Source organism: Taudactylus pleione, unplaced genomic scaffold, assembly GCF_031769625.1.
Source record: "Taudactylus pleione unplaced genomic scaffold, aTauple2 ptg000711l, whole genome shotgun sequence".
NCBI classification, from domain to species: Eukaryota; Metazoa; Chordata; class Amphibia; order Anura; family Myobatrachidae; genus Taudactylus; species Taudactylus pleione.
In genome coordinates, this window is record NW_028285113.1 from 11,596,446 (window position 1) to 11,668,534 (window position 72,089).

The following is a 72,089-nucleotide window of genomic DNA, read 5'->3' on the forward strand; positions in this document are numbered from 1 at the left end:
GTTCAGTTTTCTTGGAATACGAACACACCTGAATTTAGGGGTTCTGAGTCAAACAGAGTCCCAGTTCAGAATCACTTTGGGGATCCCACTAGAGCCCGAGTCCCTGTTCAGTTCTATAGTAAGTTTGGAACTCGGACTGAACTCAGGTTTTGCATTGCCAAATTACACAATTTTAGCTGTTTTAGCAATTTTTTTTTTCAATTTATATTGAATTTTTAATCAATTTTTTTAAGGTATACAAAACACGATGATGAATTAGAAACAAAACAAAAACATTGGAGTACATGCACATCTACTAATACACAAGCAGAATCAATATTAAGAAAGACCAAGTACAGTAGTGAGACTTAACCAGGAGTTTGGGTTTATTGCAGTGCTAAGATATTGTACATTTGTACTCACAGTTGCATCAGCAGACAGCTGATATGTAGCGGAGCATACAACGGTCTATTGGTGTTTCTAGCAGTATGCAGGATAATACAGGGTCTTCCCCGAAGCTCAGTACTACATGTATGTGTAGTACTGTGGTACAGAGACAAGATGGTGCAGTGCATGAGCAGTAACACTGTCAGCGGCCATCTTGGTAAAGGACAGATTCTTCCAGTAAAAACCTTCATGGAGATGTTGAAAGTTCTGCTTTAATCACAAAAGAGCACTAAGCCCCAGTAGTCCTAAGTACAAGTGTTTCATATGTTACAAAGTGGCACATAAAGCATCTGAATGCAGACTGAAAAACTCAAGTGGTGCGCAGAAGATCCATGCTAAAAGGAATGAGTCAGCTTTAAATTTCACAGACAGTCACAGCAAGGATTGCTGGTACATGGACTGGAGAGCCACAAAGCATTTCAGGTGCAATCAAGAATGGTTTACATCATTGAGCACTTGTGACACTATAGCAGTCAGAGGGAATCAAGACAAATTCCTTGCAGCCACAAAAGTCAGGACAATCATGGTGTGCCTGAGAAAAAAGTGTTCGGTGGAGACTCAAATGGGTCAGAAGCTAAAAATCTTGAGATCTGACAATGGTGGGAAGTATGAATATAATTGTGTAGCCATCTTCCTGAAGGAATATGACATTGAGCACCAGCTAACCATTTCATATGCCTCAGAGCAGAATGGTGTCAGTGAACATGCCAACTGCACAAATGTCTATACATTGTTTAAAATAACACTCCAGCACACATCACTCTCAGACAATCAGCATTACCCCATTAATTTTTATGGAGTGACCATGTCACATTAATCGTGGTACTCCCGCACACTGGGCCTGATTCAGACCCGGTCGCAAGTGCTGATCGCTCGCAACCGGGTCGATGTTCCCCCACTGGGCATGCGCACGACGGAGCCGGCTCTGTCGTGCGCATGACCGAGACCCAGCTAGCGACTGGTGCTCCGTCGCTCTGGGTCTCGCACCAAAGGGGGCGAGCTGTCGATGGTGAGTGAAAGCTCGCTCCATTTGGTGGGCGGGCCAGGGGGTGGCCGGCCAAAAGGAGGCGTTCCCAACTAAACGCTTGCTGTTTGAGGGCAGCCCCACTGACATCACCAGTGATGTCAGTATGAGAGCTTCCGGCTCTGTTAGAGCCGAAAGCTCTCTGGGGCTTGCGGCCACGAGACCCTACCACAAGGGTCTCGTCGCAAGCCTAATGGTCGCGATAGTCTTGACCATTGCGACCATCAACCTGGCCGCTCGCTATAGCTGTGGGTGGTAACCCACAGCTATGCGAGCGGCCAGGAGGCCGCACCAAAAAATACAAAAAAACGCCCTAATTCAGAGCGAACGCTCTTTCAGAGCGTCCAGCTCTGAATCAGGCCCACTGTGCACAGAGCCAGTCCATTGGGATTTGTATTTGTTTTGCCAAGTTTTCGGGATGCTACATGTAACAAAGAGGATATGACCCCTGCATTTTGTAAGTAATAAATTGGTAAGAGAGGGATGTGTGAGGGAATGATTTATTTAATAAAAGTATATATAATATAATATTTGGTGTGTGTCAAGTCTTTTGTTTAATGCCTGGGGCCCTTAATGTCCGGGCATGCTGGAACTTGTTGATCTACAACCGCCAGAATGCTGAGGCAGGCTTGCTGGGACCTGTAGTTCATCTGAAACAACAATATTAATTACTGTTTACTCACTGTTTACTCACTATTACCCCTACAATCAAAGCCCAGGGGCTCTGGTTGTCCCTTCGGTGGATGATCCCATTTTTGGGGGTCGTCACGACTTTGCAAGGGATTCCCTATGGTGGTTTGCAATTTGGCAGCTAAGCCCCACTATGTGTGTCTCCCTGCTATAGCATTACCCTCCCTCAAGGCTGGTTCAGTCCAATGCTGGTTATTGGGATATAGGGGAATCCCCATGCTGTTTTTACTCCCTATTTTCCAAGGCTAGCCTATGCTCTGAGGTCCAGGGTTGGTTAATGGTTTTGGGGGGACCCACACTTTTTTAAAAATTAACAATTTCTTCTATTTTAAAGTTATTAATTTATTATCTTTTCAGCTAGGCAGTTAATCTGGTTTGAATCACCTGAATTGGCCTGAGGTCTATGATTTACTGGTTGGATAAATTTGTTGTTGACATTAATTATCAATTTCAACTTTTTTTAAAGAATCATTTTCTTTTGGCCTGAGGCTTGTCTGGAGAAGTGTGTTGGCAATATATTCTAGTTTTTCTACATGGTTTTTACTCTTAGGCTATTAGTTCTTGATTAAATATAGGATTGTATAGTTTTTTTAAACTGCCATTTTATTTGCCACTTCTGTGCCACTATGTTTCATAGATGTGCTGTATTCTTTTAAACTACAATTTGATTGTACTGCTGCTTTGTCACTTAGTTTAGTCAGGGAGCTCACTGCTGACTTTGGCCAATATTTTGAGCTGTGAGGATGTCAAAATTGACTGGGAATTACTGGAAATCAATTCTATCAATATTAAGAATAACTAGGAACAAAAACAGGTCTAAATTATATGATTTTAGCTGTTTTTATACATTTTTAAAGAAATCCAGATCCAAAACACCTGAGGGTGATTTTGCCAAAACACAATGATGATTTAGAACCAAATGATTTGCGCACATCTCTACTTGAAATTAGTTTTCAAAGTCTGGAAATTCTAAATTGAAATCTTTCTGTAATGCTGACAGGGGATCAGATGAGGATGATTGTCATTCATACATGGGATACCTGTTTGTACTAGCAAGTGCAGAAGTCAGCTGGGCAAGCAGAAATCAACTCAATGTTGCCCTATCCACCACTGAGGTGGAGTATAGGGCACTTACAAAAACTACCAATAAAGCCTTATGCTTGAAAGAGACTTCATGCCAGTAAAGTCTTCTGAGTTAAGATGAGACCATCAACTTTGAATATGACAACAGTGGTGCAATTGACTTGTCCTATAGCACCAAACACATTGCTCTTAGACACCACTTTATCTGTGAGTTAGTGGAGAGAGAGGCTTTTAGCATAACCTTTGTAGCAAGTGAAGATTAAGCTGCTGGTATGTTAACAAAAGTACTGATGTCACAATTCCGAAATGTATTCCTGAAAAAAAATGTGGACTGTAATGTGTTTGAAGTGTTAATATGTTTCATTGATTTATTGCATAACCCCATGATTCTGGATACAAGTGGACTTTGCTGAGATATGTTCAAGTAAAGTATAATGTTTGAAGAGGGGTGTTAGAGAGTAGTACACTCCTGCACTGTCTCCCTCTCCCAGAGTCAACCAGAGTTGCGACCTCTGACCTGAGGTGCCACTGAGCATGTGCGACCCAACGTGTCACTGTGTAAGAGTCACAGTACTGCACACAGTACTTGCTGTATCATCTAAGGTGAGATCACTATAACCTGCATTACAGCTGTTGCGGCTATACACTGCTGTGTACCGCTGTTATCAATGTGTCTATTACTGCTGTTATCAATGTGTATGTTACTGCTGTTACCAATAAACTTGCAAACCTGGTTAAGGACTCTGAGTGGACTAGCCTCCATTTGACGTTCCACTGGTGCCTACTGAAACTTTCCAGGTCCTACAACAATAGTTCATATCAAATACTGGATATCTTAGCTTTGGCTGATTCTTCATTTGAAAGAATAATTCAAGCAGCTGAAAAATATGTACAGTATATATTTTTATATGAGGTCTCAAGTTATATTAAATATAGTTGGCTGTAAAGCAAGAGGCTGTTTTCTGGTGACCAAATAACCAATAAGAGACCTCATCATCCCCGTCTCTTCATCAGACCTCATCATTCCCGTCTCCTCTGTTACCTGTCTCCCTCTGCCTGTTCCCATCTTGCCCACCTCCTCAATCTCTCCCTATCATCTGGCACTGTCCCTTCTGCATTCAAACATATCCTTGTCTCCCCCATTCTTAAAAACCTACCCTGGATCCTAACATACTCTCCAACTACCGACCCATCTCTCTCCTCCCTTTTGCTTCCAAACTCTTTGAGCATATTGCTTACAACCACCTTACCACCTTTCTTTCTTCCCACTCCCTCCTTGACTCATTTCATTCTGGCTTCCGTTCTCTCCACTCCACTGAAACTGCCCTCACGAAAGTCAGCAATGACCTCCTTGCTGAGAAATCCAAGGGCCACTACTCTCTGCTCATTCTCCTTGACCTCTCTGCTGCATGTGACACTGTAGACCACCCTATCCTCCTGCAAATCCTTCACTCTCTTAGTTTCCATGGCATTGCCCTCTCCAGGCTGTCCTCCTACCTCTCTGATCGTTCCTTCTCTGTCTCCTCTCAGGACTCCTCTTCCCATCCTTTTCCACTAACAGTAGGAGTTCCCCAAGGTTCTGTTCTTGGACCTCTCCTTTTCTCCCTATATACGTCCTCTCTAGGTGAACTCATTAACTCTTTTGACCTCCAATAGCATCTCTATGCTGATGATACTCAAATTTACCTTTCCACCCCTGACCTCTCCCCCTTGCTTCTTACCTGTATCTCGAACTGTCTCTCTGCTATCTCTTCATGGATGTCCCAGTGCTTTCTTAAACTTAACATGTCTAAGACTGAGCTGATCATCTTCCCACCCTCTTCCATTACCTCACTTCCCACAATTTCTTTATCTATTGATGGCACAGCTATCTCCTCTATCCCCAAAGTGCGCTGTCTTGGAGTTATTCTAGACTCCTCCCTCTCCTTTAAACCACACATTCAGCACCTCTCGCAGTCCTGCCGCTTCCACCTAAAAAATATTTCCAGAATTAGACCCTTCCTCACCCAGGATGCCACTAAAACCCTCATCCACTCACTGGTCATCTCCAGATTGGACTACTGTAACCTTCTCCTAGCTGGCCTCCCAGTCTCCCACTTCTCTTCACTACAATCGGTCCTCAATGCTGCTGCTAGGCTCATCTTCCTCTCCAGATGTTCTACATCTGCTTCCCCTCTCCTTCAAGCCCTACACTGGCTCCCCTTCCCCTTCAGATGCCAATTCAAGGTTCTTACACTCGCCTACAAAGCCCTCACTAAATCCTCCCCCACATACATTTCTGACCTTCTCTCCCTTCACACTCCCGCCCGTCCACTTCGCTCAACAAATGCATGCCGCCTCTCTTGCCAACTGATTACTTCCTCCCACTCCCGCCTCCAAGATTTTGCTTGTGCTGCTCCCTACCTTTGGAACTCTCTCCCTCTCGTTATCAGACTCTCCACCTCACTGCATATCTTCAAACGGGCTCTCAAGACCCACTACTTCATCAAGGCCTTCCAGCTCTCATGCTAACCAACATAATACTCTCTCCTCCCTATCTTCCCCTTCTGTGTCACGCCTGTCTGTCTTCTGTCCCTCCCCTTTAGAATGTAAGCTCTCACGAGCAGGGACCTCTTCCCTCATGTGCTTCTCCTTACACTTTCTTCTACTCCTTACTCCTCATAAGGGCACCTAACTAATCTCTGCCAACTCCCTTCTGCTTATTGTGAGTGTTTTAATCACTATTGCAGCAATGTACTGTATATAATGTCCTTCACTGTACTGTAAGTTACTTGTTTTTTTTTTGTTCACTTATTAGTTTTATGTACTATGTAAGCAAGCGGAACACTTAAAGGATAATAATAATAATAATAATAATAATAATCCGAAAGGGACAGCGGGCCTCATTCAGAGGTGGTTCGGAGGATGCAAGCGGTCGCTCATAAACTGGGCGGCCACTTGCATCCTGACCGCCCACCTCTGTTGCGGTCGTTAGGCTGTGGGTTAACACCCACAGCTCTAACGACCGCTCGGGTGATGGTCGCGATGGTCTCTGACCATCGCGACCATCGGGGCTTACGACGAGACCCTAGGGTAGGGTCTCACTTGTCGTAAGCCCCGGAGAGCTTCTAGCTCTGTCAGAGCCGGAAGCTCTCCACTAACATCACTAGTGATGTCAGTGGGGCCTCCCCAAAACGGCAGGCGTTCCCAAGGGAATGCCTCCATTTGGGCTGCCACCCCCCCGGCCCGCCTTCCAAACGGGGCGAGCTGTCAATCAACATCGACAGCTCGCCCCCTTTGGATCGAGACCCGCTACGACCGGCGCTGTCGGGGCTGCCACGCCCCCGGCCCGCCCACCAAAGGGGGCGTGCTGTCACTGTACATCGACAGCACGCCCCCTTTGGTACGAGACCTGGAGCGACGGTTTGCCCGTCGCTATCCGGGTCTTGCGCATGCGCACGATGCAGCCGGCTCCATCTTGCGCATGTGCACTGGGCCACCATCGACCCGCTTGCGAGCGGGTATGAATCAGGCCCTAAGAGCGGACTCTCACCATCAGAGTTAGCTGGTAAGAAAGAACTTCAATGCACAATTTCTACTTATATGTTTAATGGTATCACAAATATGCTCTGATAATGAACTTTAAAATGCTACATTTACAAGGTCTAGTCCTCTACTAGCACAGATGGACAGTGCAAATCAGGACATGATAAACAAAACTGATAGCAAGCTCAGGCATAGGGGCTAAGGCCCTGATTCAGAGCCGGACGCTCTGACCAGAGCGCTCGGTCTGAATCAGGGCCCACCTCCATAAATATGGAGCGTCCTCCTGGACGCTCATATAGCTGTGGGTCACCACCCACAGCATATACAAGCGTGCAGGATGATGGTCGCGATGGTCTTGACCATCGCGACCATCGCCACTGTGAGCAGAAGCCTGCGGTTGAGTTTCTCAACCGCAAGGCCAGGAGTGATTTTGGCTCTATCAGAACGCCTTCGTCTGACAGGCACGTCCCTGGCACGCCCCATTTTCCGGGAGTGGCAAGCCCAGGATCTGCGTTGATTAATGCAGTATCCTGGGCTCGCAAGCTGGCCAGGCTGAGTAAGCTGAGGCTTACTGAGCTGTCCAGCCGCCCGGTGCCATCCACCATCGTGACCATCGACCACCAGTGGTTGCAATGGTCCAGATGGTGATCCCAGCAATGCGACCTCCTTTGCAGTGCTGGGATCGCAATTGCAGCAGTGGGTGTCATACACTTCCTGCTGCATTTGCATTATTGCAAGGACGTAATTGCAAAGGTGCCTGTGTGCAGCTTTGCAATAAACTACCTATCGGCAGATAATGTGTGCAACCATAAACATCTTATAACAACTTAATTAAAATAAAGAGACAGACCAAGTATATGCGATAAAAACAAATGGTCAGCTTTATTTATTTTACAACATAGTATGGTGGAATAAAAAAGAACGGCAAGTCATCTGACGCCCCACTTGACTTAAGCAAGGATGTAATGCACTCACTGAAAAGGGCCACTATCCCAATTCAAGTGTCAGAGTGATGTAAAACTTGCAAGGGCCAATATCCCTCTCTGGCAAGTTAGACGGTATCCAGCCCCCATCCCAATGCACTATTATTAGCCCACTCCGGCGAAAGGTGCCGCTGACCCCAGTAGGGTAAAATCAGCCTAACCAATGCATTGAAGGGGGCGCACCACCAATTACTGCAGCAAGGTGGACGCATTATATAGACTGCTGTTCTTTCTCGCAACTGAAATAAAGCCGACAACAAGACACAAAAGGAAAATTTGGGGGACGGAGGGTGGGAGATCAAGTTCAAAAGAGGCAGTGTAACTCTACAGACCTACCCACACTCCTACTAACCACACCCCTTAAATCAACACTCACCAATCCTTACTCAGTGTCCACCTGTCAATCATTAAACTAACTTTCCAACATAAACTTATTAACTCCACGTATTCCTGCCTAGGTGTTTATATGACCTCAGATCTATCCGAACTTCGGTTATTTTTGTGTTTCTTTTCTGAATCAGGGCAATAGTCAGTAGATCCACCGCCACTATTCCTGTTATACAGAGACACTGTTTTCAATCACGCTCGGGTCCAAGTAGGGATATGGCAAACTCATGCTGCTGTTTCGCACTTTAATGGATTGGGAGATCTCAGCCAGCTGCTTCTGGAAATCCTTTATAAATGTCTGCGGAACCTCCTCTGTAAAACGCACATCAGGGTAATCCCCCAGACGTCTCTAGAGGGGAATGGGAAATCTTGTTAAATGGAAGTATTAAAGATTAAATAATTTCAACAACTAGTTCCATTCACCACCACATTACTTAGTTATAGGCACATGAATAGATTGTGGGGTTATATAGTAGCCTATGGATTTGGTAAATATCCCCAGAAGAGGAACATCAAAGAATTGGATCAGCTTATTTCAATATTCCTACTGGCCCCCAGTACTCACCTGGTCCTTTGGCTCATTACTGAGCAGCCACACGGTGGACAGGCCAGCACTGGTTATGTTTACATCAGGCAATGCTGCCAGTATACTCTGGGGTGTGCTGACCCCTTTTACTGTGGGAGGGGGGCTTTTCATTGATGTGGGACCGTTGGGCATCCAGGCATAGAAGTCAAACTGCAATGAAAACACAGATCTGAAACCAAAACTATGACACTTTGCACCATAAAGGGATAAAGAGACACAACACATACTCATAAAACATGACAAGGCAAGCTTATTTAGATTAATCAATATGGTTTCCAAAACTCCATATCAAGGAAGACATCACACAGGATACCAAGAACAGCAAATTGTAAAACCGTGATAATTTGTTCCTCACCTGACCACTGTTGACAGCTGCATGCTGAGCAGAACAAGTGAAGATCACCATGGTCAGGTACTTGATCAGAGAGGCCTTGGTCTCCAAGGATGATGGTATTCCTATCAAAGGGAATGAGTTGGACAAGTGCATCTCATAGTATTTTACATTATGTAATATAAAGCACCCTACACCCTCACTGTACACAGAATATCAAGGTTTAAGTTTAGGAAATTTTATTACACTGGTATTGAATTTTGTTTTACAGTATCCTTTGTGGCTGTTTTAGATATAGAAAGTTTTTTAGTCAAAGGTCTTAGGGATATACTTATCAAAGTTCGATTTTGCATTCGATTTTATGTTTGATTTAGCTCACCTGAAATGGAATGTAGAAATCCCTGTCAAAATCCCACATTTACTAAAACTCTATTTTGGAAGCCTTTTCTAAATCGAATTCGATTTAGTTCAATTTTGAATAGTGATTTCTTGTCCGATTTTGCAAGTCAGTGTCCAAACTGAACACAGAATTGAACACAAAATCGAACTTCAAATCCCCAAAATAATAGACCTGCTTCATCCTGGAAATTTTTAGCATGAGGCGGTGTGATTTACACAGATGCATGTTAACGGTTGGGTATGAAATACCGGCAGCTGACCCTCTCCCTACCCTAACGCTAACCCTTCCTTAGTGGTGCCTAACCTCCCTGTGGGGTGCCCAACCCTAACCTCCCTCGGTGATTCCTAACCCTAACCTCCCCTCCCCACAGCCTAACTTTAACCCTCCCCGGAGGTGCCTAACCCTCATTTATGCCCGGGGGTCCCTAAACCTAACCCCCCTTTCCCCGGGCTAACTGTGCATACTTTCCCAGATCCATCGTACGGGATTCCGATGGTCGAGATGCAGATGCCGGTATCCTGATTCCCTTCAGGATAGCGGCGTCGGCATTTTGCCAGGTGGCGGGATTCCAGCGTCGGTATATTGGAGCCGACATCCCATCCGCTGGCATACCCACTACATCCCGTACAGATCAGTGAGATCCGTGCATGCTTCTCAGCCAATGAACAGTTCTCAACATTGACTTCAATGGTGAGAATCACTAGGGGTTGTAGGTGAGTATGTGTGAGTGTGAGTGTGAATGAGAGTGTAATAAAAGTTCTACTTTCACGGTGTGTGTGTCTTGTATTTATTTTAATATTTATTTTGCAGGTGAACTAGAGGTGCCAGCGGGCCCTTAATGCCCTGCATTCTGGTACTTGTGGTTCTCCAAGTACCAGAATGTGGGGGAGGCTTGTTGGGACCTCTAGCTCTCCTGTAAAAGACAATGTTATTTAATTTATTTTTACACACAATCAACCCCACACCCACCGGCAAGGGATATGTAAAAGTACAGATGTTTTGCCGATGTTCAATTTTGAGTGGGATTCAGTTTTATGTTAGATTTGACATTCGGTTTTGTCTTTAGTAAATCTCCAAAGGCAAATTCGAATGAAAACCACATGCAAATGTGAAATCACACAAAACTCAAAATCAAACATTAGTAAATATACCCCTTAGGGGTCGATCGAATTAACCACGATGATCTCGCCGGCTTGAGTTATCTGGCAATGGGCGCACTTTATGGCAGCCCAAAAGCATAGAATTTTGTTCGCAGCCCCATAGGGGTGTGAGCAAAATTCCGTGAGTTTGGGCTCAGAGCAGGCCGCAAAGGGTGCGAGATGCCGGTCCGTTGCCGGCGTTTTAATGCCGTTGTAACGGCAACTCGCACCCATCCCGGCTAATTGGATTGAGCCCTTAGAGTCTACCAGAAGCCAAACACTGATGCACATCCCAAGGATCAATGGTGAAAGTTTAGGGATTATTTCTGATGTAACTGTTGCCTATTTGGTGGTGTATGACCTTTTGGTAATACCAGCTTTACCAACATTTGAAAGTTCAAGTAGGTTCATTGTAGACGCCATGTTTGTTTGTGATATGTAATCACAGAAAAAGATGTCACTTACCCGTAGATTTATTCTCCAAGAAACCTTCTTTGAAGATCTCTGCCACCCAGGCCTGAAGTTCAGGGTCTTCTCTGACAACCGCATCACTCTCATAGTAGAAATTAACAATGTTGGAAACAAAGCTAAGTGGATAAAGCAAGAGATACAATCAGTGTAATCATGTAATCAATTATGGATGATGTACATAAGTGATAAAGGGGTTTAATATTTTAGTTGTCCATAATTTCCTTGATTAGACATCTTGGCAACTTTAATGTTTTCTATATTTTACAGCATATTTACACTATGACCAATGGGAGGCAATTTTATTCAAAAGGTGGAAAATTGAGTCATGTCCCTCTGGATGGGCAGCAGGAACAGGACAGTGTCTTGTAGAACTACCTCTCAACAGCCGACCAGACCTTCATCCCATCATCCCTGTACAGGTAATTGGGAATATACTCCACTCCTCTTTCCTGGATGTCATCAGGGAGACAGAGGCTGCTGTAAGTGACCTTTTCCATTGCTTTTTTCAGAAGTATTGGAATCCCTCCTTTTCCAGTTACCACAGCCTGGATAAAAGACAAGATGTTGGATGCGTTTTCTGGTGCAATGCTGCAGGTTGGATTCAAGCTAGTTACTGAGTGATTGTTTAGGGTTTGACTTGCATATAAAAGTTTAGAGACTCAAAACCCTGTGAGCTGGCACTGTTGTCACCATTATATAATAGAGGATCTCACCTGATCAAAGAGGCCCCCAGGACCTATGAGTTGAAATCTGGCAATGACATTGATCTCAAGGGTATAACGAAGATGTGGAATAATTAGCTGGGAAAGAGTAGAAAAATATTGGCATTAGAATCCCATCTGATATAGACCTTCATGAGTTACGGATACATTTTAAATATAGGAAACATAATATCTACAATATGTTTAATGAATTCTTGCTCTAGCATTAGCAGCCATGTCATCCTTATGTAAATCTATTACATTCTCCTAATTAAAAATGTAAAACTACAAAATTATTGACTTTTACAAGTCAATAAAATGCTACAATGCGACATTTAAATGTCACTGATCTCCCCACGCTTTATTTGTTGGGCAGTCTGCCCGGTAAAAATCCCCCACCGCCCAGCACTGTAACATCGGCGGTGGAGCCGGTGCATTGCACCGAAACCCGCACCCCCCACTAGTGTCCCACAAGTGTAAGGCAGACCGCAGTGAGTAGCGGTCTGTCCTACACAGAAACACACAGCCACCAGCGGCAGCTGTGTGTTTGTCATAGCAGCGCAGCCAGCCAATGAGAGTCATACAGACTCTGATTGGCTGCAGCGGCCACGGAGGGAGCTGGCTGGAGCTCACTCATGAGCTCCCATTCCAGCTCTCCTCTCAGCGGTTGATGGGAGAGACGTCATGACGTCTCTCCCATAGTGCAGAGCGGGCCGGGAGCAGCGGTCAGCGGCTGGAGCGGGGATCAGGTAAGTTGTCTATTTTTTTTCCTTTTGTGAGTATGTGTTACTGTATAATGGGGCTGCTACTGGGGGCACTTTATAGGGTGCTGCTAATTGGGGCACTGTATAAGGGGGCTGTTACTGGGGGCACTGTATAATGGGGCTGCTACAGGGGGCACTGTATAATGGGGCTGCTACTGAGGGCACTGTATAGGGGGCTGCTACTGGGGGAACTGTATAATGGGGCTGCTACAGGGGGCACTGTATAATGGGGCTGCTACTGAGGGCACTGTATAGGGGGCTGCTACTGGGGGAACTGTATAAAGGGGGCTGCTATTGGGGGTACTGTATAGGGGGACTGCTACTGGGGACACTGTATAGGGGGCTGCTACTGGGGGCACTGCATAAGGGGCCAGCCTGGGGGCACTGCATAAGGGACACTATTTAAGCCAGGGGGAACTACATAAGGGACCAGTCTGGGGGCACTACAGAGGGGCACTACTTCAGCCTGGAGCACTGCATAAGGGCAAAGCTAAACTACGGGGGGCAATACATAAAGGGGAAAACTACAGGGGGCACTGTGTAAAGGGCACAAATACAGGGGGCACTGCATAATGGGCACTTTTGACTGAGAGCCAGTGGGGGAGCAGCCTGAGACCTATCTGGCTGGATTGGTAAGGGAGATACCTGTTTTCCTGGCGCGGTCCTAATTGCGAAGGCCCCCACCCGGCTACTTTTTGATGCCACCCAGCTGGAAAAAATTTCTTGGGAGAACACTGAATGTATATTAGTGTCTTCTGCTTTTAGGCAGGGAGATATGGTGTTCAGGTGACATCTGAAGCCTCCATATAAAAGGACAGCAGTAGCCCATTTATAGAGGCCCTGCCCTGAGAGCCACTCCATGAGTGTGAGTGTGAGTGTGAATGAGAGTGTAATAAAAGTTCTACTTTCACGGTGTGTGTGTCTTGTATTTATTTTAATATTTATTTTGCAGGTGAACTAGAGGTGCCAGCGGGCCCTTAATGCCCTGCATTCTGGTACTTGTGGTTCTCCAAGTACCAGAATGTGGGGGAGGCTTGTTGGGACCTCTAGCTCTCCTGTAAAAGACAATGTTATTTAATTTATTTTTACACACAATCAACCCCACACCCACCGGCAAGGGATATGTAAAAGTACAGATGTTTTGCCGATGTTCAATTTTGAGTGGGATTCAGTTTTATGTTAGATTTGACATTCGGTTTTGTCTTTAGTAAATCTCCAAAGGCAAATTCGAATGAAAACCACATGCAAATGTGAAATCACACAAAACTCAAAATCAAACATTAGTAAATATACCCCTTAGGGGTCGATCGAATTAGCCACGATCATCTCGCCGGCTTGAGTTATCTGGCAATGGGCGCACTGGTTTAAAGCCAGATCTCACCTTGTAGATTGGATGGACCATTGGGAGTTGTCTGGTGGTTGCAATGTTGAAAACTTCAGCAAAGAGATGAGTGCGGAGAAGGTGAGTGTCCACTTCGTGCACCTGGAAGTCAGAATTGCGCACCCAGAGCTTGGCCAGTAACCAGTCACATTCAGAGTCACTGGGCAGGAAAATTGGAGCGTTCTCTCCTGGTGTTTGAGCCAACTGTAATAGAGACAGATCTGTCACTACGGAATCAGTATAATATACCGATGGATAAGATGACGGCGGTCAAAAGACTGCCGCTGGAATCCCGATTGTGAAGAATCCCGACAGGGGCCGGTGAGTACCCTAACCCTCCCCTCTATCCCCCCCTAAAACTAACCTAACTAATGGTGCCTAACCCTAACCTCCCCCCCGGTAGTGCCTAGCCCTAAACCCCCATCCCGCACCCTAAACCTAACCCTCCCCGGGGAGTGCCTAACCCTAACCTCCCCCCGGTGATCCTTAAGCCTAAACCCGCCTTCCCGCACCCTAAACCGAACCCTACCCAGGGGATACCTAACCCTAGACTCCCCCCCCCCACCGGGGTGCCATCCCTAACCCCCCCTCCCTGTAGCCTAACCCTAACTCTCCCCGGGGGGGTGCCTAACCCTAACCTCCTCCCTGGGGTGCCTAACCCTACCCCCCCTCCCTGTAGCCTAACCTTAGCCCTCCCCGGAGGGTGCCTAACCTTAATTTCCCCCCCGGGTGCCTAAACCTAACCCTCTTCCCCTGAAGCTAACAACTAACAGCAACCGCTTACCTTCGTTCGGGATGGCGGCTGTCGGGATTTCGGCATCGAGATAAAGATTGGCATTGGCATTTCAATGCCTGTCTTTTGTCCCGTGTTGGGACTCCGACATCGGGATTCCAATAGCCAGCATCCTGGCCACCGGTAATGTGACTGCATCCTGTCACTACAGTGCAATCTAGAACCACACAATTATACAGCGCACTTCTAAAGAACGTGGTAGAGAACATCACAAATGCATGTCTACATATGCTGATGAAATTTAATAATTATGAACTAGGTGCTTAAATCCTTTACAATGCAAAGATGTTTTCAAGCTTTTCAGCCATAAAGCAGAACATTAAAACCTTGTGTATAGATAAAGATAGATTTTATATTTCTTCGATGGGATGGGATGTCTTGCCAAGTAATGTTACACCTGTCTCAAACCTTGCTTAGAACTCATTTTGAAATGTATCCACTACTTTTTGGGTCCATGAGGAAAGCAATTCATTAGTTCATGTTTAGACAGTTCACATGTGAACATGACCTTTTTATTAAACAAGAGATGTGCACCGACCATCTTGTTTTGGTTCAGGATTCATCTTCGTGTTTTGGTTTTGGTTTTGCGAAACCATCCACATGTGTTTTGGGTTTGGTTTTATATCTGTATTTTTTAAAAAATAAATAAAAAACCTTAACTAAAATGACATCATTGTGACCTGTTAACATGCAATCCAAAACCTGAGTTTGGTTAAGAACTGCGGGAAGATCTGAACCGGGACTCGGTTCGACTCGGAACCCCTAAAGTCGGGTGTTTTCGGTTCTCTGAGAACCGGACCCGCACATCTCTAGATTGAACAAGCCCTCTAATGGTCAGTGTTATGCTGCAGAATTCCATATAGTCTAATATGCTATTTTAGGAAATGGTTGTAACCTCAGAAGGATCATAGAAACTTCCAAGGGAAGTGAGCACCACAATGTTGGAGCTCAGACAAAACAGGTCTCCACTTACAGTAAGTAGCTCACTGTTAACCCTGTCAGACCTGCAACTGCAGACTGATGTTTAGTTTGTGGGACCTCAGGCTCTGTAGAGCTCATTATCACCTTTTGCAAGCAAGCCAATTCATGTATTGTAAAGGGAGTAAGACTACAATGGGTGCAGTTGCCAAAATTTCTACTGGTGCGAACATGTGTAATGCACATGGTGATGTCCTATGTTCCCATTTAGTACTTTGTGCCCAGAATTTTGTTGCAACACTGTTAACGCCAGTCCTCAAATATCACCAACAAGTCATGTTTTGTGGATTTCTTTAATCATGCACAGGTGAGTTAATATATTTTGCTGGGTCAGTAATTATCCCACCTGCTTCCACAGATAGAAATTCCCAAAACAACCTTTTGGGAACACTTGAGGGTTGAGATTGAGAACCCCTATCTACAGAACAGATATGGTGCCAAGAATATATATGTTCTACAGAGGGGAAATGACATGTACCCAAAATAGATTTAATATCCCCCATAGCCCTAAAGATCCCTGCTATGATTATTTGGGGTCAATCCAATTTAAATTTCCCTCTTGAATTATTATTGGCTACCCAAAACACGTGAGAGCCGGATACCCAATATGATGCTGTTTTTGAGATCCGAACCTATCCGAGTAAAACCGTGTAAAACCGAACCGCTCATCTCTCATTATTATAATGGCAAAGGCCTAGTAACAGCTAGATACAGAAGTCACAGGGTGGACTCTTTGAAACTCTTTGAAACTGGAGGAAGCTATACTACAGTAGATCTCCTATTGAATAATACTAAATGCATAGTTGGTTACATGCCTGGTCACAGTCTACTCAGACTAGATACAGTACATACGTGGATGTCTGGGTGTAGCCAAAGCTGCTTGTTTTTAAGAAAGAATACTGGTCATTAATGGGCAGATCCACCACCTTTTCTACATCGATGCAGTGAGGGGCACCTTCTGCATAACATCTCCACCTGCAGGAAACAAAGGTTAATGCTATAGAAAATGTTCATTTGTGCTATTCCTAGTCCTACACGGACTATGGGGGGTCATTCAGACCCACTCGCGAGCGGCAGTACGCTCGCAAGTGGGTCGATGTTCCCCACTGCGCATGCGCACGAAGGAGGGAGCTCCGTCGTGCGCATGCGCGAGACCCGGCGAGCGAAGGACTTTCCTTCACTCGGAGTGTCTCACCAAAGGGGGCGTGCTGTCGATGGTGACTGACAGCACGACCCCTTTGGTGGGCGTGCTGGGGGCGTGGCTGCCAGACGGAGGCGTTCCCATGGGAACGCCTACCGTCTGGGGCCGGCCCCACTGACATCACTAGTGATGTCAATGGGAGTGATTTTGGCTCTGATAGAGCCAAAATCACTCCAGGGCTTGCGGTTGAGAAACCCGACCACAGGGTTTCACTCGCAAGTCCGATGGTCGCGATGGTCAAGACCATCGCGACCATCTTGTTGGACGCTCGTATATGCTGTGGGTGGTGACTCACAGCTATACGAGCATCCAGGAGGACGCTCCATTTTAATGGAGGTGGGCCCTGATTCAGAGCGAGCGCTCTGGTCAGAGCGTCCGGATCTGAATCAGGGCCTATGTCTTTCTCCATTCATATAAATATCAACAAAATAAAGAGAGTAAAGAAGTCTTCATATAATGGTGCACAAAAGTAATTAAAACATAACTTTTGATATATTTCAATAACTTATTATTGAGACATTACCAGAAAAATATAGTTAGAAACATGATAAACACAACCAGTTGTGTAAGAGGAGTACAATAAAGTAAGAAATGTGATTAAAAAATAAAAACAAATGCTTCGCTGTGTGTTTTTCATATATCTATTCCTATATTAGATTTTACTGTATATGTGATTAATGACATTATTTAGACAGCTAAATTCCAGATTAAATACTTGTTCCCTCCTATGTATTATTATAGGACCTATTGTAAAAGAGGTCATTAGGTCCTCATGCACTGACTAATAGGGATATTGTGGATAACTGGCTGACAATCACACAGCCTACACATTTCCTATTATCAGTCATCTTTTAGATGGTGTAAATTATGTTTATTAGTAGAGTCGTAATTAGACTTTTTGGTGCCCTGTGCCAGAGAGAGCTTTGGTGCCCCCCCTCCCCCCATTTTTTAAATAGGGACATAAGATACAGCACCCAAAATAGGGCCATGGCCTCGTGGGGAGGACCAAGGAAGAGATAGGGGAGGCCAGGAGATGCTGGGGATAAAAGAAGAGGAAGCTACAAGTGAGAATGATAATAAACAGGAACACTGACAGGCCCAAACAGCGCCCCCTGCCCTGCGGTGCCCTGTGCCATGGCACTGGTCGCACTACCCTAGTTACGGTCCTGTTCATTAGGTTGTGGCGTTGTGATCGATATAATTTAAATATTATCTTGATTTATAGATAAAGGACTTATTTAGTGCTCCCTTTCATGATGCATTATACGAGTTGTTAAACTAGATCTGGTGGCTACAAATCCTGGAACCCATTATTAACACTCACATTAGGATCATAGGGAGCTGTGGCTCATTAATAACACAGTATCCAGTAAAATCCAATATCCAGTAGGAAGAGATACATGAAAAACACACAGAGAGGCATATTCTTTTAATCACACTTCTTACTTTATTGCAATCCTTTTACACAATTGGTTGTGTCTATTATGTTATTTTTTCTAACAATATTTCGCTGGTAATGTCTGAATAATATTTTATTGGAATATATTAAAAGTAGAGATGTGCGGGTCTGGTTCTCAGACAACCAACAACAACTGAATTTAGGGGTTCTCAGGTAAATGGAGTCCGTTCGGAATCACTTTTGGGTACCGAGTTGAACAGTGGCCCTGATTCAGAGCTGGACGCTCTGACAGAGCGCTCGCTCTGAATCAGGGCCGGCCTTCTTGATTTTAGAGCGGCCCCCTGGCCGCTCGCATAGCTGTAGGTGACCACCCACAGCTATAGCGAGCGGCCAAAAAGATGGTCGCGATGGTCAAGACCATCGCGACCATCGGGCTTGCGACGAGACCCTTGTAGTAGGGTCTAGTCTGCCGCAAGCCCTGGAGTGCTTTTGGGTCTATCAGAGCCAAAAGCACTCCCACTGACATCACTTGTGATGTCAGTGGGGCCGGCCCCATACAGTAGGCGTTCCCATGGGAACGCCTCCTTCTGGCCAGCCACTCCCCCGGCACGCCCACCAAAGGGGGCGTGCTGTCAATCACCATCGACAGCATGCCCCCTTTGTAGCGAGACCCATAGCGACGGCTTACCCGTCGCTATCCGGGTCTCGCGCATGCGCACAATGGAGCCACCTCCATCGTGCGCATGCACACTGGGCTAACATCGACCCGCTTGCGAGCACTCAGGGCCTCATTCAGAGGCAGTCGGAGGATGCAAGCGGTCGCTCAGAAACTGGGCGGCCACTTGCATCCTGACCGCCCGCCTCTGTTGCGGTCGTTAGGCTGTGGGTTAACACCCACAGCTCTAACGACCGCTCGGGTGATGGTCACGATGGTCAGAGACCATCGCTACCATCGGGGCTTACGACAAGACCCTAGGGTAGGGTCTCACTTGTCGTAAGCCCCGGAGAGCTTCTGGCTCTGTCAGAGCCGGAAGCTCTCCACTGACATCACTAGCCGGTTCCCTCGTGCGCATGCGCACTGGCAAAACATCGAGGCGGCCGTGAGGTCGTAGACCGTACAGCCGCCTCTGAATAAGGTCCACAGTGCTTGCGAGCGGGTCTGAATTAGGCCCAGAGTCCCGGTTCAGATCTTCCTGCGATTCGGAACTTGGATTGAAAAACTGAGCTCGGGTTTTGGATTGCATAATAACAGGTCAAAATGACATCATTTTAGCGTTTTTTTTTTTTTAAAAACAGATCTAAAACCAAAACCAAAACACGGATATAAATCTGGATCCAAAACCAAAACCAAAACACAGGAGTCGGCGCACATCTCTAATTAAAAGTTATGTTTAGATTTCTTTTGTGCAGCATTATACGACAACTCCTCCTCTATTTTGTTGATATTCCATTGATTTATTTGTCATAGGTAACACTGCCAGGGGTAAATTTACTAAGATGGGAGTTCTATTAAGAAGTGATGTTGCCCATAGCAACCAATCAGATTCCAGGTATTATCTTCTAGAAGGTGCTAGATAAATAAGAAATAGAATCTGATTGGTTGCTATGGGCAACATCACTTCTTAAATAGAACTCCCATCTTAGTAAATTTACCACCCAGAGTCTATATGGAGATGTAATGTTTAGAACTATACAGGGCATTTATTTTAGCCAGTTTGGAAAGTCCCTACGCAGTGTCTGTGTGCTAAGGGTGAGACAGTCTGAAATTCAAAAAGGAGAGCCACACCAACTGCCAGTGAGTCCCGGCCAGTGATGTTTGGCAGCATTTGGGTGGCAGTTGGTGTGGTTCCCCTATTTGAATTTTGGATTGCGCTGCGGCCCCACCTCTGGAGTCACCACTGTCAGTCACACATTGAGCACACAGTTACTGCGGAAGGACTTTCCAAATTCCTTATACTAGTGCAGTAGTGTCCCCCTCTACCCTTTTCCTTCAGTTTTGTGTCCCTTCATATAAATAGTAAATAGCTATTATATTTAGAAACAAAAAGACAGATGAATAGAGGAGGTACAGTTACCTCTGCTGTTCCCCAGGCTCAAAGGATTGTCCTTTCTCACTGTACAGTATAAAAAGACATCAGCAAAGTCTATGGTCAATAGTGTTGTCTGTAACCTACATTAGATGCAGCGACCCCAGCAAGTGGACTGAATAGAGCAAGATGTCGCCAAGGGAGACACAAATTCTGCATAACAGACCCACAAACACCACACCATTAGGTTTTTGTAGAGTCATGAGGCGACTTGGTACTGAATGAGCAAAAGTGAGGTTATTTCTCAGAGAAGTTTGTAACCATCTGTGACACTCAGCCATGACAGTAATTGGTGTGTGTGTGTACACATGTATATGACTAGAGCAACTGGCATATAACATCATTCAACTCTGTCTTGGCACAGTAGGTAACCAGTGGTAGCATTTGTGATATCTGGTGCAAAAGACAAGTTGTTGTAGCAGCTAATATCAGGTGTTTGTTTTGTAATGGCATTAGATCAATTACAATCTAGTCAGTCACAATGAGCAAAAATGCCTTCGTTGTTAACCAGTTTGAAATAATAGCCTCAAATAGCTCAATGCTGTTGAGTTTCCATTTCCAAGTAATCTCTACTCCCACTGGCATCGAGAACATTTTCCCAAATGACAATTTAACAAAATACTATATGTACATTGGTCACTCACTTGTGGGTTGCTCTCTCCTTCTTCAGTTCCTCTCTCCGTTGTTGCTGGAGAAGAGGATGAGTATTCTTGGATAATATGACACCTGAAACATAACAGCTCATAACACAACTCCCATCATTATTATAATTAGCCTGATGGTTAAGGATTAAGGGCCTGATTCAGAGCCACTCGTAAGCGGCAGCTCGTTCGCTCCGAGCGATGTTTGCCCCACTGCGCATGCGTACGGATCTTTATAGGCATGCGCGAACCAGTCAGTGCGGCCGAAATTCATGTGCCCGCAAAATAGCGAATGCCTGCTAATTTGAGTGACAGAATGAGGCGTATGTGGGTGGTAACAAGGGAAGGTGCTTGAAAACGGGGAGTGGAAATCCGATCGCAGGCGTGCTTAAAGGTCAAAACGGGCGTTTTAAGGGAGTGCATAATTAATCCCGCAGCATCATTGACCACGTCACTTGTTTTTTTTAACTCAGACCTGCTCGCAAAATAGTGGTTGAAAAAACCAACCACAAGAATAGCGAGCAGTTCATACGCTGGTCGATGTACTCGATTAATCTAATAAATAGCGGACATGACATATGGTGCAAGCGGACAGGGGGCGTATTTTTCAAATTTACGTTCGCATGTTTTGCTCGGTCGTTCAGACTTAGAGGCGTGAACAGACCGCAAAGTGCGAACGGTTCATTTGAATAGCCACCCCTTTTTAGAAAACGAACGACCGCAAATAGCGAGCGGCTCTGAATGAGGGCCTAAGTTTGCAGAGATTTGAACTATGTGACTCCATAAAAAGTCCATCCATCTAAAACTTCTCCCCTATAGAGTCAAATGTATTAAAGTTCTGCCCAGCCAGTCTGCAACTTACATTAGGCTCTGTGAGACCTGTGACACATTAAGTACACCATGCAATGAAAACTGCCATCTATCCCACAGTGGCACCCACCCACAAAGGCCATGCCACAAGACCCATAGGCAGCACAAATCGAATATATAGTCTTACCCTTGCCCTCCGGTATCTCCACAGTTAGGCCAGGCAACCACTTATGGAAAGGGAACTGGTAGAGCTGACCATTAGGGCAGGTCACGTTGACATACTGACAGTACCAGGCATCCATATTAAAACACTTGTAGTGGTTTGTGGACAGCCGGACCAGCAGGAGCTCTCCAAGATCTTTCTCATTGTCAACTTGAAAGTCAGTCACCTGGAACAGCAGAGTCGTGTCTGAGAAACATGCATCAAGGAACCATAGAATGCCACTGGGACACCTACTGTGCATCAGGGAATTTGAAGAGAGATAATTATTTATCAACTAGTATGCCCGCAGCGAACATTTCACCAATTTGAACCCAGAACATACGTATGGAAAGTGCTTGGCTAGATAATGGCTAGATCATATGTTAATACGACAGAATCGGGTAATAAAAGATGTGGGCGAAACATAACCGGCTAAGCCACGCCCTTTTATGGTTTTTGGGGATTTTTTTATTGTAACATTTTGCCAATTTCTATGTGTGATGATATATTTAGCCATGGATTCTGAAGCAAAATGGACCGTTTCCAGGAGGTATTGCAAGCTGAGCCCCTATAGATGCAAATGATAATGCACTGTTACTCCGCCTCACCTTCTCCCAGCCTCCGGCCAATCAAAGGCTTCCGGCAGCTCTCGTGGAAGCAGAGAAAAGAGGCATTGCTTTCGAGGCGCAAACCCGGTGCTGATTGGCTGAGAGTTACGGGTCTGGAATCAAAGTGTTGGAAAAAGTAGGTGAAGGAAGAGCGCCCCCTACGGCAGCAGCCTCATATGTTGTGCCGCCCGCGCGCCCTCCCTCACTATGTAATAGCTGAGTCACGCAGCCAGACGGCCAATCATGAGCCGAACTGGGCAGAGCGTAAACAGTGTCCGCACACGGCTAGGGCACCGGGACCATGTGAGTGTACAGATCACCAGTAGTGCGTGAGAACAGCAATCGGCGGCGGTCACCCCTATCCCGCCTCCCCTGGGTCACTGTGCCGGCTCTGTGTTTTGGTAGTTTTCTTGTTTTCAGGTTAGCTATACCAAAGCATTTATTATGGTTTTTGTTGATTTTTTTTTCCATCAAATTTTGTACAGTTTATTCCAAATTCTGTAATTTATTGCTGATTGAAATCCGTCACCAAAGAATCACATTAATATCTTAATTAGTCTTTGAGATATTCAAATTCAAGCAAATTATATATATAAGATGTAAATAGTATTTTACTGAAAAAAAGGTTTTTACTGTCCACATGTTTTGCATTATTGATTAACGAAATCAGGAAACCCCATTACTTTAAAAAACTATTCAAACATTGTATCATTTGTTCTGGTAAAAAGTTGTAAACTGGGGCAAAAGTCTAGTGGATCGTACGAACAGTGGCGTATCTATAATGGGTGCAGTATGTGCGGGGCACACGGGCCATTGGGTCCAGGGGGTCCCGCACCGCACACCATACACCCATATTATTTTAAACTTACCTGTCTGTGGTCCTGAGGCAGGTGTCAGCCATGGCCATTTTACCGGCGTTCTGTGCATGCGCAGTAGACTCCGGGCACACTAGAGCCCAAAGTCTACTGCACATGCACAGAATGCCGGAAAATGGCCGCCACAGCCAGTTTCCCGGCGTTCTGCGCGTGCGCAGTAGACTCTGGGCACACTCTAGTGCCCGGAGTCTACTAATGCTCTGGCGGCTGGCCAGCCGCGCCAGTCGGCTACCGGCCAGCGGAGAGAGAGGAGGGGGCCCCGCACGGGGAGTGCACACGGGCCCCCTCCTCTCTTAAGATGCCCCTGCGTATGAAGATTATTTTAAACTGTTAAATGCAACCCTGAGATTGTAGGCCTTTACATTTTGTTGGATATAGAATGGTTTAAAGGTTAGGCAAAACTGGTTTCATTTACATTAGGGCAGCTCTACCAAGGTTTATCCAACTCTAACTGAATGCTGGCCCAAGCTACAGTCTGACCAGGACACAGTCCATGGAGCCTGAATTACAATTGTCCTGCAGTTGCCTAAATTGGACTCCATTGTGCTCTAGACATCCCACAGTGTTCCAGGACTCACTGTGGATCTAAGGCACATGGCCACAGCCACCAATTATACAGTCTGACAGCGAATTAGAACAAATCAGCTGCAATGTTAAGGTGTTAGATATGGTCAATTCTGATGCTGAGCTTTTGCCTCCACCTCGCCAAGACCAAGTGTCACACATGACTTGGCCAACTCCCTGAGAAGACATGTGGAGACCTCTCGCAGCTGCCTGATCTCAACCCTGTCACAGGCAGATACAGAGTGTGGTGGGATACACACAGGAGCCGGTCATCATCTGGGTCAAATCAATAGCAGGGTAAAGTATTCTAGTCCAGATAGTGAAGGGTGCAGCTATATTGCCTGTATAGGCCAGAGGAACAAGTCATCTTATTGTATAGCCAATGCCAATTAGTTTGCAGGAAGGTTTTTTTTTTCATATATAAAAGTCTACACAAAATGTATTGTACAATGTTATATAGAACATGTTACAGGTCCTCATTTCATGAGACAGTCAGTAGGTTATTCACATTAGCCTTAAAGAATATTGTTTCTCAAATGTATCTAGAAAAGCTTGAAAATAATACATGTGAGCTGATACAACACGGCACAGAACCCATGTCCTTTAATTTAGAATATCTATCCTCCCGGGAGTAATATTGTTATGCTGGTTACATTTCATCACAGACAGACACTGCTATAAGATCCAGCTCTAAGTGCCCCATGTACTTTAAAACTGAGATATTACCTTTGTTGCAGCTGTTAGTGCTGTGGAAGCAGGAATCAGACACTAAAGGCCACATCATGTTGCACACACAGATACTGCCTCCCCCTCCTGCTACATGTGTTGTGCACAGTAATGTGACATTAAACAATCCAGGCAGGGACCAGTTTCCAGCACTAAAAACTCCCAGAACCCATTATGTTACTAGGAGCAATAGAGCAATTCAGCACAGGATATAGTTAGAACAAGTTAGATAGTCAAAACATAGACAATCAAAATGTCTACACCAAAAGGTGAACAGTCAAAAGGTCGACAAGGACATAAGGTCAACCTGGTTATAAGGTTGACAGCCAAAAGATCGAAAGTAAGTCGACGGTTAATAGGTTGACAGGGTCAAAGGTCAGTAGTCAAAATATAGGCACTGTTAAAATATAAGGTTGACAGTTAAAACACAGACAAATCAAAAGGTTGACCACCAAAACATAGACACAGTTAAAAGGTCGACAGTCATAATGTCAGCATAGATAAAATAATAACTAATGGTGACCAGTCAGTAGAGAGTCATGTTGATATTAGGCTGGTTTCACTTAGCATATGATGTCAACAGTTTAATTCCCAGTAGCATTTGAACAGTATTGTCATAAAGGTAGTGGAACTGCATGTTAAATGTGGCAGAGCATGCTGGAACGTGTAGTTCCACAGCATAAATATCATTGAGCTGCACCATACATTTATTGTAGCGCTAATCCCCATCATAGTCGTGCGAGATAACTGACAAAAAAAATATGTACACCTGTCTGTAAGTTGAGTGCAGGTTAAACTTTGTGTAGTTACCTATATTTTCAAGGTCAATATTTTGACTGTCTATGTTTTGAATTCTTCAAAATGTTGACATTTAAAATATAGAAATGCATTTATTTTCAATGTCGACATTTTAACCTGTCTAAATGTAAAAAAAAGGTTAAAATGTCGAAATTTAAAGTGTGGACATGCCTATATTTTGATTGCAGGGTAAACCACTGTATGTGCAATAAACTATAATTTGAATGTCACCTTCTAACTGCAATACTAAGTTCATATTCATTTAATATATGTATATATATGCCTTTCGCTTTGTTTAGACACATGTCCTTTAATAATGACAGTTGCTGGGTTTTTTTGATCATTGAGTCTGGTGTTGATTACTTTCAGTCTGAACAATGGTGTTGATTGCATTTAGTCCAGGGGTTCCCAAACTCGGTCCTCAAGGCACCCTTTTACAATCCAGGTTTTAAAGATAGCCATGGTGGACCACAGGTGGTTAAATTAAATTGACTGAGGTACTGATTAGGTCACCTGTGCATGGATATCCTAAAACCCTATACTATTAGGGTGCCTTGAGGACAGAGTTTAGGAACCAACGATTTATACCCCTTTTCCACTATCCAAATAACCTGGGTTATTACCGGGTCTACCCGGGTCACGTCTTGGTGTAGAAGGGTCCTTAAAAAATAACCCAAGTTAAGTGACCAGGGAATCCCACCCTGGTAGGCACCATGGTCGAACCCGGCAAGGACCCGGGTAACGGTTCGGTAAAAAATGGTGCGACCTGGGTTATCCGTCCCAGGTCACAAGAAAAAGCCGCTGATTGGAGCTTCAGTAAGCAGCCATCACCCACTTTTTATGACCTCATCTTGTGAGCCTGAAGAAGGCCATTTCTAATGCATTATCCAAGTTTTGCAGGGCAGAACTATGGTTTTGCTTGTATTCAGCCTGAGCAATGGTTAATGCAATCAACACCATTGTTCAGACTGATACTCCTTTTCCAACAAAAACCTGTGTTTTCGAACATGGGGTCTAATTCAGAGCCGCTCGCAAGCGGGTCTAAATTGAGCCCCATGTTCGAAAACATGGGTTGGACATAGGTTTTTGGTGAAAAAGGGGTATTAGTCGGAACAATGGTGTTGATTGCATTCACCATTGTTTAGGCTGAATGCAATCAAAACCATAGTTCAGACCGAATGTAATCAACACAAATGTTCATACTGAATGCAATCAACACCATTGTTCAGACTGAATACAATGAACATTGCAATAGAAGTATCATAAATTGAAGAACATGAAAACATGAAGTGAATTAATGGCAATGGCAATAACTGTATGGTGCTGCTCAATGATTTTGATGCTGTGGATCTACATGTGCCAGCATACCATGCCACATTTAACATGCAGTTCCACAGCAACTCTGGAAACTACCTTTATGACAATATTGTTCAAATTCGACTGGGAATTAAAATTAATGTTGACATCATGAGCTAATTGCAATCAGCCTAGTATTGTTTCACCAGTTTCATTGTAATTAGCATATGAAGACTAGTATCAACGTGACTCACTGTTTACTGGTCAGCCACCATATTGTTTCACCAGCTTCATTATAATTAGTATGTGAAGACTAGTATCATTGTGAGTCACTGGTTACTGGTCACCATTAGTTATTATTTTATCTGTGTCGACATCATGACTGTCGACATTTTAACTGTTTCTATATTTTGGTGGTCAACCTTTTGATTTGTTTATGTTTTTACTATCAACATTTTGCTTTGTTTTAACTGTCAACCCTATGATTTGTCTGTTTTAACTGTCGACCTTATGATTTGTCTGTTTTTTTTTTTTTAAATCGTTTATTAGAATTATTAGAGATAAATAACAAAACAGATCGGTGTCATAATTGATACATTATCCAATAACAATGTATAAAGTCATATATAGAAAATACACCGGTGACATCATAATAGAAAAAATTCTTCCACTAATTTGTAATTGAAAAAATTTAATCTTTATTATTCGTAGGAACATTGGTAAGATGTGGTAAGAAGTATAAGTTCAGTCAAAGAGTATTTGGGGTGAAGGAAAAGTATAGAAATTAATAAGGAAGAAGGGGGAGTTTGTAAGCGAGCCGGGACTGCACGATGTAAAATGATAAATGAAAACATCGGGAGCAGAAACAGGGGATGGGATTCATGAAAGACCTGGAAGAGGAATGGCTTGAGAAGAGTACCAGGGAGACCATATTGAATGAAATTTATGCACTGAGTTATTCAATAGACTGTTAGTATACTCCATTTTAGATACAAACCCAATTCTATTTAAAAGTTCTGATTCAGTTGGAGTACTATTTTTTTTCCAGTTACATGCCAGTTGGTATTTGGCTGCACAGGAGATGTGGAGAATTAGTTTGTTAGTGTCTTTGGAAATCTGATCAACTGGGACACAGAGTAGAATGTTAGCGGGGGAAAGAGAGAAAGGTAGGGTAACAGCCGATGATATGAGTGAGCGAACCATATTCGAGAATGGGATTATCTTTGGGCATGACCACCAAATATGAAAAAAAGTGCCAACATGACCACATTGCCTCCAACACATGTTAGAGGTGTTGGGATACATATGATGTAGGCATTCTGGGACTAAATACCATCTGGTGAGAACTTTATATGAGTTTTCTTTGATTGCCACACTAATGGAGCATTTAGAAATGGTGAGATGTATTGTTTCCCAGGTGTCATCGCCCAGTGGGTATCCTAAATCTGCTTCCCATGTGAGTTTGTGTGTCGAGGGTAGAGGGGATTCCGGTGCCAATATAGAATGGTAAAGGAAAGATATAGTACCCTTGTCAGTAGAACGGTGAATGCAGTGTCTTTCTATAGGAGGATTTCGAGGTGAGGTAGTAGAAAATAAAGAGGTGATAAAGTGGCGAATTTGCAGGTATTGGTAGTATAATGAGTTGGAGATGCCGTGTTTTTCCTGAATATCATGAAATGATTGAGGGGCGAATTGACCTATAATGTGACGTAGGCGGGTAACACCCGCCCTGGACCAGGCAGATGCCATAGTAGGTGAGAGGCCTTTTGGGAAGGAAGGGTTGTTCCATATGGGGGTTTGAGGAGACGGGTAGGTGGAAAGAGAGAGTTTTTTATTGAGATTATCCCATATGAAGAGTGTCAGAGCTACCGTTGGTATGGAGAGGGCGGTACACGGTCTGTATTTGCAAGGTATCCAAGGCAAATGTGAGAGTGAATCAAAACCCACTAAATCATTCTCGAGGTCAACCCATCGTTTAGTAAAACTAGGAGCATGCCAGGCTACCATCTGACTCAACTGAGATGCTTTATAGTAGCGTATTAGAAGAGGCAAACCTAGACCTGTATCTGAGGAACGTCTGGCTAAGATATCCTGGCGTATACGGGGTCTTTTATAGTTCCATATAAATTTACAATATGAAGATTGGAGTTGGTTGAGTGTTTGTGTTGGTATCGCCACAGGTAGAGTCTGAAACAAATAGAGCAATTTTGGTAGAACATTCAACTTTATTGCGTTAATACGCCCGATCTATGAAATAAAATAAGTTTTCCATTGTAGAATATCCTGTTCAATTGTTTTAACCAAGGGAGGGTAGTTCGCTTTATATAGGCGATCATATGTTTTAGTAATGTTAATCCCAAGATATTGCAAAGAGTCTGTTCTCCAATGGAAATTAAAATTCAATTGCAGTAATCGTTTCAGTTCACCCGGGAGATGAATAGGGAGAGCTTCAGATTTAGTTTGATTGACTTTGTAGCCCGACAGATCTCCATATAGGGACAGTTCACAAAATAAGTTTGGTAGAGAAGTAAGTGGTTTAGTCAAAGTAAGAAGAATATCATCAGCAAATAAAGAGAGAGTGTATTTTGAGTTTCCAATAGTTACACTTGAAATGTCAGGGTTAGCTCGTATTCTCCTAGCCAGTGGTTCTATAATCAATGCAAAAATAAGGGGCGATAATGGGCAGCCTTGGCGGGTACCATTGGTTATAGAAAAAGGATCCTAAAGTATCCCCCCAGCGAGAACAGATGCAGTTGGGTTAAAGTAAAGGGATTTAATAGCTTGTAGAAATTTACCCCCGAGGCCAAAAGTAGTAAGTGTATGCATCATAAATGACCAGGAAACCCTATCAAAGGCTTTCTCCGCGTCCAGAGCTAACACAAGAAAAGGAAGTTGATGGTTATTTATATAGTGAATAATGTCCACTGTTCGTCTGGTATTATCAAGTGCCTGCCTGGACGGGACAAAGCCCACCTGGTCCGGATGGATAAGGTTGGGTAGAAGGGGATTAAGCCTGTTTGCCAGGATCTTTGTGAAGATTTTTAAATCTGCATTAAGTAATGAAATAGGTCTGTAATTTGAGGTGAGAAGCAGATCCTTACCTGGTTTGGGAATTACAGTGATGGTAGCTCTGGTGGTAGAGGGGTGAAAAGTCTCACCATTTAAAATCTGGTTGAACATTTCAGTAAGTTGTGGGATTAAAGAAGCTTGGAACGTTTTGTAGTAGGATATTAGGAATCCGTTCAGGCCAGGTGCTTTAGATGGCTTTTGTGTTTTCAGGGCATTACAAGTTTCCTCCTCTGTAATAGGATGTCCAAGTGTTTCCGACATTCGTGGGTCAACACAAGGGAGATCACATGAGGATAAGTAATCTACAGTTTGACAGTCAAGATTGGGATCTGGACTGGCTGATTCTGAGAGATTGTATAGGTGGCTATAATAAGTTTTAAAAATGGTGTTTATGGCAACTGGGTCATATTGAGATTCCCCGTTGACATCTCTAAGGGCTTGAATGGCAGATTTAGCTTTCCGGGTTTTTAATCTATTAGCTAGTAGGACATCCGCCTTATTACTTTTTTCATAGAAATGCTAATTAAGCCAGCGAAGGGATTTCTCAGTCTTTTCCGCCAGAAGGGCGTTAAGATCATTTTTAGCTGATGTAAGTTTTTTCATAAAGGTGAGAAGAAGGATTGTTTTTGTGGGAGGTTTCTAACTTCTGAACTTCTTCAGTCAAATGAGCAAGTTGACGTTTTTAGTCTTATTCCTATATGAGGCATAGCTAATTATACGTCCGCATATAACCGATTTGTGGGCTTCCCAAACTAAAGGTGAGCAGGGGGAATTTACTTTATTAGTAGAAAAATAATCAGCCAGTGCAGATCCAATAGTCTCTTGAAATTGAGGTATCTTCAGAAGCGTTTCATTTAAGCGCCAGGGATGTTTAGACATAGGTGTTTCTAGGAGATTGAAAGCGATTGTAAGAATAGAATGGTCAGACCATGTATTGGGTAGGATAGAGGAATCAATTAAGTGTTCTGAAAGTTGGGTGCAACAAAGAAACAAATCAATTCTAGAATTAGTTTGATGAAGGAGAGAAAAAAAAGTATAGTCGCGAAAGGAGGGGTTAAATGCACGCCAAGTGTCGAAAAGTCCTGATTCTCGTAGATGTTTATTAAGAGACTTACTAAGTTGATGTGCTTGGGGATGGTTTGGTGAATGCGATTTATCTAGGTCTGGATTGAGAACAGCATTAAAGTCCCCACCTACAATGAGACTACCCTTCCTTCGTTTATTCAGAGTTGAGAAAAATGAATTGAAAAAGGAGATTTGGTTTGTGTTAGGAGCGTATATATTAGCTATTGTCAACTCTAAATGTCCCAGTTTACCATTTATAACAATGTACCTGCCGTCTGTGTTGGTAAAAACAGAGTCTTGAACAAAAGGTAGTTTATTGTTGATTAGTATAGCTACTCCGTTATGTTTAGTCGGGCTGGAGGAGTAGAACACATTTGAGAATTGTTTAGATTGGAGGGACGGGTGAGAGAAGGCACGAAAGTGGGTTTCCTGTAGGAATACAATGCCGGCTTTAAGGCCACGAATGGAGCGAAATAGTAGATTTGTCTATGTTTTAACTGTTGCCCTTATTATTTGCCTATGTTTTAACCATCGACATTTTGAATGTGTATACGTTTTGACTGTCGACATTTTGACCATGTCAACATTTTAAACCGTCTATATGCTGAATGTGTAACTTATGTCCATGTCTAAATTATGTCCCTGTTGACATTTTGACTATTTTCACATTGACTTCGACCTTTTGACCCTGTCAACCTTTTAATTGTAGACCTTTTGTACATGTCTACCTGTCTATATTTTGAATGTCTTAAGTTTTGACGGTCTAATATACCCAACCCATTCAGCATACACCTGTTCCACCAACACTGCCATATTTAGTGCACAATACCTTTTCTGTAAGTCTCAAGGTTATATCTCTTAGAAATAACCATCCATAGGATATACAGCCTTACTTCTATTATTGGGACTCTCATAAGATACTTACTGCTCCAGGTCTGAAGTTACTCCACTTATGGGCAAGTTGATGGTTAGCACTTTCTCCCAGGATGCCCACAAGGACAATGGAAACTTGATCACAGGTCCCAGCACTCAGGTCTATCCCTGTTGCAATCTTTATCTTGTAGGTCACCATGTCTTCGGGCAATGACCCCTGTCCGAGCAGCTCTATAAGGAACTAGAACGGTCAGAAATGTCTCAGACTAGGACATACACCTGTTTAATACCATGTACATCTCTACATTGATCATTAATCCAGCAGGATGTCAGTGTAGGGAAACCACGGCATGAATTATACTGCAGGACTGGATCATGTTAATTCGCCATGAGCAATAACCCTTAGTAATAAGTCATTTTTATCTCCATACCTGTAACATTATAACCCATCTCTGTATCCAGTTATTCACAGTGGCATCGTAAAAGTGATTAATTGTTTTTGTTACAGCTGGCAAACAGCACATATGCGCTGCATATGCAATTTGTAGTAATTGTTAAAGAGGAGTGCTCACCAGCTTTATCTTCTGCTCCTGTATTGAATCCAGGCAGCCTCCTTTTCAAAGATGGCCACCACAAATCCTTACTGCTCATGTGCACCACTGCGCACCTGTGTGTCTCTGTGACTGTGTTATGTACTGCACGGACGTACAGCACAAGTTGTTCAAGGGCAGGCAGTACTGCAGATATCGCCGCTACTGCAGTCTCTGGTGACATAACCTCTTATTTTGTATTACATTGTGTTACTGCAGTTACCACTGTTATCCTGAATAAACCTCAAATCCTGCTTAAGGATAAAATGTGTGGCCTAAACGCCATTTCACATTCCTCTGGTCCCTGTTGTTCCACACCAATAGGACATATCAACAAGTTATGGGCCCAGGCACCACAGGCACCAAAGAATCCTGCAGGTGAAGTACACGGTGAGTCCTGCTTTTGGGTCAGCATACAGCACCAACAGCAGCCAGCATGAACTTCATGGAACTGAGACCCTCAGAGAATAATGCCACAAGGAAGTACGCTATGGATATTTAATGGTGGGGAATACAAAAATAGGTTAAAATAACATCGTAGAGCAGAGGTTCCCAAACACGGTCCTCAAGGCTCCCCAACAGTTTAGGTGTTATAGATAGTCATGGTTGAGCACAGGTGACTTAATTAGTACCTCAGTCAATTTGATATAACCACCTGTGCTCAACCATGGATATCTCTAAAAACTGAATTGTTGGGGAACTTTGAGGACCGTGTATGGGAAATATTGTCGTAGACTATTACTCTGGTGCTCTAAAAGAACTATGCTACTGCTTTCAAATAAAAATAAGAGATATAAAGCAACAAAGTATTTGAAATTTATGGTGCTGAGTTCACTAAAAAATGTCCTTCAATCAGGAAGAAGATCATTTTTTTCACATTCAATATTCCAATGTTTCACAATTAGTTATAAAAGAAATATACTTCTTATAAAAATGGCACTTGCAATGTCTTTCCGTCTTTCCCCTAAGGTATTACATTTAGTTGATAAAAAAAAATCCTTTTGAGATGAGTATATGTCTTGCTCCTTTTGCTGAGGTATAGATCTTTTCTAACAAATATCCCTTAAAGAGGGGATTAAGCATTAGAATGCTTCTTTTATTCTCACCACAAATCTCTCTTCCTTTTCTCCTCTTGGTATATTCTGCCATTCTCAGGTCCACTTATGTGGTGATGAATATAGTTGGTTCATACACGTCACTTCTGATCTATAGCCAGCAGCTATGGTTCTTCCTGTAATTCAACACACATCCTGGGCACACAGCCATTCATGTAGCCATCAGTGTGCTAGAGAGCAGAGGACATAGCAACCTTTCTAAAGAATTGACCATCAACTAACAATTACATACACACCCGAGAACAAAACGTCATAAGTGAGCGTGCCAACCGTACAATTGTGTAAAAAGCAAATTCTATGTTGTATGACACCAATCTAGATAAATGCTTTTGGACAGGAGCAGTGTCTAAAGCAGTCTATCTAAAGAGTCATGCACCCACAGTTGCAGTTCAAGGCAAAACACCATTAGATACATGGACTGGAACTAAGCCAAGCACCAATCATCTCAGAGTATTTGCATACAAAGCATATGCATTCATGCTTAAAAAGAAAAGATGCAAGCTGGATTCCAAATCAGTGGAGTGTATCATGCTTGGATATTGCCAAGAGAGCAAGGGATACAGACTTTGGGACACCACAAAGAAAAAATCCTTAAAGTCAAGAGACATTATAATCCAAGAAAAAGCACCACCTAAAATAAAGCTAAAACAAGAACTACAGAACAAGCTTTTTACTTTGTATAATCCAGCAGCAGAAAGTGTCTGAACTAGAAGCTGACAGTACAAATATCAAGAATCAACAACAAAGAAGAAGAAAACCACCCCAAAAAATTGTGAAGAGTTTGAAAACATGCAGGCCAAGTGCACCACATTACAAGCAGCTGTTAAGCTGCACATCCACTAGGCGACAGCGGCACGGCAGTACAATTACGACATTGTAATCCTATCATCTTTGCTGTTCCCCTGGAGTGCCTACAATGAACGATTGAGCGTTCAGTGTAGGCACCCTCCATCATCCCCGAACATGGGCAATCTGTCGTTATCGGCAGATTGACGGGCATGTTCGGGCAATGATTGATGTCGGAAACGACCAGCAGGAGCGCGTATCGATGGTCGTTTCCAACATTTTCATGCCCGATGTGTACTCAGTTACTGAGCGATTGCACAATTACGATGTCGTAATCATGCTATCGCTCTGTGTAATCGGGTAGTGGATGTGCGGCTTTAGAGCAGAAAGCTAAGCTCAAAGACCTAGCTCCTGCAAATCAGCTATTAGGCCTAAGAATTTAATCATATTTAGAGGCAGAAACAATCACTATTGATCAACAAACATTAAAGCAATACTTTAGAAGTATAATCTGTCAGATGCAAAACCAATGTGTACTCCTATTGACAAGAAACTAAATTAACCAAAGCCATGTTACCCAAAAGTGAAGCAGAGTTAGAGGACATAATAGATGTACCTTATCAAAGTCCTTGGAAGTTTTGTAACAGCTCTGTTTTGTAACAGAGCTGCATATGCATTTAGCACATTTAAGTATAGTGTTTGTCTTAACAGTATATAAGCTGTCTTTTCTACCAAAGCTGCTGCTGCAATAGCTAAGCCCCTTGCATTTGGTGTCTAGCTGGGCACTGTAGTTACAGGACAATGCCAGTCCCCATGTTTCTGGTTAAGTACTCCCTCTGTGCATAGGGGCGTAGAGAGCCACGCAGGGCCATGGTAAAGAGGGGGAATGGCCTAATCGTGGGAGGTGGTACCCCTCAGTGCGGTGCAAAGCCAGAGGGGGGCGTGATCAGTGTGATCGCTCCCCCCTTCAGGCATAGGAGATTGCTGTGTGCTGGGCTGCTGCAGAGGGAGGGAGGAAGTGAGTGGGGGGTGACGCCGGACCAGGGCCCCCGCCGGGTCCCTCTGGAATCCCGGGCCCGGGTAAACTGTACCCGCTCCCCCCCTCTCGGCGCCCCTGTCTGTGCATCCAGACAATTCTGAACAAAAAACAAGAATGATTTAGTATAAAAAGGCAGAGCTAATGCTGGGGAAGACAAGGAGCTCCCTTAAGCTCATGGAAGACAAGTTCTGTATTTTCATCATGGATAACAGGGTTAGGGTTTGTTTAGCAGCATGGGAGCCTGGACCGAGACGCTGGAGCAATCTTATGTGAGTAGGGGATCGCAGAGTCGTTACTGCACCCGCCCCCAAAACAGCACCTGCATTTTGCTGACCACTCCCCCTTTTCCTCCCCAAATGGTGCATTCCTGTCAATCACACTGCAATCCCTGAAAGTATGTGTGCGGGATCGCAGAGGAGGCTTGGTGCATGTACATTTCCATGAATGCGCAGATCAGCAATATAATCGCTCAACTGTATGAAAATGGGAACAGCGTACATCTCTAAATCATGCCCAATGGTCGTGCAGGGAGATTTGCGCATTGATCCACAATGCAAGTAACTTTACCCCCAGCTCTAAAATATCAGGCATGCTAATTAATTGTTTTATGATAAAGCGTTAAAATATTGCATATAAAAAAACTATGAACAAATATGCCAACATTTTGCTTCCAACCCCCCCCCAAAAAGTATATGTACTATATTCTCCCTTTTGTATATAGTTTCTTATTTTTTTCCACCTTACAGCTCTTATGCAAATTATTGTAATACCTCATTATCAGATATTGCTAATAGCAACCAATCAGATTCTACTTATCATTTATCTAGTACCTTTTAGAAAATGATAGCTAGAATCTGATTGGTTGCTATGGGCAACATTTCCACTTTTATAAACCCGCACTTTGGTAAATATACCCCTTAGAGGGGAATTCAATTAGGTGCGAGTTTGGTCCCGCGAGGCAAATTTACGGCAAATTCGTATTGCAAATTACATTTGTAAATTAATTCCAAAATCGCATTTCTTTTTCAAAGTAAATTCGCCTCTTTTGTTTGCACCCCCCCTGAGCAGATGAAAAGGTAGGGAAAAATAACAGGACTTGCTTCAGAACCCCTTGGACACGTCCTCCCCCAATGACTAACTAGGCATTTGGAACTTTTCATTTAGCTTAATTGTGCCAATAATTACATGTCATTTTTGGGATAAAGAATAAAAAATGGCCTGAAATTACCCCAAAATAAGCTTTTCAGCTAAATAATACAACCAAATTTACAGAAAGTTTTCATTTTAATGAAAATAATTGCTTTCTTATCATTTTTTTTTAAGTTGCCTCAAATTACCCCAAAAGCATATTTTTTCTACTTTTTTTTTGCATTTATCATTTAATTCCTTTGTAATTAAACAAAATTCACCAGCTTTTTACATTATTTTACTTTAAAAAAAATAAAAATGCACAAATAGGCCATTTGACACCTTTAAAAGCACACAATACTTCCCTTATGTCCACTATCAGTCTTCTGTATGATTCTGCTAACGAAGTTGTCACTTTTTTTGGGGTCCAGGAAGGTCTCCCCACTTTTTTATGCTATATTCCCTATTTGCTTTTTGGACAAAATGTGCACATTCTCACTGCGAGTAGTGGGAATCGGCAATTCTATTTGAATTGTGCGTATCCTGAGTGCGCACCATGAAGCTGGAGTGTGCTAATTTAATACTTTTACATCTGACTGTTGGGTCGCACCCGGGATTATGTTCACGCGCCCATCCTGGGTGCAACCCAGCTGAGACCCCTGTCAGACTGGCAGCCCGACCCAGCACTAATGCCGGGTTGATTACATCATTGGCATCATCTGGTGAGCCGGTGCTTGGAGATGATCTTATCTCCAAGCGTCGGCTCTTCCTATGCAGAGAACGACACCCGGGTTACCCGTTCACACTGCATCACGAGCATGGTAAAACAGGGTTGAAATGTCGACCCAGCTTATTTCAACCCTGCTATTTCACACTGCCCAGTAACCTGGGTTATTGATGCTAGTTTATAAGGGGTATTAGGCGAAGTGTTTGAGTTTTACAAACTCACACCTTATTGAATTCCTCCGTACAACTTGAACTATTTGCTCCTGTGTAGCAATCCTACTAATTCTTGCTTTGTGTTAACTAGTTGTAATTGTTAGTTTGGACCGCTGCAGCTAAGCAGATCTATGTCCTACCATCCCAACCAAGTGGCCACAGTGTCCTGCAGTCAGGGACACCAAGAGGAGATGGCGGGTACTAATTACCCACATCCAGGCTTGTTAGAGGGGCCGAATCTGCCGCACCCTCTAACCACACACCTCTCTCCCCACCCCACCACACGCTGCTTTGTTCTGGGCTGCGGTGGGTCCAGGGAGGCCTCTGCCACTGAGTTGAGCAGCAGTCTCCTCTGCCTGCACCTGATGTGTGGAGGGGATATCGCATCCCAGAACCTGAGGAGCACGCGACGCCCCCCTGTGTGGTGTGCAATGCCACAACAATTAATATTATGGAATCTGCAGCTCATTCAACAATCTGGGTCATCTACATTTGGAGACTGGAGGATATTATACAAGGTGAACACTACTCTCTAGCCTCCTTTTTGTGTTCCTAGTCACCTGGATAATACTAATCATTTAGGCCCTCATTCAGACCCGGACGCAAGTGGCCGTTCATACGTTCGGCGTACGTAAAAAAATATTTAAATTCAAGCACTCGCTCGTATTTTCGCTCGCAGCCAAACATCCTCCCCAAACTCAAGCGACCCCTCCTCTAACTAACGAGCGTGCCAAATAGCGAGCGTACATCCCCGAAGTGGCTTGAAGGGAACGCACGCACAAGTACTACCCAGAAGTTGGACTGTCAGATTTCGATTAACTGCTCGTTTATTCTGCCTACCTCCCTCAATCGTATCATGCCAATCAATATATCAATTTGCTTAATTGTTTTTTTTTTTTTTTTAACACAATGCAATAAACTTTATTCATGTCCGTGTTTGTGTTTACCCGCAGAATACGTACGGCTTAAACATTCGCTTTTAGTTGTCAAAATACATGTTAGCCCCAATTAAATAATTGTTCTATTTGTTTTTCTACCCGCATATTTCCCGGAGTTCATTTCTTTATTTAAATTTGCTTACGCATGTCACTGGATCAAGCCTATCATAAGTCTCAAGAGCTTTCTGGCCCTGTCGAACACATGACTCATACACTAACCAATAGAATTGGTCCTGTTAATTACCCAAATACATTAGCCAATCAAAAATTTTTTGGGCACTTTATTAAAAATTATTTTTAACAAATACACCATTGCCATCATGAGAGCCTCCGCATTCACCAGGCGCAAGCTGCTGGTGCTAACGGAGGTCATGGATAGGCGGATCACCAGCCAGCCTCCACCCATCACCAACCGCGAAAAGCGTTCCGCATATGCGGAGGTACGGGCCCGCCTGCGCTCCTTCGGCTCACGCCGCCAGATCGGGCAGCTGGAGCGCAGGTGGTCGGACCTGCAACGGCGGACGCCCCGCTTGCTGGCATGCTTTCGCATGCAGATCGCCGAAAGTAAGTTTTATGGACTGTGGTTTTCATGTTTGTCTTCGTGGCCCTAACTGCGTGTGCATGTTTTCCCTGTATTTCATATTTATTCATTGTACTCATATCTGCATGGCCATGTTTTCCCTGTATTTCATATTTATTCATTGTACTCATATCTGCATGGCCATGTTTTCCATGTAGTTCATATTTATTCATTGTACTCATATCTGCATGGCCATGTTTTCCATGTAGTTCATATTTATTAATTGTACTCATATCTGCATGGCCATATTTTCCATGTAGTTCATATTTATTCATTGTACTCATATCTGCATGGCCATGTTTTCCATGTAGTTCATATTTATTCATTGTACTCATATCTGCATGGCCATGTTTTCCATGTAGTTCATATTTATTCATTGTACTCATATCTGCATGGCCATGTTTTCCATGTAGTTCATATTTATTCATTGTACTCATATCTGCATGGGCATGTTTTCCCTGTAGTTCATATTTATTCATTGTACTCATATCTGCATGGCACTTTTTTTGGGGGGGGGGGATTAGAAAATGGTGTTTTTCGCGGATTTGTGTTGAAACTAACCACAATTTGTTTCACATCTTTTAGGGGCCCAGCGAAGACTACGCCGTCATTGTCAGCCCAGACGGCGCTCACAGCCACTCTCCCCAACCCCCAGCCAACACTCCACAACCACAAATTGCCCTATTCCCCACTCCTCCCCAGCCTTCCAAGACCCTCTGGGTGAAATTTCGGGGCTCCTTCCCCTCCGGCCCAATTCCCCCTCTCCTCCAACCACCCCTCTTTGAATTACCCCCTCCCCGGAATCGGTATTGTTAGAGCTGCCGTTTTATCTTCCGGTATGTTTTTCTTTGGGTTTTTTTTTCGACACAAACTGTTTGTATGTAATCATGTGTCGTTCCTTTTTTTGGTGTTTTTTGCTAGACTTTTGGAGATTTTGCAGATTGCCTTTACCTGTTACTGCTGATTTCAACATACACATATCACACATGTCGGAATTTGTACAATGGCCTTGTATTTTTGGCATACACCATTTTTGGTTGATGTGTTTTAATGGTGTAAATCTGTTTTTGTTTTTTTTGGGGGGGTTTTGGTTTTGCCTTGTTTTTTAATGTGGTTTCATTATTGTTGTATTAATCCCCACACTTTTCTCACCCACAGAGGAACAGAGGCGTCGGGCCGAATTAGCCGCCTGTGTGGGCCGGATGCGCCACAATATCATCGGTCTGCTGGTGGTCCTTGACCATATGTCGGTCCTCCTTAGGGACTAGTTTTTTTTGTTTTTTGCCAATTTATAAATAAAGTGTTATTTTCTAAGTAACGTTCTGGCTCATTCGTTTTTTCAAAATCAGAGATTGTTTACCCTGACATAAGTAGACTGTTCCTGCAAGGATTACCAATTTTTGACACTAAGATTGTGTGTTGTATTTTTATGTAAAACAGCCACAACTAACAGTAACAATCTCATTTCCCTTTTTTGGTGTAGTCACAATTAGATATTACTACATTTTACAGGTTCCTAGTTGGGGTGCAAGCTGCTTAGGCCAATATTACGAAGCAAAATGATTGTACAGGATTCCTTTGGGTGTTGGTTTGGACCCTGAAAACATATTACATTTTTGCTCAACTGGCGTCAGTACTGGATTACCCCTTAGTCAAATGTTACGTGTGTGAACCTGGTTACACTTGCTTGTAACGTTCAAAAAAAGGTCCAAAATTTCACTCTCAAAACATTTATTCACAACATAACTGAAAAATCAAAGTGGTCACTCACAAACAAAACACACAGTGATAATCACAAATACAACACATACCAACAAAACCAAATAAAAAACCAACAAATCAAGAACTGGTTGACGAAGGACCATGCCAACATGATTCCACAAATATGGCATTGCAATATGGGTTCCATAATATATCCCCAAAATGTCCACATACAGGTTTTTTAAGGGTAGCAGGAAGTAGTCATCGTTGGAGTGCCAAAGATTATGTGAAAAAACAGAAGATGGAGAAAATAAAAATAAATAATTAGATGTTCTCAAACAAACCCTACCACATTAGGTATAAACACTGTTGTTTTGTCAATAATTACCTAAAAAATCTGACCACCACATCATCGCATATGGCCACCCCACATACTGACCTCCGACCAACCTCGGGGGGGCCATCCTCAGGTAAGGCATCCTCTGGCTGCATTGGGACACCACTCCTTATGGCGATGTTGTGAAATATCCCACACAGGACCACAATTTTCGAAACCATATCCGGCAAATACATGAGCTCGCCACCAGAGCGGTGGAGGCATCTGAATCGGCCTTTTAAAAGGCCGATACAGTGCTCCACCACTTGCCTGGTGGCTGTAAGTGCGGAATTATACTCACTTTGTGGCCCTGGTGTGGGAGCCAAATAAGGAGTGAGCAGCCAGGGTGTGCAAGGGTAGCCACTGTCTCCTGTGAAAAAGAATAGACAACATCAGGATCACTCTGTATGAAGCTTAACATTGTTATGTACTAAAGGTCTCCACTTACCCAGAAGCCACGCATTACCAGCTTGTAGGTTGGTTAATTTGTGCCATATCCCTGATTGCCGGATGACGAAGGAGTCATGTGCACTTCCTGGTAATTTTGCATTCAGGGACAGAATATGGAGGGAGGCATCACATACCACCATTACATTGAGGGAGAGATAGTGTTTCCGGTTTCTAAATATTGCCTCCAGCCGTGCTGGAGGCTGAAGTGGTATGTGAGTACCATCCACAACCCCTATGATGTGTGGGAAGCCAGCTATTTGGTAAAAATTGGCCTTGGCCACACTAAGGGCACCCATATCCAAAGGCATTTGAATAAAATGATGGAGGTGCTTGAAAAGGGCCTCCATCACTGCCCTCAGGATCCGGGAAAAGGAGGATTGTGATATGCCCGCCACTATTCCCACCGTTGTTTGAAACGATCCTGAGGCACAGAAATGTAATACCGCCATAAATTGCGTAAGTGGTGGTATTGCTGTAGGACAGTCAATTTGCCGCTCAAGATCACTCTCTATTAATGAGAGAGTGTCTATGATGACTTTTGGAGGAAGACGGTAGCATCTTAAAACCTCATCATCGGGCATTCCAAAAAGGGTGACACGTGTTCGAAATATCTGGGGCCTTGCACGCCTACGATGCCTACGCCTGGGACGAGATTGAGGTTGGTCGGCTTCCGGGAGCATGGCCAGAACAATCCGACCCAGATCAACCTGAAATAGCAAGATTTGAATGTCAGGCTTTTTAACCCCCCCAAAAATTAAAAATTTCACTTAGCTTGAAGATACCATCCATTGATGCTTACATGCCGGGGTATTGTCATGATATGAGCAAACTGGAATTAATCACAACATAAATATACATCATTTTATGCTGGCCATTTCTGAATCCAAATTTTAAGCAAGACCAAACATAAAAGGGGAGAAACACACATTTGGGCAAAGAGCAAAACAACATTGCGCACACTACGCCAAATTGAGGCCAAATGTAAGCAACAAATGCTCCAGAGAAAACACAAACAATTTTACAGGATGAATAAGCATTTCACAAAGCGCTAATTAGTTCGCAAAGACAAGTCACAATTGAAAGTAATAAAAATGCGCTAATTAGTTCGCAAAGACAAGTCACAATTGAAAGTAATAAAAATGCGCTAATTAGTTCGCAAAGACAAGTCACAATTGAAAGTAATAAAAATGCGCTAATTAGTTCGCAAAGACAAGTTACAAAACCGCAGCGTAAATAAACTAGAAATAAACACAGATTTCGGATTTGGAAAAACAAAGGTTACATGTGTAAGGCCAACCAAAGTTGCGTAAAGACAAACAAGAACATTTCCAAAACAATTTAACAAATGAACTTACCAAGAGATAATATATAAGAATCCGGATCAAAAGGTCTTTGGGGCAGAGCCAAAATAAAACCTAAGAGAGATGAAATGACGAAAAAAAATAAAAATAAAAATCTTAACCAGAATGAGAGACAAATTGACCCAAAGTTAGAATTCCCAAAACTTACCAAACTGGAAACGAACAAAAAAATTACAACCAAAAAAAAACGAACGGAAATCAAAAAACGAATATATCCAAAAAAACTACTTCCAAAAACGTAAACTCCTACACCAGCCAACAATCAACTCCAACCAACGTAACCTCCAACATTCAAAAAACGCCACCTCGAATCGAGACGCCCCAAGCCATAAATAGTGTTTCGTTTCCCGCACAAATTAAGGAGGGATCATAGGAACGCACAATCAATGATGCGGCCGCAAAATAAGGACGCATGTATAAATACGTCACGAGACAAAAACAAAATTCTGGTGTATTTCTTGTTTGGAGCTCAGACATGGCTACAGACCAGGGAAACAATGGACAACAGTCTGGCGGTAAGTATTTCATGCATTTTGACTCAATGATTAATTAGAAACATAATATTGTGCAAGTTGTGAAGTTGAGAATTCTCCAAATTTACACAAATAGGTGAGGAGGATGACATGGAAGAGGCTGCTGGGCCCAGTATTCCGGGCAAAGCTGCCAAAAAGAAAAGGCAGCCACAATTCACAAGAAAGGAGATGGAGGTTTTGATTCAGAAGTGTGTGGACATCCTGCCACAGGCAGACAGGAATATGAGTTCAAGCCAGAAGTGGAGAATGTGGGAAGAGGTAGCCGTTGAGGTCAATAGGGTGGGTGATTATGTCCGTCTAGCCTGGGATGTCAAACGGAGGTAAGTAAACACTTGACCACCCTAAAACCAAAAACAAAATAAAATAAAAAATAATGGTTCCTTTTTCACCCACAGATGGCAAGACTTCAAATATCGCCTGAAACAAAAAATGGCGGACAGGGCTAGGCATGCAAGGGGGACAGGTGGAGGTCCCACCCCTGTGTCATTGGAGTTGACTGATTTAGAAGAGCTGGCACAGGGGTGTGTGCAGGCTGTGGAGGTGTTTGGCGTGTCCAACATGGATACGGACATGCCAGACTTTGCGGCTCCTCATGTTGTCCCAGGTAAATATTGTGATGTCACCAACTCTGAAATGTTATTGTGCCAATATGTAGATTCTAATGTGAGTCTTTTCTCATTTTTCCAACAGAGATACAGGCGGATGAGTCTGCTCCAGAGGGGAGCCTTGGCCGCAGAATTTCTGCAGGCTCTGCAGGGGATGAACCAGTACATCCGGCTGAGGACCCTGCAGAAGCCAGTCCTGGGCAATCCCCCTCGCAGGCAGTGTCCCTCCTCACAGAACTCAATTTTAAATCGGATTTCCATACAGAGATTCTGCAGAGGATGGACGCCAGTCTGGTACGGGTGGCTGAGGCCCTGGAGCAAAATGCTGCGGCCAATGTGACCATTGGTCTGGCCCTGGCGGAAAATACCAGGGCCAACATCCGCATCGCCAATGCCCTGGAGCAGCTCGTTCGCCAGCACATGGTGGAGCCGACCTCCCTTCCTGCCGGAACATCAGGATCCTCCACCTCTGGCACAACATCAGCCAATCCTCCAAATGTGCCTAGCCCTGTGCCTAGTCCAGAGGCCACAACATCTGCCTCTGGACAGGCCAGCCCGATGACATCCCGGACCCGGTCTGGTGCCCTCCCTCCCCTAGCCAAACGGCCGAAAAAACGGTGACAGCATTGGCTACTTTTCCCACACTCCTTCTGTGCTTGCCTCATATTCCTTTCTGGCCAAAACTTCCCTCTCCTTTCGTGTGAATTGTTTTTAATTTTTGCATTTACGTTTAGCAACAATTTATTGTTTGCACAATTAATAAATATTGTGGAATGAACACTGCCAAAAATGTTTGTGTTAAATATGTGCATTAATTTTTTGGGGGATACCAATAAATTTACATCAAATGTACGACTTTGTATTCTGACATTATTGTAAAAATGGGTTACATTTAATCCGGGCCCACAAGCCAACAACGTTCAACCTGAAAAATTACACATTGGAAAAAAAGGGCTCGTTAAGGAACGTTTAAAACATTACCTAAGGAGGAAAAATCACCTTGCAAACACAAAATGAGCCACCAAACCTAAACATGATGACATTATTGTTACAATAGTCCAAAAAGAACACATTGCGGCCAAAATACACCCCCACAAATTTACGCTAATTGATTGTGTAATCCAGACATTAGCAGCTATGATTTCCACCTGCGTTCGGTTTTGTGCTATCCAAAAAAACTGCTTTCCAAACACATACCAAGCCGGTTTTCAATCCAACACTAATTGATTTTCTGACAAGCCGTGATTAATCGATGCTACATCGTGGAGTGCTGGGACGGAGGAGAAGGCCATCGCCACTGTGGTCGAGTTATCCAGCACATAAGCTGTGCGAGCATTTTGAAGGGAAAGAGGATCATCCAGTGACGTATGAGTTTGTACGAACACATTTGACGTTCGCATTTGTTAATGTATGTACGCCCCAAAAACGCCTCGCCACGCCTGCGTTTTTCCATCTCCTCCCCCGTCAACACCCAAAAACGCCCTGTTCTGTCAATCACATTTGACATGTCACTTCCTGTACGCTATTTGACGAACGAGACAAAATAAGCTCGCAATCTGCCGTACGCACATGCGCAGTGTAACACCGATGCATGCACGGTTAGTCAACATCGGAACACAACGAGCGTACTGCTGTTAACGAGCGGCTCTGAATGAGGGCCTTAGTCGGATAAACAGGACAGAACATAATTTATTAGTTTACATAGACTCTGCTCTTGCTTTATAAACTCAGAGTTACTAAGCGCCAGATGTCACTGCTGTGACACTGATTAAATCTGCAGCAGCACAATACTAAGGTGTTGCCAACCTTATTAGTAAATACAAGTGTAGAGAGCTGCGCTGATTCAGCCAGATAAGAACACCACATCAATTAAGGATTGCATAAATCGCTTTTCATTTTCTTTAGAATTAAAATCGGACGTAGTTATATAAAAACAACTAGTTGACAGGTCAATCACATATAACCAATATAAAATAAAAGATACATTTTATAGATAAAAATATCACATATGCTGCCATGTCATAGGATGGATCTGCTGGGATCCCGCAAGGTGGGAGCAGCTGGCGATAGCTACTGTGGATTTTAACTTACCATGATAACGGTGTCTTTGTCGGATCTGGACCTATATTCAAGTTTCAGGGCAGCCTGCTAAACTTTGAAATTTGCACTGTTCGTATCTGGCTGAATCAGCGCAGCTCTCTCCATTTGCTACAGTATATAAACTTCTAAATATAAAAGTGCAGAATATCGAGTCTGGTATGATTTGAATTTAGGTCTTTGTAATTTTCTGCAAGTGTGATTTACACCTATAATTGTTTTATACACTCTCTTTTGATGATTTAAATTTGGCTATGTCTAGATTATAAACGGCCGTAGGATACATTATCTTATCCGCAGCCTGATTCAGGTAACTGTTGCTCTTTTATTGGTTATTTTATTTGTATTAAATACATTGTTTTGTTGCAACGTAACATGAAAAAAACACAATGCTCACTTCTATACCACAATTTAGAAACCAGTATTATGGCCCGTAAACACGGGTCGATCAGACAATGATCAGATATCGTTGTCTGATCGTCCTGCATGTGTTGGATGTTCGATATTGAACATCCAGCAACATGCACCCACCCCCTAATGACTTAACGATCCCGCGATCAACGATCGCAGGTCCCTAAAACACAGGCTAACCTGGTCAATATCGACCAGGTTGGCCTGCATGCATGGCTGATGGTCAATATCGATATCGACCATCCATGCCTGTGCATCGACCATCGTTTGGTCGTTAGAGGGGTTGAAAAAAAGAACGATATAAACAAGCAAACGATAACGATATTGTTTATATCGTTCTTTTAAGTTGAACCGTGTGTATGCACAATAACACTGATATGTCGTAAATGGGCTGTTATTTTCTCAGAAAGACACAATTCCTAGACTTTGTACATATACACAATTAAAGCATAAACTCCTGTAATCAATAAATCCAGCCATCAGCAAATCCAACTAGCATACACAGGATCTGAACAAGTGACAGAGAACAAAAGACATATAGAAGGTACTGTATATGAAATAAAAATATATTACCTGTGTCTGGATGGTCAACCCCCTTTGAATTTTGAGAGTCAGCTGGGATCCGTGGACCAAAAGTGGGAAAGAAGACAAGTCCCACAATTAAGTAATTTTATAGTCAGGTTGTGATAAAGCAAATATAAATTTATCTAAAGAGATCAGGCCCCATTTCTGTGCACAGTGATATACAGGGAGAAATAAAAAAGAAATCTTGCCTTCAGGGCAAAATGCAATATAATTTAAACACGTGATTAACAGATCAGTAACAGAAGGGTGTTCACAATTATTTCATAATGCAGACATTTGATTTGCTAATGCATAATGACAAGGAGGGACAGGGGCTATTGGAGGTTGGTCTAGGGGCGTTGGTGTGTGTGGGGGGGCAGACGGCAGTCACTGAAGTCCATGGAAAAGTACAGCAAAAGTATGGCGTTAGCATTTAATGTCACAAACAATGGATAATCATAGTTGGTTTAATCTGGCGGTTCTTGTTTCATCTTGATAACAGCTGGTTTTATTGATACTGTGAAATGTCAACCAATTTTCCATTTCTTTTCCATTACTTATTGCCAAGTGCCAACGTAGTCATGGCTGATCATAATCCATCATTAAACAAATGTCATACTCCTTCTGCAATTAACCCTTTTAATGTATTTGGTCACTGCAAAGAGTTATCTTAAAACAGATTAATTTGAACAGAAATGCACAATTAATGAGACAATGCAGAAATAGTTTGAATTAACTTTAACAAATGTATGCCAATGAAGCAACTTGTTCAGACATTAATTTTATTATTATTATTATTATTATTATTATTATAATTATTATTATCCTTTATTAATATGGTGCCACAAGTTTTCCACAGAACCTTAGAAAGTACATAAATAAGTGAACAAGAAACCAGTGATTTACAGTACAATACAATGCAGGGGATCCATTCAAGATACTGTACGGGCAGGTGGGATCCATGTATGTCAAGATCCCGATGGTGGAATCCTGACGCACGTCAAAATGCTGATGCCACCATCCTGAAGAGATCAGGATACCGCTGTCGGCATCCCAACCACCGGCATCCCTAAGGTAAGTATGCGGGTAAGTATGAGACTTGGTCTGGGGATGGCGCGGTTAGGTTTAGGGACCTAAGGGACCCCTGGGGGGAGGTTAGAGTTAGGTTCCCCTCTGGGAGGGTTAAGGTTAGGATCCTCCGGGGGGAGGTTAAGGTCAGACACCACCCAGGGAGGGTTAGGTTTAGGGTGTGGGAAGAGGGGTTAGGGTTAGGCACCAACAGGGGGAGGTTAGGGTTAGGCACCACCAGGGAGAGGTGAGGGTTAGGTGCCACCGGGGTGGGGCAAGGGTTAGGGAGAGGTTAGGGTACTCACCAGCCCCTGTTGGGATTCTTCACTATTAGATTGCCGGCGTTGGTCTTTTGTGAGTGGGAGGAAGTAATCAGTTGGCAGGAGAGGCAGCATGCATTTGTTGAGTGAAGAAGGCAGAGAGAAGTGTGAAGGGAGATGAGATCAGAGATGTAAATGGGAGAGTAATGGGTGAGAGCTTTGTAAGTGAGTTTAAGAACCTTGAATTGGGTTCTGAAGGGGAAGGGGAGCCAGTGTAGGGCTTGTAGAAGAGGGGAGGCAGATGTAGAATGTTTGGAGAGGAAGATGAGCTGAGCAGCAGCATTGAGGACTGATTGTAGTGGAGAGAGGTGGGAGACTGGGTGGTCAGCCAGGAGAAGGTTACAGTAGTCCAATCTGGAGATGACTAGTGAGTGGATGAGGGTTTTAGTAGCATCCTGGGTGAGAAAGGGTCTGATCCTGAAAATATTTTTGAGATGGAAACGGCAGGACTGACTGTGAGAGGTGCTGTATGTGTGGTTTGAAGGAGAGGAAGGAATCCAGGATAACTCCATGACAGCGCACTTTGTGGCTAGAGGAGATAGTTGTGCCATCAATTGATAAAGAAATTGAGACACAGCCAGTTATCCTTTTACATCACCTCTGAATCCATCGAGAAGAGACACGGCACCAATTGATATGGAAATATCCTATTATAAATGTCAATACTGTAGCTCAAGTGCAAAAATGAAAGTACTTATAAAAAAGATTTGCAATGACGATGCATGCAAGGATGGCAGTTCAATAGGACTGAAGCGGCCCATACACGGTGCGATATGCACCATGTATGGCGATGGCCAATCCGATGCCCGACATATCGGGTGGTCCCCACATACGGAGTGAAGTGGTGGCCAACCGCCCGATATGCCGGCACCTCCATCTCTCACACGCATAGACTAACATGAGGTCGTACATTGCATCCTCAGATTGAGTTAATTTTCTGTAAGATCTGGGGATGCGATGTATGACCCCATAGCAGTGCACACGGGACGATATCATGCCCATACACAGCATGATATAGCAGCTATATCGTGCCAATCCATCGGATCGGTTACTATATCGCACCGTGTATGGCCGGCTTAACACACTCTATGACTGTTACCCAAACTTTTATAAATGACGCACGCCTGTCCCATGATTATATTCTCATCATGGCTTTATGTCAGCTACTTTCTTAATAGTTACAGTAAGTTAGTAAACAAAATATACAAATATAAATTCAGGCGCACAGATATCAATACGAAATTTTTTAAAACTCTCAATGATTGCTTATCAAAAAAAGCAGCTCCCAATTTAAACACTGGTTTGCTTAAACACACACTAAAAGATATATATTTCTCAAAGAGATTACTTAATTATAATATGTATTTAAATATTAAACAATAACACATAATAAAAACACCATCATTGGAAAACATCAAATGTTAAAACGGTTTTCAATACATATATAAGACAGACTCCCTTAGTAGCGTAAATAATAGAGAAATAATGTATCAGTATTGTATCAATTCATCACATCACTTGTAGCGGCTATAATCTGCGGCTGAAAAAAAGCATAGGAAAATTCCTATATAGTTGACAAAAAGGAGAATCCGTACTGCTGATAATATAATAATGCGATTAGTAAAGTTGTTCACTTGTAATTAAGATGCCTGCACAGTCTCAGGGCCTGATTCAGAGCCACTCGTAAGCGGCCGCTCGCTCGCTCCAAGCGATGTTCGCACATCTGCGCATGCGTATGGGTTGTAATACGCATGCGCGAACCAGTCAGTGCGGCCGGAAATCGTGTGCTCGCAAAATAGCGAATGCCTGCTAATTTGAGTGACAGGATGAGGCGTTTGTGGGTGGTAACAGGGGAAGGTGCTTGAAAACGGGGAGCGGAGATCAGAACGCAGGCATGCCAAATGGTCAAAATGGGCGTTTTAAGGGTGTGCATAATTAACAAAGCAGTGTCATTGACCACGTCACTTGGTTGTCTTTTAGCCTGAACTGCTCGCATGATTGCGGTAGGAAAATGCTACCACAAGAATAGCGAGCAGTTCAGACGCCGTTCGATGTACTCGATTAATCTAATAAATAGCAGAGATGATGTATGGTGCGAGCGGCCAGGGGGCGTTTTTTTCAAAATAGCGACCGCATGTTTTGTTCTCTCGTTCAGACATAGAGGCGTCAACAGACCGAAAAGAGCGAGCGCTTAATTTAAATATCCGGCCCCTTTATCAGAACGACCGTCCGCAAATAGTGTCCGGCTCTGAATCAGACCCTCAGTTCTTATATCAGTGGCCAGCGCTTACCTCTACCTCCCCCACCCTGTGCCGCTGTTCTTTCACCAAGGTGATTCCCGTTGGTAGGCACAGCGCCAGGATATAAACCTAGAAGGGTGCCTACAGCCACGAGGTGTTCCTTTTTATTCGGAAGTGGGGAGGGAGCGCACCGTGATCTGAGGTAAGTATGAAGAGCAGGAGAGCGTCCAAATACTGAGCCACTGTGCTATATGTATATTTTATGGTGGTTCAGTAAAATGTTAAAATAAATTTTATTAAATGACTTCATTTGTAAATGATATATATTGTAGCAAGATCAGGTTAGGGTTGTCGTCTCCCGGGGCTAACGAAAGAAACCTTGCACACAGTAACCAATAAGTAGCACACCAGTCCAGGGCCTTGGTACAAGTATCTGCAGCTAGTTTTATTTAAGAGCACAAAATAAAACCCATAAAAATAAATATTAGCCTGTCCCTCTCTCATGGGGGAAGGTCCTAGTGTCAAGCTCACAAATCAGCATTTAGCACTTACAATCACAAGCTACTGTATGGTCTCTCTCTGTACTCCCTAAACAATAAAAAATACAGGATAAAGCATCTGCAATGGATAGTTGGCATCCTGGTCTATGTTCTACTGAGAACTTTGCAATGCCAAGAACTATCTAGTTATTCTCATTGGTCTCTTTATTCTGTGACACCTACTTCAACAGATGATCTGTAATCTAAATTTCCTCCCCGCAAAATAATACCATAGTGTTTCTAATGCCCATTAAATTGCCAATACTTCAAAACTTGGTATAAATCTTCTATAATACACCATGATTCCTAAGAAAGCTCTCTCCTGCTTCTTTTTGTATTGCCTCAAATTTATTTGTTGGGGCTTAATCAAACCTCTGCATATGATGTATCCAAGATACTTCACCTCTTCCATCTTTAAGCAACACTTTTTTTTGTTGGCTGTCAATCCTGCCTCATGGATGAAGTCCAACACTTCATGTAACCTGGGTAAGTGAGACTTCTAATCAGGACGGTAGATGACTGCTTCACACTTTACTCTTTGGTACGGATAGTTTCTGGGTCTATTTTTCTCCCTAGTGGTGGATGTTAATCCAAATACATCTGTCCAGTGCCTGACCATGTGACCACAGGAATAGGCACCAATGGTGTAGACAGGGGGTGTGCAAGAGAGCTACCACATCCCCAGCTGAAAATCAGTGAATAATTGACATCTATGCTGGTCACAGGTCTGGGTGCTGGCAGCTACAGGAGTCATTGCCATGGCCTCTGTACCTATGAATGTGGTGAGTGGCTTCCAAGATCTTCTTCCTGGCTCCGGTGGTGGTACAGCTCTGAGATGGGGGAGCTAAAGGAACTATTCTCCTTTACAGGCCGTTTTTTCCCTTTGGACCACTTTCAGCACTACATCCGTGTCACGGTCTGTGTAGTTCCTCCTCCCTACCTCTGGTGTCACTCTTGCCTGAGGCCTGTATAGCCTATTCCATTCTGGCTAGTTTGATTACCCTAATCAAGTAGCAGTGGGTTGCACCTGGGAACTAGCTTTATAATCCCTCAGAACTGAGCAATTAGTCCTAGGTCATCTAGTCTACCTCTGAGACTGTGCTCCAGGTTCCCAGATATCCTCTGCTTGTTTACTACCTTGAATCTTGGCTCGCTCCTACTAAGTTTTCTTCTGCTTCCTGTGTAAGTTATCCTGGACACTATTATTATTACATTTCATCAACTTACCTGGACTTTGTTTATCTGTATATCAGTTACTCTGGATTTCTTATTTCTTCATCAGTATTATATTGCATTGCACCAACTTACCTGGACTTGTTTAATTGCATATCAGTTACTCTGGACTTTGTTGCCTTCAGCAATTACCACATTTGCTTCACCTCAGGATCTATTTATGCAGTGCATTGCTACCTTGGACTTCTGTATTTAACTTTGCATATCCAGTCCGGTTCCATCCGGTCCTGCCAGTGTACCTGTGTTCATAGACTCCCTGTTAATAGTTCCATTCCGAACCCAGTGATTATCCGTCTCCATTGCTCTGTTCAAACCTGGCCATTTCAGCATTCATGAGTAAACCTTGTTGTTTTTAATAAATTATTATTTCAGTACACCTTATTTTGAGTACTTCATGCACACATACACACAAAGAACCCTGGATTGTGACAATCCACTGACCAGGCAATGACTGCTTCAAGGCACAAGAAGTTCTGCTAGGTCCAATGAACCATATTGGTGACTCCGTGGTGACTTGACCGCATTAACATACGAGCCGATTTCAGTAAAAAGGCTTAAATCTCATGTACCAGTGTGGTTTTTAAACATCATTTAACCAAGATGATTTCATGCTTTTTAACTTCATCCTTTTTTGACTAACATAATGTATTAATATTGGAGTAACATCTACGAGCAGAGCCTATGCTCCTTAATTATCTTGCTATTTATTAATACATTACCTTTTATTACTAAGCTCCTACTCTTTACTCTATTGCATAATCTGCAAAAGTCAGATTACTAGATTGAGATCGCTGTCATGAAAAAACATTGTAAATATATTCTGGCTAAAAGGACCATTGTACACAATGCAGTGCCATGTTATGCATGGCTGTAGTGTGAACACAACATACAGTTAAGCATCTGAGTCATGGAGCTCTAGCTTGCAAGGATTCAATAGCGCTTTAAATATGTTTCCATTGTTTCAGAAATGAGATATGAAATTTTATTAAATTTAGACATAAGCAAACCACCCCATGTTTAGACACCAACGACCACCCTCTGCTCCTTGGGGGTCTATGTACTAAGCCTTTGATAGAGATAAAGTGAATGGAGAGAAGATACCAGCCAATCAGCTCCTAACTGCCATATCTGTGGCTGTGTTTGAAAAATGACAGGAGCTGATTGGCTGGTAACTTATCTCCATCCAAAAGTTAGTAAATGGGGCCTATTCATCAAAACATTACTATCACATGTGATAATTATGGTTTAAACTTGCTGTAAGTTCAAACACAGTTTAGGAGGCACTATCATACCTCCTGCACTAAACTATCACTTCCGAAAAACTGCTGTTTCTACTAAGCCATTTTTCGGAAGTGAGAGACTTTTCTCCTGCAACTGCTTTATGCATGCGCAGCTTGAAGACAGGCTGCAAACCGAGGACTGAGCTGCAGCAGAAGAGACCTCCTTCCTCACTGCCTGTCTGCCCACCCGCCAACTGGTGTCTGTCTGTCCCGTTCCCCTATCCTTGCTGCAGCTGCCGCCCCTGAAGAGTGTGCCCCCCCCTCCAACTACCTCAGACCTGCATCCATGGTCCCTGCATCCAGGGACCCTCCTTCATCCTCTGCAATGCTCCTGCATGCGCCGCCAGAGACTTTGCCCATCCCCTCCTCCCTCAGTTAGATCTGCAGCTCTGTGCAGGTCCACTGTTGTGCCTCTCCTGGCCCCGGATCACAGATGGACTGCTCTGGGAGCAGGGAAAGACTTTATTGAGGTAAGAGGACACAGCAGGGAGAGATCTTTTCAGATCCCTTTGCTGTATCGGCATCGCTGTCAAGTTCTGAAAAAAATTACTATATGGAACTTGATGAATTTCATAATTTCCACATCCCCATGCTTTAGTATAGGGACTAAAACTTATTGGGGGACAATTGTAACCAGGATATATCATTGATATCTCCTGCGTTACATGTTTGATGAATAACGCTGACACTTAATTTCCACAAATATAGGTAAAAATCTTAATTGACGATGAATAGACCCCTGAGGCAAGATCAATGCCTCCAAAACATTTATTAAACTCGCAGTGAGTTTAAAACATAATTATCACTAGTGATAACACAGGTCTGCGAAATTTAAGGTATTGAAAGCTTTTTCAATAATACTTTTATATTCTTAATTATATTCCTGTATACATAAAGAAATAGTATATTAAAAAAATTACCACATCACATTTACCTACAGTATAAGGGGGTTACATACATTTTTAAGAAAAAACAAGAAGTTTAATTGTTTTTTACTAGAGATATGTGCCGACCCCCGTGTTTTGGTTTTAGATCTCCCTGCTTTTGGATCTGCATTGGATTTGCCAAAACCTCACCTCAGTGTTGTGTTTTGGTTTTGGATCAAAAATCATAAAAACAGCTTAAATCGAATAAAATGGGCCTATTTTTGTTCCTACAGTATTATTAACCTAAATAACATTTATTTCCACTAGTTTCCAGTCAATTTTGACCACCTCACATCTCACTATATTGTTTTCATCCAGTTTAGGCCCAACATTTGCACCAAGCTAGCTGGCTGACTAAGCTATGCGACACAAAAATGTGGCAGTTCACCTGCGAACATGACACATCAGGAAACTGGAAGGGTTTGGTAGTAAATTTAATAATTTTTTTTATTCTGAAGTAAATTTATGAGGGAGAAGGGGAGGGGAGGAGGCATTTACAAAAAATATTTTACTCATTCACATCAGTCCTTGCTCCAGAAGAATCCTTGAGGGCCATGCCTGCTGCTTGGAGTGGTTTTTCTCATCCCAGAAGGGGACCAGGAAGACTTCTAGTAGTGCTTTCCACAGGAAAAAACATTTCCCAACCTGTACAGTGACATTAAAAAAAACATAGTTAGTTAGTGGCCTCCAAACTGTCACTTAACCAGCACAGATTTTTGGACAAGCATAAGATCTATAATTTAAGGCAGGTAGCCACCCCTGGTCCTCAAGAGCTACCAACAGTGCATGTTTTCTAGGTCTCTCACATAATCACAAGTGTAATAAATAATTGAATGTGTTGGTGAGTAATAAATACACCTTTGCACCACCTAGGTGGTCTGAAAAACGTGAACTGTTAGTAGCTCTCAAGGACTGAGGTTGGCTACCCCTGATTTAAGGCCTTATGTTGTGTCTTTTTTGAGAATCCTGTGCCTGCTTCATGTGTCTAGGAGTGGATTTTCATCCCAGAAGGGGACCAGGAAGAGTGCTTTCCAAAAACAATTGACTTAAATAATCCTTTGCAAACCTTCAGTAATGGTATTTACCAACCTGTACAGGGACATTAAAAAAAAAAACAGAGTTAGTTAGTGGCCTTCAAACTGCCGTTGTTCCCACTGTCTACTTAACCATATCAGATATGTGAACAAGCGGAACAGAGTATTAAATGCAACATTTCAGATTTAAGGTTTAAGTCTTACGTTGTGTCTTTCTTGGGAATTCTTGAGCACCATGCCTGCTTACTGAGAGTGGATTTTCATCCCAGAAGGGATGAAGACATTGTTTTTTCTTCCCAATGGACACAAATCTGAAGAGAGAGAGATACATATAAATAACTACTGGCAGGAAAAAGAGTCAGTTTGTGGGTAATTTTAGTTTTACTAAAGTTTCTAAAAATGAATAGTGTTCATCAGATTGTAGTTATCATTTACTATTGCATTCTAGAAAATGATAGGATTTGATTGGTTGCTATGGGCAACATGAACACTTTTCATATTTAGAAACTTTAGTAAAATAATATACCCTTGGAGGCCCTTACACAAAAAAATTGCCTTTGCTTTACTTGAGCTGCCCTCCTTCCAGTGTGTACTCAGAAAGAGTTTTCAGCACAGCCAGGAACCTTATCAGTGATCGGCCTGAGACTACTTCCCAAAAATGTTGAAAAGATGATGTCCATCAAAATGAAACACAAATTCTACGAGAAAGACCTTTACCGTCAATTATGTACAAAAATTAAAGAGGCACCTGTAATGGTGGATTCCAGCAGGGACAAATTAATATTTTGTGAAGAAGATGATGTATACATCACCTCAGATTATACCATCACCCAAGCCTATATCGTCACCCCATCCTGTGTTGTGTATAAATTACAGCTGCGCTCCCTGTTAGATGGGGGATTCATTGTCCACTTTAGTGGAAGTGAGCTCCATTTTAATCCATATCATCACTACAGCTGGGGTGGGTGAAAAGCACCCCTGAAGAGGCAGCAGCCCCTTAACAGACAGCAGCACAGCACCCCTGTGCACTTACGTTGATGACAGGTGTGGCTAACATGCACACAAAAAAATTGTTTGTTTTTTTTCACACTGAGGGTGGGTGAAGGGCACCCCTGAAAGAGGCAGCAGCCCCTTGACAAACAGCAGCACAGCACCCCTGCGCACCTACGTTGATGACAGGTATGGCTAACATGCACACAAAAACTTTTTTTTTCACACTAGGGGTGAAGAGCACCCCTTATAGACAGAGCACCCCCTAAACAACACAGCAGAACAGCCAGCCCCTGTGGACAACAGCCAGCCAGCCCGCCCCTATGGACTATAGCCAGACAGCTCCAATGGACAGGACAACAGCCAGCCAGCCCCTATATATGGACAACATAGTCACAACAGTCACAACAATAGCCAGCCAGCCCCTATAGACATTAAGCAACACAAAGTCTGTAGCCAGCCCTATGCACAGCAGCACAGCACAGCTCCCTCCCCCTTCACTCTCCACAGCCGGAATGTAAAATGGCGGCGATCACGGGACCTTTATAGAATCCAGAACCCCCGAGAATCAGACAGTGGGATGATGACATTTTGCCTCGTTTGTGTAAAATATAGATGAGCGGTTTCGGTTCCCTGAGAACCGAACCCGCTCATCTCTATTTTTTACATATGTATTGTGAAATACGAAGAAGTGTAGATGATATCACTGTGTTTTTGTCTTAAATACATAATAAAACAACAATAAAATCAAACAATAATAGAAACAAAACCATTATTATTGTAAAAATCGTTAATATCTTGTTTTTTTTGTCTTCAAACTTTGTTTTGTCGCTTTTCGCTTATAAGCTTTTTCTATGTCGTCTCTGTGTATCATTCAGCAGTAGTCAGCCATCATGCTGACATCCCAACGACCCTGCTATCTTCTTTGTACATCTTTAACGTCTTGGTGGAACCGTTCACCTTGTTCTTCACTGTAGTCTCCGAGATTATTCAGGAAATGCTCAATATTAGAATACAAAACTGTACCTTTAAAAACTCATTTTGCAGGTTTCTGTAACTATTAAGCATTTCCCTGACAATTTCTTTGTAGTTTGGATCCTTGACATTGCCTAAAAATTTGGAAATCACTTGTTTGAACCAAGTCCACGCCGAAAGTTCCACAATATTTATTACACACCTGAAATGTTCATCTTTTATTAACTTTCTAATGTCAGGGCCTATAAAAACGCCTTCCTTTAGTTTAGCACCGGATAGGTTAGGTAATTTGGTGCAAAGATATTTGAAAGTTTCTCTATCTTTAGGCAGAGCTTTTACAAATTGTTTCATTTATTTGGATCTACTAAACTATATTTGATAACATTATTTTTTCCAATTTCTAAACTTTTTTTAGGCAGGGGTCAAAATGAGCCGGCACAGGGTAGAACTGTGTTGCATCTCTTGTATTTGGTTCCACCTTCACCAGCTCACCTTGTAGTTGTAGTGTGTGTGTGTGTGTGTGTGTGTGTATGCGTGCGTGCGTGCGTGTGTGTGTGTGTGATGTTCCTTTAGACAGTATGGGGTTTAGGCCCTTTTGTAAATTTCAGCTCCAGGCCCATATGGACCTTAATCTGGCATTGGGCGGGGGGAAGTTTTATGACAAGAACTGAATTGTAACGTTCTATTCAAAGACTGAATGAATTTAAGACAATGTTTTATAATAAATTTAGGCAGAATACATTTATTACTTTAAAGAATATGAAAAAAATGACATTCATAAATACATGTTTTGCAGAAAAAGGTGATGTGATATGCAAAATCAGGAGTCATTTTCATGTTTAGAAGCCAAAAATCTATAAGTATCATATAAATTAGTTAAAAAAGCTTTTTCATCACAGATCTGTGTAACCAGTGGTGGCACTGCAGTGCAGTCCAAAATTCAAATAGTGGAGCCACTCCAAATGGCACCCCAAACCCTGCCAAACATCGCTGGCCGAGACTCACTGGCAGTTGGTGTGGCTCCCCTATTTGAATTTTGGACTGCGCTGCAGCCCCACCACTGGAGCCACCACTGAAAGCTCCCAGGTAGGCCCCTTTTTTCTCTTGCCCCTTCCCCTGCACTTTCCTTACCACCAGTGCACTTTATGAACCTATTTCTTGAGAAAGCTGTGCATCACGGAGAAACGCGTTGAGTAACAGGTGTCCTGCAGTCCAGAGCACCTATTTCCTAAGAGCCATATTCTGCTAAGAGCGATCGGCAACCAAGTTCTGTTGGAATGTTATCAATACAGCTGAACGGAGATCCTTTCTGTGGAGGTCCAGTGTGACCTAGACTCATGTGGGAAACCAGTGGTCACACTCTAGTGACCATCCGGAATTGGCTCCCCTCATCCGCCACTCACAGCCCGGCATTGTGCATCATTACCAGCAGTCTTATGGTGCCCACACACATAGCGACATTTTACACGATTTGGCCGATTTCGACGAATCGTGACGACGAATCGGGTAAAATAAGTACAAATCGTGAATTTATACTCACGAGCACGATGCCGATGCGCGTCCCCACTCGTCGTATATCGCATCTTCTGATCTGCCGTGCTGTAGGGCAGATTAGCCAATCTGGGTTACAATGCATTGGCTGCAAGATAGATCTTTAGTCAGATTGGACATTTTTAACTCCAAATCGTGATCACGACGGCAAGGGAGCTCCCATGAAAGTTCATGAGGAAATTGGCCATAAAATCGTATCGTGAGGACATCGGTATGTGTGTGGGCACCTTAACACTGGAACTACCGCTATTTATCTAAGACCGGAGCTAAGAAAGGAGGACACTATTTTAGTGAGTATTAAAGGATTCTCTCCTGCAAATCAATCCAGCTGTATATATCAAACCAACATATGGACAAATATTTTAGTTGAATTGTGACTCTTTCTACTTCACAAACGCTGGTGACTAATTATTTCCCTCTGCTACACAAGGAAGATTGAACAATAAGTTACCATTTGATATTGTAGCTTCATAGTGTGTTTCTTATCCAAGTTTTCTATTTGAGCAACATTGTGTCAAGCAATGAGATTGTATAGCTTTCATACTCAGTAAGAATATATTCTATATGCTCTGGATAGTTTTATTGATTGTTATGTGAATTATATCTGATCTATACTCCCGGGAGCTTATAGCTTGTTTGTTTAGTATTTTAATAAAATTTATTTATAGGTAATATGCTGTTCATGTGTAATTTATGATACTCTAAGCGCCACTGCAAATACATTTTGACTTAGCTGTCTCCTTCTCCTCTGCAATACACGCCAGACACTAGTACCCTGAGTATTCCAGAGACATGACCTCTGACCTGAGGTGCCACTGAGCATAAACAAACTAGTGCATGCCACTGTGTAAGGGTGTCACAGTATTTCATACTTATGCAGTACTTAGCTCCTCAGTGGTGAGGGGCTGCATTACTGGTATTGTGGTTACTGCCAGAGATCACTGCTGTTTATTGCTATTATCACTGTGTGTTACTACTGTTACCAATAAACCTGCAAGCTTCCATTTCACATTCCACTGGTACCTACTGAAACCTCCACGTTCTACAACAATAGGGCATAGGTCCAGTCTACTAATATAACCCCAAGTGTGAAGATTACAGAAAAGTCCTGTATTTGGATCTGCATTCAGTGCAGCAACCAGCATGTGCTTAATGAAATTGAGAGGCTCAGAGAATTGCAGTATGCAACGTGGACGTTTGTTATGGAGATGCCACTGGGAGGGAGAAACTGTGGAAGATCACAAATGATCCAGGTGACATTCCAAATCCTGATAAAGTGGACAAAGCCTTGGAAACAGTTGGCCTACATATATTCCATAATTCATGGAAAAGTGTCAACGCGTGACATGTGGCTAGCCCTGCAGGCAGCGTATGAAAATAAAGGTGTAATGATAATTTTGAGGCATACACTGTATGGTATCAAACTGAGTTAATGCAGATAAATTAATAAGTACATTGACAAGATGTTTGTTCATATCTCAAGAAATGACATATGTATGAGTCTATGTGGATGACGAGGAGGTTGCAATGGCGATGCTACAGATTCTAATGCCTGAATTCAATTTCTTAGTGATGGCGACTAAGCTTTCAATGGAGATCATGTGGGCTAAACTGCTGCAGTTCCAGCAACACATACCAATAGAGGCAAATGCTGAGAGCTTTGCTTTACTCACAAAAGAGCACTAAGGGCCTGATTCAGAGTTGGGAATAGAGAGAGAGATAGCACTTAACTGTGTACCTGGGCAAACCATGTTGCAACCTGGGCAAACCATGTTGCAATGCAAGGGGTGTAAATACATAAATTTTTTTGCATGTAGTGTAAATACTGGCTGCTTTTGCATGTAGCTCACAAATACTGCACAGCTTCATTATTACACTGCACTTTAGATGTCAGTTTGGACACCTCCCTCCCAAATATAAATCTCTCTGCACATTTTAAATCTGCCCCACCTGCAGTGCAGCATGGTTTCACCAAGATGATCACTTGAGAGAGAGATCTCTCTCTCTATTCCCAACTCTGAATCAGGCCCTAAGTCTCAAAAGTCATAAGTACAAGTGTTTCATATATTACAAAGTGGCCTCTGAATGCAGACTGAGAAAATCAAGTGGTGCAAAGAAGATCCATGATAAAAGGAATGAGTCAGCTTTAACTGTCACAGCAAGGATTGGGGACCCGCAAAGCATTTCAGGTGCAATCAAGAATGGTTTACGTCATTGAGCACTTGTGACCCTACAACAGTCAGAGGGAATCGAGACAAATTGCTTACAGCCACAAAAGTCAGGACAATCATGGTGTGCCTGAGCAAAAAGTGTTCAGTGGAGGCTCAAACGGGTCAGAAGCTAAAAATCTTGAGATCTGACAATGGTGGGAAGTATGAATATAATTGTGTAGCCATCTTCCTGAAGGAATATGACATTGAGCACCAGCTAACCTTTTCATATGCCTCAGAGCAGAATGGTGTCAGTGAACATGCCAACTGCACAGATGTCTATACATTGTTTAAAATAACACCCCAGCACACATCACTCTCAGACAATCAGCATTACCCCATTCATTTTTATGGAGTGACCCTGTCACATTCATCACGGTACTCCCACACACTGTGCACAGAGCCAGTCCATTGGGATTTGTTTTTGTTTTGCCAAGTTTTCGGGATGCTACATGTAACAAAGAGGATATGATCCCTGTATTTTGTAAGTAATAAATTGGTAAAAGAAGGATGTATAGGGGGAATGTTTTTTCGTGTGTCAAGTCTTTTGTTTAATATTTTTTTAACATGTGCCTGGGGCCCTTAATGTCCGGGCATGCTGGAACTTGTTGTTCTATCATGCCAATATTAATTACTGTTTACTCACTATTACCCCTACAATCAAAGCTCAGGGGTTGCTGGTTGTCCCTTTGGTGGATGATCCCATTTTTGGGGGTTGTGACTTTGTAAGGGATTCCCCATGCTGGTTAGCAATATGGCAGATAAGCCCCACTCTGTGTGTCTCCATTCTATAGCATTACCCTCCCTCAAGGCTGGTTCAGTCCGATGCTGGTTATTGGGAAATAGGGGAATGCCCGTGCTGTTTTTACCCCCTATTTTCCAATGCTAGCCTATGATCTGTGGTCCGGGGTTGGTTAATGGTTTTGGGGGGAGCCACACTTTAAAAAATAACCATCTCTTCTATTTTTAAGTTATTCATTTATTATCTTTTCTACTAGGCTGTTAATCGGTCTTGAATCACCTGAATTGGCCTGAGGCCTATGATTTACTGGTTGGAGAAATTTATTGACTTATCAAATTCTACTTTTTTTTTAAAGTATCAATTTCTATTGGCCTGAGAATTGTCTGGAGAAGTGTGTTGGCAATATATTCTATTTTTTCTACAAGGTTTTTACTCTCAAGGTGCCCACACACTAGGCGATATTTTACATGATCAGCCCGATTCAGACGCATTGGAATGACAGATCGTGTGAAATATGTCCTAATCGAGAGTGTCCACTCACGATCAAGATGCCAATGCGTGAACCCACTGGTCGTACATCGCGTCTTCAGATCTTGCCTGCTGCAGGCAAGATCTGAAAATCCCAGTCACGTTGCACTGGAATAGTTAGGATGCACGATAGATCGTGGGCCAATTTGAATTGCTTTTGTCGAAGCCGGATAATTGGCTGAGACAGGATCGGTTTAAAATTAAATCTGCATGACGCCATTTTGCGAATGGCAGCCCAGTGCCATTTTAGTGAATCTCGCCCATTATAAGTACATACGGTGATGCTATTATTTAGGGTCGTGCGATTCCCACTCAATAGAAAGACGTTAAAAGTCCTCATCATATAAGTACCGACAGTCACTAAAACATATAAAATGATCAACCCTGCAAAACACGTACCATGGTGTACTCCACAAACACGTAGTTGCACAACGCTAACTAGCGTCTTTTCCCAAAACCCCAATACTTACACACTGCACACTTACATAAAAGGTTCCCTAGTATTAAAGTGTAATATTCAAGGTTTATTCAGTATTATTAATGTTGTGAAATAAATGTAATTTGATATCTAAGGTTTAGTACATGGTAAGCAGACCATGTTTGGTGTTGTACTGATCCACTGTGTCTTTGCAGATATCCGATATCATTGGTGAGAAGATCGCAACATGTGTCTACAAACTATGGACTATAGAGAGTTAAAACATTAAAATGTACTCTGTAATGTAACCAGCTTAGATTTATTATGCAGCGGGAAGAAGGACACAAAGGGCTGTTGGAGGCTGGTTTGTGTCCATTCGAATTGACCTATGAACTATACTGTAACAGAAGAACCAGGAAGAAGAACCAATGGAATCATGCCAAACTGTTCTATTGTATTGCCTATCCCTGTAAGAGTATATATGTGGGTTCTCTAAACTTGTATGCCAGTCTTCTTGCGTTGCTATTGACGGAGGATTCTATAGTGATGCCGGTATCTGGGTCCAGAGGGCATGCGTATGTAACAACTGTACCTTGGGTCTGTATGATTTATTTGCGCTAATTGTATTTAGATCACAGCGTGTAACCATCTGTTTTTATATTGAATAATAACTTTTTGTGCTTTGGAACCACACTCAAAGTCTGAAAGCATTTATTTCTTGTGCGACTCATAACGCTAAATAGCGACAATTTTAGAAGGTATAGGTAGGTAGGAATCGGTAGGTAGGAATCGATAGTTGGGGGCTCGCAGTGTGAATCACGCTACCGGTCACTTAGTAACACTCGGTAGCGATCTCTCAGCAAAGGGGTGGAGGCGCCATAGCAGGAGAACGCATTGTGCCTTTTGAAAATCTGCTACCACTTTGTTGCTGAGAGTCCGCTACCCGTTATTGTGGCTTAAGGAGCGCTAATTCGAATCCAGGGACAAGGGAGGAAAAAGTTTGTCTTCATTCATTGATAGATTTTTTTATGTTAAAAAGGGGAAGTCGCACAATAGCGTAAGGGTAATAATAAGTTTTGTGTAGTAGTCGCATTATTGTGTATGCGACTAGTTGCACAATAGCATATACATATTTTCTGTATTGCTGCCACGTGTTTCAAACAAAGCCGTTGAGATTGCATTGATAGATAGCATAGTTGTAAATATCTTGATAAGTGTTGCCATAGTCTGGGAAAACGTGTATTTTTCTGCGCAGGAAAAGAGTGTGCAACAGTGAATATTTGTTGGTAGGGGTAACATGTTCCCTAGTTAAGGGTATTGTATGACCCTTAAGTGCTAGGCACCTGGTGTCGGCATAGTGGCTCGGTAGTAGATACCGCAATCTATACACATAAGCAGATGTAGTTGTTGTCTTTGTTGTAGTTTCGGCTCTCAGTGTGATTACAGTATTCAGTGATCAGTTAGGGTTATTTGAGCATTGTAATTGAACCGCACAGTTTTGGCTAAATTGTGATTGTGAACTGAGTAGAGGGTGGATGAAATCACTGAAAAGGGTAGGTGTTATTGGAATGCCTACATGCTAGCAGTTGAAAGGTAGTCAAAAAGGGATTATGGCCCTCATTCAGAGCCGTTCGTTAGCATCAGTACGCTCGTTGCGTTCCGATGTTGTTAAACCACGCATGCGCCAGTATTACACTGCGCATGTGCGTACGGCAGATTGCGAGCTTTTTTTCTCTCGTTCGTCAAATAGCGAACAGGAAGTGACATGTGAAATGTGATTGACAGAAAAGGACGTTTTTGGGCGTTGACGGGGGTGGAGATGGAAAAACGCAGGCGTGGTGAGGCGTTTTTGGGGCGTACATAAAGTTTCAGATGTGTACGGCAAATGTGTTCGTACCAAGTCATACGTCACTGGCTGATCCTCTTTCCGTTCAACTTGCTCGCACAGCTTGGGGTGTGGATTACTCGACCACAATGGCGATGGCCTTGTCCTCTGGTCCGGGCCTCCTCGATGTTTCATCGATTTATCACGGCTTGTCAGAAAAACAATCAACTTTGAATTGCAAACCAGCGTGTAATGTATTTTGAAAAGAGTTTTTTGGGTTAGCACAAAACCGTACGCAGGTGAAAATCTCAGCTGCTAATTTCAGGATTACACAATCAATTAGCGTACATTTGCTTGAATGTTTTTATTTTTGGAATTTGGTTTTGTGCTATTGTAACAATAATGTCATCATGTTTGTGTGTATTTTACCATTTTGCTTAGGAAAGGAGAATTTGCATCCTTTTTTAAATTTTACAGTGTTCCTTAAAGAACCCTTTTTTTAAAAACACATTTTTTTTCTTATTTGGAGGACGTTTTTGGCTTGTGGGCCAGGATTAACTCTAAACCATTTTTTAAATAATGTCACTATACAATGGAGAACATTTGTCAAATTTTTATTTTCTGAGACAATTTTTTCAAGTTTTGGGGTGCATTTTGCAAATACACTTTTTGGGCAGTGTTAGGCAATAATAACGTAAATAAATCTGTAAAACATATTACCAGTGTTGGCCAACTTAAACAAACACATTAAAAACAATTCACAAGAAAGGAGAGGGAAGTTTTGGCCCGAAAGGAATATGGGGCAAGCACAGAAGGAGTGTGGGAAAAGTAGCCAGTGCTGTCATAGTTTTTTTCCACGTTTGGCTGGGGTAGGGTGGGCGCCAGACCGGGTCCGGGATGTCCTCTGGCTGGCCTGTCCAGAGGCAGATGTTGGGGCCTCTGGACTAGGCACAGGGCTAGGCACATTTGGAGGAATGGCTGTTGTTGTGCCAGAGGTGGAGGATCCTGATGTTCCGGCAGGAAGGGAGGTCGGCTCCACCATGTGCTGGCGAACGAGCTGCTCCAGGGCATTGGCTATTCTGATGTTGGCCTTGGTATTTTCAGCCAGGGCCAGACCAATGGTCACGTTGGCCGCAGCATTTTGCTCCTGGGCCTCAGCCACCCGTAGCAGACTGGCGTCCATCCTCTGCAGAATCTCCGTATGGTAATCCGATTTAAAATTGAGTTCTGTGAGGAGTGCCACTGTCTACGAGGGGGATTGCCCTGGACTGGCTTCTGCAGGGTCCTCAGCCGGATGTACTGGTTCCTCCCCTGCAGAGCCAGCAGAAATTCTGCGGCCAAGGCTCCCCTCTGGAGCAGACTCATCCGCCTGTGTCTCTGTGAGAAAAGAGGAACATTACAATCTACATATTGTCACAATAACATTTCAGAGTTGGTTACATCACAACATTTACCTGGGACAACATGAGGAGCCGCAAAGTCTGGCATGTCCGTATCCATGTTGGACACGCCAAACACCTCCACATCCTGCACACACCCCTGTGCCAGCTCTTCCAAATCATTCAACTCCAATGACACAGGGGTGGGACCCCCACCTGTCCCCCTTGCATGCCTAGCCCTGTCAGCCATTTTTTGCTTCAGGCGACATTTGAAGTCTTGCCATCTGTGGGTGAAAAAGTAGGCATTATTCCTGCATTATTTTTCCCTGTTTTTTTTTTTTATTTAAGTTTTTACTTACCGGCGTTTGACATCCCGGGCTAGACGGACATAGTCACCCACCCTATTGACAGCACTGGCTATCTCCTCCCACATTCTCCACTTCTGGCTTACACCCATATTCCTGTCTGCCTGTGGCAGGATGTCCACACACTTCTGAACCAAAACCTCCATCTCCTTTCTTGTGAATTGTGGCTGCCTTTTCTTTTTGCCAGCTTTGGCCGGAATACTGGGCCTAGCAGCCTCTTCCATGTCATCCTCAACACCTATTTACATTAAATTAATTTGAATTTAGATGTCAATCTTTCACTATATTCTGTTTCAAAATCAGCCTTGATTAGAAATGTGAGAAGTACTTACCGGCCGCCTCTTGGCCATTGTTTGGCTGGTCTGTAGCCATTTTTCAAGCAAAAACAAGAACTACACCAGACCGTTTGTTTTTTTCCGTGACGTATTTATGCATGCGTCCTTATTATTCGGCCGCATCACTGATTGTGCGTTCCTATGATCGGTCCTTAATTTGAGCGGGAAAAGAAACACTATTTATGGCTTTTGGCGACTCGAGTCGAGGTGGCGGTTGTTGTTTGTTGGAGGTTACGTTGTTCGGAGTGGTTTGTTGGAGGGATTTGTGTTTGGCGTTTTTTTGAATTGTGTTAGAGGCGTTTTTTTTTTGGATAACTTTCCGTTCGCATTTTTTGGTGTGGTTTTTTTTAGTTGTGGTGTTTTTTCTGTGTAAGTTTTTTCCAGTCATCCTTTTGTAAAATATGGGTCTCCTTTTTTTTTGGTTTGGCCCAAAAATTAATTTTTTTTTTGTAGGTTTTTTTTGGCTGTGCCCCAACGACGTTTTTGTTCTGTGACTTCTTTATCGTGTATTGGTAAGTTTTGATTTTAACTTGTTTGTTGAATGTTCATGTCTTGTTTTTCGCATATTTTGGGGTCTTTACGGTTTTTTTCCGGGTTTTTGGGGATGTGAAAAATGCGAACCATTTAGCGTACTTTTGTAGGCTTGATTCCCCTTGTAAAAATGCAAACCATTTAGCGTACTTTTGTAGGCTTGATTCCCCTTGTAAAAATGCGAACCATTTAGCGCACTTTTGTAGGCTTGATTCCCCTTGTAAAAAAGCAAACCATTTAGCGGTCAAATTCTGGTTTTTTTTGTTTGTGCCAAATTGTGGAAGTCCTCTCAATGTCGGATTCCTATTTTTCGAAATGTGTGTTTACTCCCTTTATTTTTGTGCATTTTCAAAAAATAAGATTACAAAATGGCCACCACAAAATCTTAACTTTTTATGGTCTTTTGAAATGTAGGTTTTTGAAATCATGACAATACCCCGGCATGTAAGCATCTTTGGATTGTATCGTAAAGATAAGTATTTTTTGTTTTTTTGGGGGGGCAACATACCTTAACTACAATTCTTACCATTTCAGGTTGATGTTGGTCGTTTTATTGTGGCCATGCTGCCGGAAGCCGACAAACCTCAATCTCGTCCCAGGTGTAGGCATCGTAGGCGTGCTCGGCCCCAGATATATAGAACACGTGTCACCCTTTTTGGAATGCCCGATGATGAGCTGTTAAGGCGCTACCATCTTCCGCCCCAAATCATCATAGACACTCTCTCATTAATAGAGAGTGATCTTGAGCGGCAAATTGACAGTCCTACAGCAATACCACCACTTACGCAATTTATGGCGGTGTTACATTTCTGTGCCTCAGATTCCTTTCAAACCACGGTGGGAATAGTTGCGGGAATCTCCCAATCCTCCTTTTCAAGGATCCTGAGGGCAGTGATGGAGGCCCTTTTCAAGCACCTCCATCATTTTATTAAAATGCCTTTGGATATGGGTTCCCTTAGTGCGGCGAAGGCCAATTTTTACCAAATTGCTAGCTTCCCACACATCATAGGGGTTGTGGATGGTACTCACATACCACTTCAGCCTCCAGCACGGCTGGAGGCCATTTTTCGGAACCGAAAACACTATCACTCACTGAATGTAATGGTGGTATGTGATGCCTCCCTCCAGATCCTGTCCCTGAATGCAAAATTACCCGGGAGTGCACATGACTCATTCGTCATCCGTCAATCAGGGATTTGGCATAAATTAAACAACCTAGAAGCTGGTGATGCGTGGCTTCTGGGTAAGTGTAGACCTTTTTTTAGAAAGCAATGCAAAGCTTGATACACAGTGATCCTGATTTTGTAATTTCTTGTTCACAGGAGACAGTGGCTACCCTTGCACGCCCTGGCTGCTCACTCTTTATTTGGCTACCACACCAGGGCCACAAAATGAGTATAATTCCGCACTTACAGCCACCAGGCAAGTGGTGGAGCGCTGTATCGGCCTTTTAAAAGGCCAATTCAGATGGCTCCACCGCTCTGGTGGTGAGCTCATGTATTTGCCGGAAATGGTTTCGAAAATTGTGGTCCTGTGTGGGATATTTCACAACATCGCCATAAGGAGTGGTGTCCCAATGCAGCCAGAGGATGCCTTGCCTGAGGATGGCCCCCCCGCGGTTGGTCGGAGGTCTGTATGTGTGGGGGGGCCATACGCGCTGATGTTGTGGCCCGTTTTTTCAGGTAATTATTGTCCCAAATGAAGTTAGATGACACAATGTAGACATGTAATAATGTAATTAACAATTTTAATTTTTGTTTTGTTTGTGTGTTTTATTCCATAATATTTATCGTGAAAACCATGACTACTACCTGTTCGTAAAAAATGACTTCATGTGGACACATTGGATTTAACTTCTGGACCAAATTTGTCGTCAACTCATTTGTGGAATCATGTTGGCATGCTACTTCGTCAAACAGTTCTTGATTGTTTTGTTTTTGTATATTTTTGGTGTAGGCTGTTTTTTGACGAGTGTTTTCACTGTGTGTATTGATTGTCCTTAATCACTTTGTGTTTCTAATTTTTAAAAAAAAAATTTTTTTGAAACGTTATAACAAACATTTCCATTCTAAATTACATGCAAGTGTAACCTGGTTCCCAAAATGGCAACTTGCTTAACGGCTAATCCAGTTATGATTTAAATTGTGCAGTATTTTACCATGCTTAGTGGCTCAAATCAAACACCCCAAGGTATTATGGTGAATCAGTATGTTTTGGATTCTCGGCCTAAACAGGTTTAATTTAATATTTACCTTACCCCCCAAAAAATAAAATTCTTTCTACAAAACCAAAAAAAACCCTATTGGTATTGTTAGGTGTTGAATGTGCCAGCTTACCTAATTCTGCTTTCTCGAATCTAAGTTACATTACTTTAAAAAACTTGCTGCAATAGTCGACTTAGGTAAGGTTAAACAATATAATATTTACAGAGAAGGAATGAGACTTCAAACGAAACTTTTTTTTTTATTTTTAGAAAAACTGACAAAATTTGGGAAAAGGAAATAAATTAATGCCGCAGGATCACTGCCATGTGATCGAGGACCACCAGCATGCCTATAACATGGCCCCTCAGCCTCTCCACACATGCTCCTGCCTCCGTCAGCCGCCTCTGGTCCTCTGTGGGTTTAAAAATTGAGGTTCATAATAAAAAAAAACATAATTTTGTTTGAGAAACAACTGCCAAAGTAAATGCAACTTTCCCAAAAAAATCAATTTGGACAAACATTACAATTCAAAGCCAACATTCTTTGCCCAAGTAAATTCGAAATAAACACGACAAAAACAAGAAATTGTAAAAAAAGAGAAAAACACCGAAAAACTACTTTGGTGGGTACCGTAAACAAGAGATACAAGTATGAGTGTTTGGAGATGTGTGATATGTGTAAGGGCCAAACATCATAGACATTTAGAAAACCAGATCTATCTAACACACATTTAAAAATAAAAATAAAAAAATGCACAGGCAAAGGATAACATCCCCCCCAAAAATTGGAAAAAACAAGGTAAAAGGGAAACATACCGTTGACAATGCCGCCTGGACCTGAAGCCTCGTCTGAGAAAAATTTATGACAGCAGCAGGCACGCCAACTGCACATTCCAGACATATAAAAGGACTATTGACAGCAATCCAATTGCCTAAGACAGTGGCGGTAATTAAGTGTAAAGCACAAACATGTGAGGATGATCCGATGTCACCGGCCAACAACAGGGCACACAAAGCTGCAAAATGGGCAGCAGGGTTAAAAAATGAATGTACCGACTGAACAAATGATGACTTTTCAAACAATTGATATGCTGAAATTAATTGAGATGCAAAATTTGTGTTCCATTCAGGAGAAGGCAGTCTGGAAGTCCAAGGGATTTGGGCAACAGTCCTCTGGACTCTGGAGAGATGGACAAGGTAAGCCAGTGGCTCCCAAAGCGTACTACCCAAGCCTGGTTGAGGCAGCGCACGGTCTGACTCATTTGGGAAAGCAAGGTATGTGCAAATTGGTGAGAGCATACTGGTGCGCACCGGGTTTTTCTTCTAAAGCGGAAAAGAGAGCAATGTCCTGTCTGACCTGCTTGAGGAAAAACATTGGGAAAACGATCCCTACCGAATCATCCCATATTCCTCCGACTCACGGACCTTTTCAAGTAATACAAATTGATTTCATCCAATTACCACCCTGCAGGAATCTCAAGTATGTATTAGTGTGCACGGATGTGTTTTCTAATTGGGTTGAGGCACACCTAGCAGCCATTAATACTGCTGCGTTTACTGCCAAGAAAATTGTTCAGGAGTTTGTATGCAGATACGGTATCCCTAACATTATTGAGAGTGATAGGGGGTACTCATTTCACAGGTGATGTTTTCCAAAATATGTGTAAGCTGATGGGTATTAATAGTCGACATCATACCCCTACCGACCACAAGCCAATGCCAAGGTAGAGAGGATGACCGGGACTATTAAAAACAAATTAAGTAAAATCATGTCAGAAACTGGACTGGGTTGGCCAGAAGCACTACCACTTGTCCTTCATAGTATCAGGACAACTCCTAGGCCTCCTCTTAATCTGTCCCCCTTTGAAATACTGTTTGGTAGACAACCTCATTTGATTATAAGTCCGCAGGAACGTTTGAACGGTAACAACGAGGTAACTGTAAGGTATCTTATAACAATGAGTAAACAGTTAAAACAGCAACAGCAGAAACTGAAATTGTTGTCACATGATATGCCTGAAACAAACTGTCATGATGTCGGACCTGGAGAATTTGTCATGATCAAAAATTTCTTGTGTTCAGGTTGTTTGACTGATCGGTGGGAAGGTCCATATCAGGTGTTGCTGATGAGTACAACCTCATTGAATATGGCAGAGAGAGATACCTGGGTCCATTCCACTCACTGTAAGAAGGTCAACCAACCGGTGGAGATACAAGGCGGAGATGAGGCAGATAACGTGGACCTGTCGATCGCGAGCTTGTTCCGGGAGGGTTAAAAGGTTGCAGTGAGATATCTGAACTAAAGAAA

At 42.9% G+C, this 72,089-nt stretch overlaps 1 protein-coding gene across 1 annotated transcript; it reads right to left on the minus strand.

The window, feature by feature from the left end:
• Window positions 1–8,287: 8,287 nt before the first annotated feature.
• Window positions 8,288–32,075, minus strand: LOC148477488 (polyunsaturated fatty acid lipoxygenase ALOX15B-like). The gene is made up of 12 exons (XM_088456715.1): window positions 31,929–32,075; window positions 21,988–22,189; window positions 20,994–21,075; window positions 16,511–16,637; window positions 15,689–15,749; window positions 13,892–14,118; window positions 11,759–11,845; window positions 11,421–11,590; window positions 11,040–11,161; window positions 9,060–9,160; window positions 8,684–8,854; window positions 8,288–8,467 (listed from the first exon to the last, which is right to left on the minus strand). The coding sequence occupies exons 1-12, from the start codon at window positions 32,073–32,075 to the stop codon at window positions 8,288–8,290; spliced, it is 1,677 nt and encodes a 558-aa protein (XP_088312841.1).
• Between the last annotated feature and the right edge of the window lie 40,014 nt (window positions 32,076–72,089).

Bases quoted from the DNA above. Each gene is read 5' to 3' on its own strand.
- LOC148477488 (XM_088456715.1), bottom strand. From the start codon at position 32,075: ATGGTGACCTACAAGATAAAGATTGCAACAGGGATAGACCTGAGTGCT. The intron at 15,750-16,510 runs GTACTGTATCTA...TGCTTGCAAAAG, and splicing joins ACACCCAGACATCCACGTAT to GTGATAATGAGCTCTACAGA. The intron at 14,119-15,688 runs GTCTGACAGGGT...CTGATTCCGTAG, and splicing joins ACATCAGTCTGCAGTTGCAG to TGACAGATCTGTCTCTATTA.